The sequence below is a fragment of the Malus domestica genome, chromosome 11 (assembly GCF_042453785.1).
Source record: "Malus domestica chromosome 11, GDT2T_hap1".
Lineage (NCBI taxonomy): Eukaryota > Viridiplantae > Streptophyta > Magnoliopsida > Rosales > Rosaceae > Malus > Malus domestica.
In genome coordinates this window covers 37,015,571-37,087,647 of record NC_091671.1, presented here as the reverse complement: position 1 = coordinate 37,087,647, position 72,077 = coordinate 37,015,571, and the positions used below count along the sequence as shown (strand labels likewise).

The 72,077-nt window shown below is 36.4% G+C and overlaps 4 protein-coding genes, 2 long non-coding RNA genes and 2 pseudogenes across 6 annotated transcripts; 3 read left to right on the top strand and 5 right to left on the bottom strand.

Moving 5' to 3' along the window:
* The first annotated feature begins 4,759 nt into the window (after window positions 1-4,759).
* On the top strand, window positions 4,760-13,931 carry LOC103437910 (protein SRG1-like). Its single transcript, XM_029089130.2, has 4 exons — window positions 4,760-5,067; window positions 5,978-6,225; window positions 12,652-12,976; window positions 13,539-13,931. Exons 1-4 carry the CDS (start codon window positions 4,804-4,806, stop codon window positions 13,782-13,784), a joined length of 1,083 nt encoding a protein of 360 aa, XP_028944963.1. The 5' UTR covers window positions 4,760-4,803; the 3' UTR covers window positions 13,785-13,931.
* Window positions 13,932-14,263: 332 nt separating this feature from the next.
* On the top strand, window positions 14,264-15,757 carry LOC114819673 (uncharacterized). Its single transcript, XR_003766998.2, has 2 exons — window positions 14,264-14,559; window positions 15,375-15,757. It is a non-coding gene; the product is annotated as an uncharacterized lncRNA (long non-coding RNA).
* A 4,521-nt stretch (window positions 15,758-20,278) lies between these two features.
* LOC103425161 (protein SRG1-like) lies at window positions 20,279-25,153 on the bottom strand. The gene is made up of 4 exons (XM_029089128.2): window positions 24,743-25,153; window positions 23,625-23,872; window positions 21,423-21,747; window positions 20,279-20,715 (listed from the first exon to the last, which is right to left on the bottom strand). The coding sequence occupies exons 1-4, from the start codon at window positions 25,013-25,015 to the stop codon at window positions 20,470-20,472; spliced, it is 1,092 nt and encodes a 363-aa protein (XP_028944961.1). The 5' UTR covers window positions 25,016-25,153; the 3' UTR covers window positions 20,279-20,469.
* A 4,195-nt stretch (window positions 25,154-29,348) lies between these two features.
* Window positions 29,349-34,915, bottom strand: LOC114819669 (uncharacterized). The gene is made up of 3 exons (XM_029089131.2): window positions 34,690-34,915; window positions 32,738-33,622; window positions 29,349-32,624 (listed from the first exon to the last, which is right to left on the bottom strand). The coding sequence occupies exons 1-3, from the start codon at window positions 34,703-34,705 to the stop codon at window positions 32,596-32,598; spliced, it is 930 nt and encodes a 309-aa protein (XP_028944964.1). The 5' UTR covers window positions 34,706-34,915; the 3' UTR covers window positions 29,349-32,595.
* Window positions 34,916-35,021: 106 nt separating this feature from the next.
* LOC103419079 (probable sodium/metabolite cotransporter BASS1, chloroplastic) lies at window positions 35,022-37,016 on the bottom strand (annotated as a pseudogene).
* Window positions 37,017-42,936: 5,920 nt separating this feature from the next.
* Window positions 42,937-43,657, top strand: LOC114819672 (uncharacterized). The gene is made up of 2 exons (XR_003766997.2): window positions 42,937-43,235; window positions 43,350-43,657. It is a non-coding gene; the product is annotated as an uncharacterized lncRNA (long non-coding RNA).
* Window positions 43,658-44,452: 795 nt separating this feature from the next.
* On the bottom strand, window positions 44,453-46,155 carry LOC114819809 (nuA3 HAT complex component NTO1-like; annotated as a pseudogene).
* A 3,043-nt stretch (window positions 46,156-49,198) lies between these two features.
* On the bottom strand, window positions 49,199-50,314 carry LOC108170805 (uncharacterized mitochondrial protein AtMg00810-like). Its single transcript, XM_017326217.3, has one exon. The coding sequence runs from the start codon at window positions 50,312-50,314 to the stop codon at window positions 49,199-49,201; it is 1,116 nt and encodes a 371-aa protein (XP_017181706.3).
* Between the last annotated feature and the right edge of the window lie 21,763 nt (window positions 50,315-72,077).

Here is a 72,077-nt window from a genome sequence, read left to right as displayed (position 1 = left end):
AAGGGTTTGAAAACTTTGAGTTTTAACGATAAGGACAAAGTAAAGGATAAAATGAATAGTACTAGGATTGACTTTTTAGTGTAAAAATGTGGTTTTTCATTAAAGTGAACAGTATCAGAAGCTTTTCATTAAAATTCCCTTTATTTTATGATGAAACTTCAACTTTTTTCATTCAGGTCCAACAAAATTATTTGTGTAACTCGAGTGCAAAGAGCCCCCCATGTATGTCTCTTCGGCGTTTTGATACTGAAACATAACAAAAAGAAAAAAAGGCAATACTGTTTAGAATAAGAAGATCAATTTACACGAAATAGGTTTATTATTGCGTAACGTCTTAATTCAACATTACATTGCATTACATTATTGATCCAAGGCTTTTAAATGTCAATGCATGCTGCACAAACCTGTCAGTTCATGAGCAGTATTGCTTCTGATCTAGTCAAGCTAAATTTCTTGCTTCTGATCTAGTCAAGCTAAATTTCTTTAATGTAAACAAGAAATATAGACCGTCACCGTGATATTGCGTAGTCAACCTCTCTAGAATTTTTATCGGCACTACTTTAATGTGAAGATGACAATGAACTCAGAAAAGTCCCCTAAACTAACAACAAAAGTCGCCATGGGCGACCTAATCGGGCCTCCGACAGTAGATTTGAGCAAGACTTGTCCTTATATGTTGGAGGTGGATTGTCTGCCCTCTTATTTCCATACTCTCTCATCTTCTTCTGTTTATGTGGTCACGGTTAAGCTACGTTAATATTTTATATTTTTATTACTTTTTGTTTTATTATTTCTATAAAAAATTAATATAAAATGTTGACGTGACTTAACCGTGACCACATATCACAAGAGGGCATGAGAAGAGTATGGAAATGGAAAGGCAGACAATCCATCTCCTTATATAATAGACAATCCACCTCGTTATATATTAGACATCTTGCTTGTTTCATAATTATGAGTTTAGAAATCGACTTTTTTTATTGTTTTACTTTTTTATTATTTATTCATTTTACTTATTTTAAATATTATTGTTTTAATTTAAATATATTTTAAAAAAATAATGAACGTAACCATCTATGGTCCTACTACGTGGATTCTTTTTTGTGATTTTATTTTTATTTTTTGATATCCAAATAGAAGAAGAGTAATTTAAATATTATGGAAACTTTATCCTTTGCATTCTCCCTTTATATGCGTAGAAGATTAATAATGCTTCAATGATTCTATCCTCTACAAGATCTTTACAGTGAGTTGGGAAAAAAAGTTGCAAACTAATGTTATTCTATCCTCTACAAGATCTTAGTTATATTTAGTTATATTGTAAATAGAGGCCTTTAAGGAAATGAATCTTAATTTTTTTTTTAAAAAAAAATTAGAGTTAGTTATGGGGACTACATCACATTGAACTTTAACGATTTGAACCGTTATTTTTCAAGGTGTATCTCATAGATCATCCTTGTAAAATATTAACCAAATAAAAAATATTAGAGGCACTAATTAATTTCAAAGACCTTAGTTGCCAAATCAAAAATATTAGCATGCTGAAATTTTAGCCTTACATGAAGAAACTCGGGAATGCTTTTGGTTGAGAGCAGTAGTGGGCCATATTTGAAGCTCCTGTGATCTTCATCTCGCCGTTGATGTCCCGACGACGATCTTTGAAGACAACGTAGCTTGCATCAAACAGCTCAAGAAGGGTTACATCAAAGGAGACAACACCAAGCATATTGCGTCGAAATTCTTCTTTACACACTAACAACAAGAGCATTAGAAGATTGAAGTCATGCAAATTCGTTCACAAGACAATCTGGGGGACCTCTTCTCCATATCACTGCCGAATATGACGTTTCAGAAGCTTGTTCATGGAATTGGTATGCGTAAACTTTCTGAGTTGTAAATTTGCTATTTCTCTTTGGAATTATGTCAAACTCAAGGGGAGTATCCTGTAGATACTTGCTTAATGTACTCTTTTTCTCTACGATTAGGAGCATTTTTCCCATTGGATTTTTGCTAACTAGATTTTAACGAGGCACCCACCTTAGGCTGGTCATATCCCTGATGACGTCCCATAGACGTTTCTTTGACTTTTGCATTTCTCACGCATTTTTCCTTAGACTATGGATGTTGTCCCTCCTTGGGTTTTTACCATAGCCTTAAGGTTTTTTAGTAAGACTTACTACTTATGCAAGTTCCTACCTTATTGAGAATAAGCGTTGTTCCTTGGATTTAGTGTCGATGAGTCAATTTCCTCAAACTTCTACATTATGCTAAATGTACCTTGAGTATTTACACACTCAAGGAGTGTTGTAAATATTCCTAGTTTAAGTATGATTGTGTAAATCCTAGATTAGATTTTATTCTAGTTATCATTTCCTATTACAACTTGTATTACTTGGGGAAGAAGGAATATCTTCTCTCCTTCTACTGCTATAAATAAGGGCACAATGTTGGTGGGATAAGATTCTCCTACAATTCTATAAACACATCTCTCTTTTCTCTCTTCTCCTTGCCGCCAGCCACCCTAAATATTGTCAGATAAAATAGACCACAACAGTTCTATCCTCTACAAGATCTTAGTTATATTGTAAATACAGGCCTTTTAAGGAAATGAATCTTAAATTTTTTTTTCAAAAAATAAGAGTTAGTTGCAGGGACTACATCACATTGAACTTTAATGATTTGAACCATCATTTTTCAAGGTGTATCTCATAGATCATGCAAAATATTAGCCAAATAAAAAATATTAGAGGCATCTAATTAATTTCAAAGAAATTGATGAACACTTTGTTCTCTACGAAACATTGAAACTCCACTGTAATAATTAAATAGGCAAATGGTTTCAGATTGAATTGGATTTTTGTAAGGATGATCTATGAATCGAGACCTACAAAATAGACAATTCGAATCGTTAAAATTTGATGTAGAGTCGGATCTACAATTAATCCCCAATTTTTAGAAAAATTGGAAATCCCTATTGTAAATTAAGAATAAAGCAACCACGCACAGTTCATCCTTTTTTAGCCTTTTCTAGACATTGATACATGTCATCTCTAGTGATATGTTTTGTCTTATGAAGTCAAAAACAACGAAATAGTTTTTAGTTAGATTGCAGCTAAAAAGACTAGGAAATTATTTTAAGAGATCCCTAAAAAATTTCTTCTCCAATTATATTCTCTAAGTTAGGAAGGTGTTTTTTTTTTTTTCGAACAAACAATATTATCTATATTAAGAGAGAAATGATGGGTTTAGCCTCACAATTGGCTAGCAATAATGTGGTTCAAACTCGTATTTGACGAGAATCGAACCTAAGACCTCTTACTTACAAGGAAAGAGGAAATCACTAGACCGTAGTACTAAGTGACTTTAAGTTAGGAAGTTATAATTGGGGACTAATATGCCGAGAGTTTTTATTTGAAATATTATTAAATATTAGTGATTAATGCTAGGTTTTCCTTTCTCACTTCTTAGATTTAGTAAATCATAGTAGAATCTTAATCTCAAGAAGTGGATTGAAAGTGTGATTGGAAATGAATATTTTCAAATCTTCTCTAAACTTTAGCTTGGAGCTCATTTAGGTAGTGCTCTAACTCATCATTTATGTAATATACAAATTGATAAGAATAATACTCGACCATTAAAATAGTCATTATTTTAATTATATATGAAGGAACCACGTGTCCTTTCTGAAGATAGACAGACTATTCAAATGAGATCAAGATTCAAAGGTTGGTTGGTGACAGGTCCATATCGCTACCGAGCTCATACAGAAAGTGAGGCACAAAGAAGAGTCTGTGACAAACCAACCCTTTGATCATCAGTCGTCGTCGTAGCACCAACACATTCATATGATGAGCAAATACCCATTGGTTATGGATAACCGCGGTTACCCAGTTGTTTAAATTAAAATGTTACGGTTATGGGTAACTGTTTAGATAAATAGAAGGTTATGAGTATAACTGTTTACCTGCAAAATTTAAATGTACGGTTATGGGTATTAACCGTGGTTATAAACGGGTAACCGTTTACCTATTTGTTTTATATATGTAAAATTAACATAAACTACGTTCCCTATTGGACAAAGCTTAGATCAATGCTATTGACTATAGTGCATGATTTCTGTAGCTAATAAAATATAGTTTTTCTTAACCACTTTAAATTTCATGGCCCATTATATATATTATGTTAATACTTTACATTCCGAGTTAAATAACCCAAGAATACTGTCTTTTAACAGTTTTCGTAACCCAATAATACTTAGCAAATTTTATATTACCTTCATTGTTAACAGTTAAAAATATCATCCACAAATTATTATTTCAATTATTGGAATGGTACAAAGACTTAAAAAAATTAAAATGGGGAAATGTACGATGAATGTACCTATAACGGTGTTAGAAAAAGAAAATTATGACAAATTTTTCTTTTTTAATTTTCAAATTATTAAAAAAAACATGTTGACGGATGAAAAATGAGTAAATGGTAAAAAAAAAATGGATAAACGGGTTAAAAAAGGATAAACGGGTAAACGGTTACGGTTAAATGGGTACGCGGTTATGTGTATGGTTAACCGTTTATAAACGGTTATGAGTATGAGTATAACCATTTAGGCAATTACCTAACGGGTAAACGGTTATGCGGGTATGAGAATAAACGGTTATGGATAAATAACCACGGTTACCCGCCCACCATAACTATTGCCCATCCCACACCCACACACATAGTATTGTACACAGTTAATATATATACCATTACCAGAGCCTATCTAAAACACCAATCACTTGCAGCGTACGCAAAACGCTAAGTATGGAAGAAAAGGCATTTGCAGGGAAGAGCTTGTACGGTGGTTCTCTTCCTGTTCCTAGTGTTCAAGAATTAGTACAGAAGCCAATACTCACAATCCCACCCAGATACATACAGCCTCATCATCAAGAGATCATTTGTTCTGATCATCATGCTCATCAAATACCATCCATTGACATGCAGAAATTGCTTTCCCAAGAATCAACCATTTCTGAATCTGAACTAGCCAGGCTCCATTTTGCTTGCCAAGAGTGGGGTTTCTTTCAGGTAATTAAATTACAGCCTTTTCCACTTAAATCTTTCATCATATAGTTCTGATTGTTTTTTGCCCACGAGTTCGAGGAATTTGTCGATGATCATTTCGTCTAGTATCATCTAGTCTTCGTTGGCGATATGAAGAGCAGTACATAACTATGTAATCATGTAATTAAATATATATATATATATATATATATATATATATATATATATATATATATATATATTTCACCTCAAGTTAAGCTTAATTAGTAGTCCACTTCTATATCAAACTTTCCCTTGATTTGTCGTTGGTTGAAATTCATGTTAGCAACAAGTGAGTCAAACTTAAAAATAGCCAGCCTACCCTTTTGGAAATTCATTGCTTCGACCTTTTGGTTAATTAAGGACCTTTTTACCGATAAAACCATTTTATGTATCAATCGAATGGGCTGATCTGAAAAATATTGAGGTTTCATAACAAAATCAAGTGGTAATATGAAGTGTAGCTCAGCTACTATAAGAGCATATAAAGTCTCTTCTCTCCGATTTGGAATTCATACTGTCAACACCCTTACTCACGTGTTGTGGGTTTTTAAGTCTAACACATGAGCAACACAAATTAGATAACGTGAAGTACATGTGACCGTTGGATTTACATGTGAGACCAGCCCCCCTACTCGGGTGAAGTATGATGCAAACAGATACCATGATGTGGAAGCCTAGGCATTAAGCTATAAATTAGCTTGCTACAAAAAAAAAATTCGTTAATATGTTGCTACAAAATATATTTTAGTTTTTTTTTGTTCTTTTCCTTGGTTAACTTGGCTACTTTCTAGGCCTAACCTATGTTTTTTTCACCTTGCCTGCATACTAAATTTTAGAATTTGCTATTTCGTAGGTTTTTTGGCCATAGTATTCACTCTATATATTTTTACAGTTGGTAAACCATGGTGTGAGCTCTTCCTTGTTGGAGAAAATGAAGACAGAAACTCAAGAGTTCTTCAACCTGCCCATGGAAGAGAAGAAAAAATTTTCGCAACAGCCAGGAGATATTGAAGGTTTTGGACAATCCTTTGTAGTTTCTGAAGACCAAAAACTCGATTGGGCTGACACTTTCGTCTTGACCACCCTACCTGTCCAACTGAGGAGGCCCCACCTACTCCCAAAACTCCCTTCTCCTTTCAGGTCCTCTCGTGATTCCAAATAAATATGTTTGTTTATGATTTTGTGCGATATGAATGTGAATGCACGAATATATCGAAGAGTTGTTATGTAGTAAAAGAAAAAAAAAAAAAACTGATTTTATTACTGACAATCTCTAGTTGATGACAATCTCTAGTTGAGTATTGACATAAGTGAGTGTAACATATAGACTTACTTCTATTAAGACGTGTTATTAATGAAATCATTTTTATGTGTCTAATAATATTATTGATAGATATCAGTGCATTAGGGCATCTAGGTTATATTCATCCTAACATGATTTTCCTATACAAAACTCAGGTGTCGAATTAGTTTTTTATATTGGTCCTTTTTATGAGGTAAAATATTGTTTCAAATCTTTTGAATCTATACGCATAGGTACGCCACATAATTCATAAAAGGAGTAATTAGGTTTTCATCCTTATTTTTACTACTCTATTGATTAAAACCTTATTACTTTTCAATTTTTGATCAAGGTCCTTTGTATTAATAATATCATTAATTATTTCAATAATAAAATATTTTTTATTTCTAAATTTATTCATTTAATATTAAAAATGTTACAATTAGTATATTTATATTTATGGCTAAATTTTTTATCATATATTTTTATTTTTAGTTTGTACCCATTTTTAATTTGCAACCCTTTTTTAATTTGTACCAATTTTCCTTTCAGTTTTAATTTGTACCCATATATTAATTTCTTTTTGTGCCCATATTTTTTAAAGTTTTATTTGTATTGTACCCATATTTATTTATTTATTTGTACCCATTTTTATTTTTGCTAAATGTACCCATTTTGAAGAATGTACCCATGTTTTGATACAATAATTTTTTGGTTATTTTTATGAATGTACCCATGTTTACACACACACACACACACAATAGTATATTTATATTTTAATATTTTTAATCCCACAAATTATGGTTTTTTATTTAAAATCTCATTACTATAAACAACTATAAATTTTAATTTTTAATTTAAAAAATATAGTAACGTACATAGAAATAAATTATCAATTAATTTCAGGGACTTGGATCAAAAATTGAAAACCAATAAGGTTTTAGTCAAAGACTGTTCATAACTAGGGACCGCATCCAAAGTCTCCCTTTTAGGGTGTTTTAGGGATACGCCTAGGGCTGGTTCGGTATGGGATACTGAACCGAAACCCTTGTCTTGATTTCCAAACTGAAGTTTTTGGAAATTCCAATTTCAAGACTGATCCCAAACCAATTTTTCAAGAATCCCGAAATAGTTTTGGGCTCATGTGTCAAAACAATCGTAACAACATAGAAGCTTCGTTTACAGCTAAGCAGTGTAGCTAAAGTAGCAAATACACACATGAATTTAGAGAAAGTCTTGGCAAAACATTTTGCTATTACAACATTCATCGAAAAATAAAGAAAACTATCGTCCCCCAGAATCTCCAAGGCAAGAAACCAAACTCATTGGCCTAAATTCTCTCATGCCTATAAAGAAAGAGAGGGGATTGTTGTAACATCCCACATCGTCTAGGGGAGTGGATCCTATAAGCCTTTTATGTATATTCCCATCTTTACCTAGCACGAGGCCTTTTGGGAGTTCACTGGCTTCAGGTTTCATCGGAACTCCGAAGTTAAGTGAGTTCGCGTGAGAACAATCCCATGATGGGTGACCCACTGGGAAGTTCTCGTGTGAGTTCCCAGAAACAAAACCATGAGGGCGTGGTTGGGGCCCAAAGCGGACAATATCATGCTACGGCAGAGTCGAGCCTGGGATGTGGTGGGGGCCCGAGCCAGGATGTGACAATTTGGTATCAGAAGCCAATTCCTAGTCGGATGTGTGTCGACGAGAACGTCGGGCCCCTAAGAAGGGTGGATTGTAACATCCCACATCGCCCAGGGGAGTGGATCCTATAAGCCTTATATGTATATTCTCATCTCTACCTAGCATGAGGCCTTTTGAGAGCTCACTAGTTTCAGGTTCCATCAGAACTCCGAAGTTAAGCGAGTTCGCGCAAAAGCATTCCTAAGATTAGTGACCCACTGGGAAGTTATCGTGTGAGTTCCCAGAAACAAAACCATGAGGGCGTGGTAAGGGCCCAAAACAGACAATATCATCCTATGGTGGAGTTGAACCCGAAATGTGGTGGGGACCCGGGCCGGGATGTGACAATTGTAAGAAACATAGAATTCAAATATGGATGGTATCTTGCTAATAAAACAAATCTAATCCACCATGTTTTATGAAGGCTTCGTGGTTAAAAATTCCAAAAAATAATACCGTGAGCTGATTAAAAAAATGAATTTATATAAACTTGCCTTGCTATCAATGTTGTTGGAAACACAAAACCCTAGAATTCAAACGAAAGTGAAAGCCCCCAAATCCAAAACCCTAGAATTCAAATGCTTAAATTAAAAATGAATTGAAGCCACAAACAGACTTTACCACATCAAAATTACCATATGAAGACAAGAATATTACCTTAATGAAGAGAGAAGTAGAAGGAAGCAGTGTATTGATTATAGAATGTAGAGGAAGTTATCAAATGCAAAAAGAATGGAAGACTGGAGTCTAGATGTAGTGTGAAGGTAAGGGGGATAGAGTGAAAGAGTGGAGGTCAAGAGAGAGAGAGATTTGTGGGTCTGAACTGAAAGGAGTACATGAGTAGGGAGGGAAGGAAGTGAAGGTGAGGTGAGGTCAGAGAGTTTGGCGAAGAGGTCAGAGGGTGAAGGTGAAGGTGAGGCTGGGTTTCATTTTGAATGAACGGCTGAGATTAATTCTCAACCAATCCAATGACTTATAATATCTAAACCTATATATATTTTAACTTCGGTTCGGTTTGGGATTACCAAAAAAATTAGATTGTGAGACCGATTCCCATACTAAAAAGGTCTGGATTGGTACCAAAATTTTCCGGATTTTCGGTTTGGTTTTGGGATTTTTTGGGCACGGTTCGGAAGTTTCAGTATTTTTTTTTTCCACCCCTAGATGCACCCTTACAACTCCTATTTTATAGACAAAAACCACCTATGTTTAAATATTCAAATAAAATACAAATTTCATAAAGACAGCAATGTAGAAAAATAATTGACTATTATACAAAATAATTGCACCTCGTGCCACATTATCTAAATTATTTCAATAAATGTTACTGCTCACTCTAATTAGAAAATAATTATGCCACTTAGTACCATGGTCTAGTGGTATTCCTCTTCACTTGTAAGTGAGAGGTCTTAAGTTCAATTCTCGCCAAAAGCAAGTTTGAACCATATTATTGCTAGCCCATTGTAAGGCTAAGCTCACTCCTCCCCTTTAGTATAGATAATATCGTTTGTTAAAAAAACAAATAATAATTATGACATTTATTATTACCCTTAATAATTATAACACGTATTATTACCCTTAACACACACACACACACACACACACACACACGCACGCACGCACGCACACTAGCATTTGTGACATACCCCGACCGAGATCAAGGTATGCTGGTCGTCACGTGAGAGTGACGTAGCTATGTGCACAGTGCGAAATCAATAATGATAGGAAATATACGAATAATTAAAAACCAAATTACTAGAGTGCACTACTAAACAGGAAGTGATTGGAGTTAGTTACAAAAGTAAACACTCCTAATCAGAGCATAATAATTTTAGGTGTAGTCCAGTAGGAAAAGTACTAGTTATACAGTACCAGGAATGTCTTACTATTATTTAGATAGGTCAGAACTGCCGATGTCGTTAAGCCACCAACAACAAGCTTACTTAAAACCTAGAGGGGCGCAAAACAGAAAACGTGAGTGAGCAAAAATAAATGTTTTACAAAATCATTTCATTTATCAACATAACTAACCCCTCGCAGTAAAACATGTATAATTTTTCCCATAATCAAGATATAAGCATATACCTAAATATATATGAAATCATATCAATTCAATTCATGCTTCAAATAATCATATTCATATGTATGCCATGCCAAGATATAATAGAGTAAGCAATTCAGGTAAGGTTAATTTCATAGAAATATAACATATTAGCTGGAACCCCTGTGGTAGTCTGTACGGCTGAATTCATAGCTCAAAAATCACTCTAACCGGAGTCACTACTATGACCTATACGGCAACATATTGCACAAGAGTCGGAACCAAACAAAAAGGTCTATACAACAATAATCGGTGTAATATAATCATGCTCAATACTACTCTCACATAATAGCTGGGCGATAAATCGCTAGTTACCTACGAGTCGGAACCATAAATAAGGTCTGTATGACAGGACTGTGCACCTAAATTGGATCCAATATGAGCATATGGTGCGGGAGGTGACATAATAAACAAGCATGTGTCATATCTATGACTAAATCATAATCACCCTACGTGCAGTTTTATGAGCTCAACATTATTCAACCACATATCGCATCATCGATGATTCACATAACCAAACACAACTTACCTGAGCTTACCTGAGCGTCCACAACACCACATTTATATATATAAAGCATCACATACCAATTCATGTATGAATTATAAACTTATATGCATGGCATTATGGCATACTATCATTTAAACACATATTTCTAGGAAAATATCAAGTATATAATATATAATGAAAACCAAAAGCCCACTCACTGGTATGTCGACAGGTCGTAACCCCCGAGTCGCCCATGGATACGCTCGTCCTCGGGATAAGTCTCACCTATATGTGAATTAACTATAAAAACGTTATTTTAAAGCACATACACAAAACTAGCTAATAACTTCTCATACAAAGCTCAATTTTGGTATTTGAATATACCAACGTGACCTACATAACTTCACGACATCGTGATATTTTAAAAATAATTTTTCTGTGGCTCACGCGCCCCCACACATCGGGGAGGGCACGACCTCACACACATCATCTTCAACCTCCAGACGCCGAAACAGTGTCGCCGGCGCCGGATTCTAGGCAGACCTTGCCTTTTTCTTGCTCGTTTTTGCACCATTTTCCACAAAATTTTCACCAAAATGTCATAAATCACGAGAGGAAGAAGGTTATACCTCTTTGGAGCTTCAAATCCCTCGAAAACTCGTCGGGAAAATCCTACCAAAATCAGCCACCTTCGAACCTCGTGATCCCAACGTCAAAACCGAGCCAACTAATCATTCCGAGCTTCGTGAGAACCTCCTAGAGCTCGCTGTGAGCTTGGATTGTCCTAAAACATAACCATTCAAAAGTTCATGAATAGTGCTCAACTCGGAGCATGAGTTTTCATCGTGATATCAAACGAGTTCTTACCTGAAATGGGTACCTTTGCACTTGAAATGGAATAAGGAACAAAATGGTGTGCCCAAAACCTTCGATCTGTGAAGTTTGAGGCGTTCTTGCTCTTGTCCGTACATATAGCAAGGAGAGAAAGAGAGAGTGAAACGGAGAGAGAGTACGGGAGTGAGAGAGAAGGTGATGTGGATGTGTGTGTGTGGTCTCATATGTCCACCCACTAATCAAACCAATTATTTTCCTTACTTGCAATTGGGTCCAACATACTAGGGACTCATCAAATTGGTCCTTAAACCAAAACTTAGTCACACAACGCCACCAACGCTCAAGGGCAATTCCGTCTTTTCATATCGCCCAAAATTATTTCCAAAATAGGCTGTGACAATTTGCCTACACACTTTATTATTATTTTTTTAATTTTGAATATTGGAGATATTTTAACACCACCTGTAGGTGAGGTTTCAATAAATAAAACAGTAAAATTTGGACCTATGAAATTACATTATTGCCCATCATTTTTTTTTGTGTGATAGAAGACTAAATAGTCTTTTCACCCTCTTTTGGTTGACAAAGAGGGTTTTATTAATAGGTAGTTTAGATATAAATTATTTTCACATAACAGTGCTACAAATACGTACAAAAATATTATACCAATTAGTTTACCTATTTACAAATCGATGATGAGCGAATAACTTATTTTTATAGGTAAATTATTTACATGTATTATTAAATAAATTGAGCAATAGTAATATGCAATTGGCCTTTTACCACAATGGTGGAAAGGAATTGGACCCTTACATGATGGAATGAGTTCAAATTTCGTCGGTGACTAATCTTAAAAATCTATTTTTTGACAAAAAAAAAACAACAATAATATGTATTGTCAAATAATTAATTTATAATTTTATTTAAACTATAGGTAAATTATTTTTTAATAAAAAATAACAACCCTTTATTATGTAGGGAGCTCATTTTGTATGCATATAGGGCACAATTTATTAGTATAAGATATATGTACAATTAATAAGTAAATTAATTTTGAATCAAACAATATTGCTTTATTTTGTACGTAAATTATTTTGCATATATTGTAACATATTTTAGGCACAATTTATCATTATAAGATATATGTACAAATAATTCACCTATATTTATATAATGCAGAGAGAATTTAGAAACTTACTCATTGGAACTGAAAAAGCTAGCCATGACTATCCTATCACAAATGGAAAAAGCTTTGCAGATGGAAACCAATGAAGCGACCAACATATTCGAAGGTGCATTGCAAGCGGTGAGGGTGAACTATTACCCTCCGTGTCCTCAGCCGGGGAAAGTCCTCGGTCTGACCCCTCACTCTGATGGTGGAGCTCTCACCATCCTCCTACAAGTCAATGAAATGGATGGCCTCCAGGTAAAGAAAGATGGGATTTGGGTTCCTGTGAAGCCACTACCAGATGCCTTTATTGTGAATATTGGAGACGTTCTAGAGGTAATGATTTTCACCGATAACTTTAACCTTTTGAATATTATCTTGCACGATACGTAGATGAAAACGTTACCAACTGTCATTTTCATACCATTGACCATTAGGTGATCCATTTATTTTTTTAACTACATATAGTTCATATTCAAAATTAATTTACACCGTAACGTAGAAAAATATCTGGTAAAAAATAATTTTACTCCAACATTAATCAATACCAATTTTAAAAGTGTATATAAAGAGTGTAGTGTTAAGAACAAAAGTTAGTTGAGTTGGTAAGGATCGTTCTCTTTGCTAGACCAAGACTTAAGTTTGAGTCTCGCTGCTGACAATCCCTTTTGGTGAGCAATTTGTAAAAAATAAAAAATAAAAAAAGCTAAATCTCCCCTCTGTAAGTCCTAAAAAAACATCTTTTATGCCCTGGACCTAAAATGGGTAATCTCCTCGCTCTAAACTTTTTGTTACCTAAAAAAAAAAGTGTAGCATTATCCATGTCATGTTTACAGACTGTATTGCAGCTGTTACCTTTTATTTTTTGTGTTTAAATTTATGCATGTAAGCGTGACAGATTATAACAAATGGGACTTATCGTAGCATTGAACATCGTGCAACTGTGAACTCTGAAAAAGAAAGGCTCTCAATCGCCACATTTTACAACCCCGGAGTTGATGGTGAAATCTGCCCGGCCTCTAGCTTGATCACTGAGCAAACGCCTGCAGCATTTAAAAGGCTGAGTGTCAAAGAATATTTCAAAGCATTTTTTCAACGCAAGCTTCATGGAAAGTCTTTTCTTGACGAATTGAGGATTAAGTAATGATGTTAAGCAGTAGAGAGATCACTCTGAAGAGAACAAAAAGGTTTATGTAAATTTCTGAAGAGAATAAAAAGGTGTATGTTGTAAAATTAATATTGCCCAAATGATGTATCAAAAATTATCATCTAATAATAAGTTTGGACACAATTCGCTGGTTGTTATCACGAGACAAATCTAAAGTAATACCAGGGAGACTATAATTTTGTATCATATTAGTGTATCATCTTATGTGACAAGTGATGCATACAACCAATATCCAATGAGATAAATTAATTAAGAGGCATGACATGTACACATCACTTACCACATTAAATGGAACACTAATAGTTAGGGATGGGAAAAAATCCCAAAAATACCAAACCGAACTGAAAAATTCCCGAAACCGAACAGAAAAATTCCCAAACCAAAATTTTCAAAAATTTCGGTACCCAATACCAAACGTTGGATTATGTTGAGATTTAATCTCAATCGTTGCATATAAATCAAAGTTATCAACTCGTGTCTAACTCTATCTCTCTCCCTCGGTCTCTCGACATTCACTCACCTCACCTTAGACCTAAACCTCACCTCACCTCACCTCAGTATCTCCTCTTCGCCGATTTGTCTCTCCTCCCACATCCGTCGCCTGAATCCCAAATCTACCCACACCAGTCCTCATTCCTCTTAGTCCTCACTCCTCACTTGAATCGCACTTTCACCCACTGTCCATACCACCCGAATTCGGCTCCTGAATCGAGCTCTCGGTCTTAGTCCGCACTCCTCCTCACTGCAAAAGGTAAGAAATTCCTGCAATAAACTCAACCAAAGTTCTTACAAATTGTTTGATTCCAAATTCGATTAGAGATTTTGAATTTGGGTTTCTGAATTAGGAATTTCTGAAATTAGGGTTTCTGAATTAGGGTTTTTGAATCGACGGAGAGGTTACAAACGGAATGAGAGGTTAACCGTTAAAGGGGGGAGGGAGCCTGACTTAAATGTTTTCTAAAATACCTTCTGAAATCAGAGCTTTTTTACTTTTGTTTCTTTGTTCCTTGTAAATGTTTTCTAAAATGTCTTGTACCAGTTAGTTGTGAGCTTTGATGGTTTCTCTGTATAGAATTCAATTATCTTGATTGTCTACTTGAATTCATTTATATGGATTTTAGCGAGGTACTCAGGTACCCCATTCGTTCTTTTCGGAAATTTTGTCACTGCAGTTGATTTAGGGTTATTTATATATGCTGCACTAGTTCCATAGAGATCATCGTATTGTGTGTATGAATTTATATGTATATATTCTTATAGGCTATGTGAATGCATCTCCAATATGAATTGTGTATGATTTATCCGTCCTGGTGTGAAATCATGATTTCTTTTACTATTTAGAACAAGAAAAGATTAGATCCTCACTCACGGGAACACTTGCACACATGTAAACTAATGACTAACCGATTAGATCCTGCTACCACAATGTCTGCAAGCAGATATGAAAACCATACGTTTATCAGTAACAACAGCTTACAAAACATATTGATTGCAGGGAAGTGGATTAAAAAGTTATTCTAAAATGTTACCATGATATATCAATTTTCTTTTGTTTTCCATATACAGATTCTTGAAAACATATTCCAAATGTTTCTTGTGCTAAGCTGGCAAAAAGCGAATAAGTATCTGACGTAAATGTATCCTCTTACCATCATAAAATCAGTAAGTGAACGATACAACAAAGAAAAAGAGGAGCACTACCAATTTGGGAATCCAGCTTTTGAGGTTAAGGTATTCTTCAGTTCCCTGTCCTGCAGCAGTTTTATTGGTAACTTATCTTCAAAACATTGTTAACTATTACATATTGGCCAATGGCTTTGTTTTGATATGTAAAGCACTCTGTTTAGGGGACGGGCTTCTGGTTGCAAGTTATATGTTCAACAGATTGGCACTGGCAGATTGGCAGCCCAAAAGCATAATATGTTAAAAGGTTGAATTTTAGCCCAAAAGCATAATATGTCAAATTTTAGTCCAAAAGCCCAAAACCATTTCGGGATTCCCGATTTGTCTCGAAATCCCGAAACTATTTCGGGATTCCCGAAAACTGGGATTCTCGAAATTTTGGTTTGAGATCGGTATTGAAATTGGGATTCCTGAAAATTTTGGTTTGGGAATCGGGACAAGGGTTTCGGTATGGGATCCCATACCGAACCACCCATACTAATGGTTAAAAAATGCAGTCTCTCAAAAAAATTTCGACAAACTATAGTTATATTTTTTTTTACTTTTCTTGGATATGATGCTTAATTTATTAGGAAAACTAACGAAAGGTCAAAAAAAAAAACATTAGTTTTAATGAAAAATGATAAATAAAGGTGTAGTGAATAGTACCAGTAAAGGTAAAAATGTGGTTTTTCGTTAAAAATGTGTAATATCGGGAGTGTTTCGTTAAAACTTCCTAATTTATTTGACAAATTCATAGTTGAAAACTTTAACAGTGAGTGTATCCCAATTAATTTATTGCTTAAACATCCCAAATTTTAAAGGAAGCTTTAACGAAAAACACCTGGTACTGTTCACTTTAATGAAAAATCACATTTTTACTCTAAAAAGTCAATCCTGGTAATATTCATTTACAACACATTTTTGTCATTTTCGTTAAAACTCAAAGTTTTCAAATCATTTTCATTTGTTTTTCTAATTTTATAAGGCATGAAATTATTACATATTCCATCACTTTATAGCACTTATCACGTAACCTAAGACTAACACTATTATGTAACCAAGTTCCTAGAAATATCCTCGTTACACTCAAGTTTCTGCACTCCAGCTAGTTCAATAATTCCACGCCTCTATCCAATTGAAGGTTTTAAAGTCTATGACCAAATTGTTTACGCTACAAAGTAATATGCTTTACGGTACCGTCTAGTACGCAGACGGGACAAAACGGAATGGAGGTTCCATGCTACGTTTGGTGTACGTTCAAGCCAGAATGGAACGAAGGATTAAATGACAATCGTACCCATCCACTCCGACGAGTTCGACCTTACCTAAGCCATTGTCGACAAGTTCAACGTCATCCCTTACATCTTCCGCGTAATCCTTGTCGTCCCATTCCTTGAGCGATGACGTCAGCCACATCCTGCAAGTGGGTGGTCTTGAGGTTTTCGCGGCGGAGGGTAACGGTCTCGTTGTGGGACTAGCAGGGAGGAGGGAGGCGGTAGAAGGAAAGTGAGGTTGGGTTCAGATTGGTTTACTGGGATTAGGTTAGCTTGGGTTGCTGGGTTTGTGGTGGAGGAGGAAGAGGCTACAGGAGAGAGGGAGGCTATGGGAGCGAAAGGGTAGATAGTGAAATTAATGAAAAAAAGGGTATTATTGTCCAAAAAGTTATAATTTTGTGTTCCATGGGCTGGAACAAGTTGTTCCAGGGGGAGGGTGACATAAAAAATTGACTAAAATCCGTTTCATAGGATAGCACATCCTAGGAAAATTGGAGCACCAAACGTGGGACGAGTGCGTCCCGTCCCACTGCATTCCATCCATCCTACGTACCACATGGTACCTAATGGATTACACCAATACTATCACCTCACCACTTGTCACACAACAGATTTGGCCTAAACTACATCACCTCACCACAAGTAATATGCTTTAATGGATTACACTAGTACTATCAGCTCATCACATGTCATGCAACGAATTTGACCCAAACTAAATTCGAGCAGGTGACACTTAATTTTACTTCTAAGAGTAAAAAGTAATACTTCCCGTTCTCCCAAACTGAAATAAACAATTTATTACCATTTCCTACAAATAACCTGAAAATGAAATTACAAAGGTTCCAAAATCCAGAATAAAGGTAGAAAACATCTAATGTGCACAATGTTGTTAAAATAGCTACAAAACATCTAATGTTTTCTAAAATGAACAAAAATCTTGTACAACTCTTCAAATATACACCAAAACATGTGTCAACTTCTCACCCAAGCTGCTGAAACGGAAGGGAAAAAAGGTGAGTTGCAAAGCTCAGTAAGCAACATTATCTTAAATGAAATTATCACTACAAACTGCGTACAATAAATTATATGTGCCCTTTGAGGCCAAAAAGCACCAACAATTGTGCTCATAGACCAATAGCAACAGTGCAGCTACTATCTTTGTGTATGTGCCCTCAATGGGCATTACCATTAATGATAACACACAATATGATGTTTTGTGCCCAAAGGCTAAGCACAAATACAACCCTTTTTGTGTCTCACCTCTAATAAAGGCTATTGCATGTATGGTGTAAGATGGGCACAATTGCTATTTTAAAGGCTTAGATTGCTGTATAAATGTTAAAGCAAAGGCACCACAACTTTAAAATTGTGCCACTCTATTATATTTTAATAAATACAATAAAGCTCCAGCACAATTGTAAAAGTGTGGCACAATTGGAATTTTGTTTATTTTTTTGGTAAAATTGGATTTTTTATTTAAATATAGAAATCATCAGGCTTGCTCACATGACCTAATTTCCACCAAATTTGAGGAACTTACAAACCATCCATTACAAACTAAAGATAAATTAACATTAGATTCATTAACATTAGCACTAAAATAGTGAAGTTAATATATTACATAACCCATGTTCTTGGCTAAGACCTATTCATGCAACCTAACAATACAACCCATCCAAATGTTAAACAAGAAAATACATGTTATCCTATGTTGGACATACCGGGGAATTCTCTATATACAACAAAATATAACATATCCAAGCTTGTGTCTCAATTCAAACCAGCAATACATAAACAAAATACACATCTACAAGGGTTGCTTGATGACAACTAACTAGTATTCTCACTTTGGCAGTCCTCATGCATCATAGCACAAGAATCTGGAGGTCCACATTGCACATTCTTGTCATTTCCACCTTCGAAAAGCGTTGAAATATGAGCGTGTGAGCTTCCACACCCTTGTTGCTGAGTTGAAGTACTTTGTAGAGCACCCACTCCAAATGAACCAATGTTGATGCCCACATATGCTAACATGGCTTTCAATTGCCCATCCATTTGCACCTTTGCTAACCTCAAATTCTCCTCTTGTTCGGCCCTAAGCCTTTGTATGCTTTCTTCTTGCTCTTTTTTCATCTTTTCCTCTTTCTCATTTGCCTCATGCATCATACGAGTCATTTTTTCTTCCGCAGCAGCAGTGGCTTGTTTATGAGTTTTATAAGCTTCCTGAAGATACTTCACTTCCCTAGAAATACCTCGCTACTCAATAATAATTCCTGGTACATCTGCCCAACCACCTCCAAGGCCAAAGCCGCGCACGTGATTTCGCTTCTCTGGCCCCAACACTTTTGCAACAATCCTATTGCGAACCTCTGTTGTTACCTCTTTACCACGCTCACGAACCTCCACTTCCAGATTGTCAATTGCCAACTGTTTGAAAAAGTCTTAATCATTCGTAAATGCATAAAATTTCGTTAAAGGTTGCTGGAAATAAATTTGATAAAGTGAAAATGTACAAATTACCATCATTCTGCCAGATTCAGCATCAATTGGGAGTTGCTTAGGTCCTCTTGTGTGTGTCATTTTGAAAAAAGTCACACGATCAGGTTCATTTCCATCATGTTCTTCAGCCTAAGACACAAAAAAAGATCCTGAAAACAACCACAATCATTAAACAATTACATTTACAATGGCTGAAAATATAATGCACTATATCTAAGATATTAATTGAACTCTCTCTAATCTGTGATCTATTTCTCATATTTTTCTTCTGGGTTGTGATATGTTGATCTATTAGTGTTTGATTTATTTCAAAGACTGATTTTTCTTTATCTTACTTTAGACTTTAGCCCTGCTGTTATTCAATACCTCAGATAGACTGAGTTACTCGGAGATTATGACTCAGTTAAACTTGAATGATGATGATGTTGTCAGACTACTCCATTACTCGGATATTATTACTTCTTGGATAATGCATTATCAATTTGAGGCAAGTCCGAACATAATTAAGAAAGATCCTATTAGCATCCCTAAACTAACCTATGATACAAAATGATTTGGCAGGAAGATTGATTGAGAGAGTTTGATCTCTTTTGAGGTTTTGATTTTAGGATTAGAGATTAAGGATTTGAATTGAAATATTAGACGAACGAACTAGATTTGTTGTTTGAAAGTTACGAGCCTTCGTTTTCATTTGAGTTTTAGTAGCCAATAATTGAATTTGGCGGGGTATTTAAGTTTTTGGTTGGGGGAATTTTGGTACCAAAAGTATTTGGGTGAGAGGTCCGGCTTTGTTGTTGGGCTTGGGCTTTGGGTTACGATTTGAGAGAAGTTTTCTCTCAAAATCACTTGGAGTTTTTGTTTTGTTTTTTTTTTTTTTTTTTTTTTGGTGTACGATGATAAGGCGAAAATTGAAATCTTTCGATCTGAACTTTGTAGATATAAATAAAGTTGTGTACTTGCTCCCTTGTTCCCCAATTCAATCTTTTGGATTGGACTATTTGTAATATAGAGGCAATCATTTGCAAAATAATAGAACGAAAATGGTGGACTGGACATAGGATAGGAAAGAAAAATAAAAACAAGTAGTGTTACACTTATCACATTTTTTTACATCATATTTACATAATCTCTCTAATAGAGGTATAACCCACCAATACATGTTTAACTTATTCACAGACCAGCACCAAAAAGTGCAAATCCAACTGTTCCACTGCTTAACATCATTACTTAATCCTCAATTCGTCAAGAAAAGACTTTCCATGAAGCTTACGATCAAAAATTGCTTTCAAATATTCTTCAACACTCAGCCTTTTAAATGCTGCAGGTGTTTTCTCAGTAATCAAGCTAGAGGCTGGGCCGATTTCACCATCAACTCTGGGGTTGTAAAATGTGGCGATTGAGAGCCTTTCTTTTTCAGAGTTCACAATTGCACGATGTTCAATGCTACGATACGTCCCATTTGTTATAACCTGCCATGCATACAAGCATATATTTAAACACTAAAAATAAAAGGTAATAGCTGCAATAGGTATAATTATTAAGGATCAAACTTTTGTTTGAAATAATTGTTCAACACATCTCTCACAAAATATAGGACGCACTCACGCAGTCAAAAGTTATTGAAGATTAAGCTATGTGTGAAAGATTTACATGCTTAACAATATAGTCAGTAAACATGACATGTATAACACTACAATCTTTTATTTTTTTGGTAACAAAAAGTTTAGAGCAATGGAAGACTACCCATTGCAGGTCCAAGGCATACCACATGCCTCTTTGAGGACTTACAAAGGGGGGCTTTAGCCTTTTTTTTTATGTTTTTACAAATCACTCACCAAGAGGGATTGCCGGCAGCGAAACTCGAACGTAAGCCTTGGTTTAGCAAAGAGAACGATCTTTACCAACTCAACTAACTCTTGTTCGCAACACTACACTATTTATATACACTTACCAGAGTGAAAATTGGTACTGAGTAATGTTGGAGTAAAATTCTTTTTTACCAGATATTTTTCTACGTTACTGTGTAAATTAATTTTGAATATGAACTATATGTAGTTAAAAAAGAATTGATCACCTGATGGTCAATGGTATGAAAATTACAGTTGGATAACGTTTTCATCTACGTATCGAGCAAGATAATATTCAAAAGGTTAAAGTTATCAGTGAAAATCATTACCTCTAGAACGTCTCCAATATTCACAATAAAGGCATCTGGTAGTGGCTTCACAGGAACCCAAATCCCATCTTTCTTTACTTGGAGGCCATCCATTTCATTGACTTGTAGGAGGATGGTGAGAGCTCCACCATCAGAGTGAGGGGTCAGACCGAGGACTTTCCCCGGCTGAGGACACGGAGGGTAATAGTTCACCCTCACCGCTTGCAATGCACCTTCGAATATGTTGGTCACTTCATTGGTTTCCATCTGCAAAGCTTTTTCCATTTGTGATAGGATAGTCATGGCTAGCTTTTTCAGTTCCAATGAGTAAGTTTCTATAGTCTCTCTGCATTATAAAAATATAGATGAATTATTTGTACATATATCTTACAATGATAAATTGTGCCTAAAATATGTTACAATATATGCAAAATAATTTACGTACAAAATAAAGCAATATTGTTTGATTCAAAATTAATTTATTTATCAATTGTACATATATCGTATACTAATAAAATGTGCCCTATATGCATGCAAAATAAACTACCTACATAATAAAGGGTTGTTATTTTATTAAAAAATAATTTACCTATAGTTTAAATAAAAATATAAATTAATTATTTGACAATACATATTCTTGTTGTTGGTTTTTTTTTTTTTGTCAAAAAAATAGATTTTGTTAAATTAGTCATTGACGGGATTTGAACCCACAACCCACACCGTCTTGTAAGGATCCAATTATTTTCCATCATTGTTTTAAAGGGCCGATTGCATATTACTATTGCTCAATATATTTAATAATACATATAAATAATTTACCTATAAAAATAGTTATTTTACTCATCATCAATTTGTAAATAGGTAAACTAATAGGTAGAATATTTTTGTACGTATTTGTAGCACTATTTATGTGCAAATAATTTATATCTAAACTACCTATTAATAAAACCCTCTTTGTCAACCAAAGGAGGGTGAAAAGACTATTTAGTCTTCTATCACACCAAAAAAAATGATGGGCAATAATGTAATTTCATATGTTCAAATTTTACTATTTTTTATTGAAACCTCACCTACATGTGATGTTAAAATATCTCCAATATTCAAAATTAAAAAAATAATTAAAAAAACCAAAAACAAAAACCTCCCCCCCCCCCACGTTCTCTTTCTCTCCCTCTCTGCTTCCCATTTTTCTAAAAAAAATATGTTCTTACACACAAAAGATGTAGGCAAATGCTAGTGTGTATATATATATTAAGGGTAACAATACATATCATAATTTTTTTCTAATTTTTTTTAACAAACGATATTATCTACATTAAGGGGGAGGAGTGGATTTAGTCGTACAATGAACTAGCAATAATGTGGTTTAAACTCGCCTTTGGTGAGAATCGAACTTAAGACCTCTCACTTATAAGTGAAAAGGAATATCACTAGACCATAGTACTAAGTAACATAATTATTTTCTAGCGAGCAGTAACATTTATTGAAATAATTTGGATATTGTGGCTTTATGAAATTATTTTGTATAATAGTCAATTATTTTTCTACATTGCTGTCTTTATGAAATTTGTATTTTATTTGAATATTTAAACATAGGTGGCTTTTTGTCTATAAAATAGGAGTTGCAAGGGTGTGTGTATCTCAAAAACACCCTAAAATAAATTGTTTATAGTCTTTCCAATAGAAAATAGAAAATTGGATTAGTGTCGATGATTGTTTTATTAGATATTGCTGCCATAATTAGGGTTTCACCATGGTGATAATCATGATATACACGTAGGTACGTACTATTCTAGTTCATTGTTGTGGATACATTTTATGAATTATGTAGCGTACCTATGTGTATAGATTCAAAAGATTTGAAACAATATTTTACCTCATAAAAAGGACCAATATAAAAAACTAATTCGACACCTGAGTTTAGTATAGGAAAATCATGTTAGGATGAATATAACCTAGATGACCTAATGCACTGATATCTATCAATAATATTATTAGACACATACAAATGATTTCATTAGTAACACGTGTTAACAGAAGTAAGTCTGTATGTCACTTATGTATGTTACACTCACTTATATCAATACTCAACTAGAGATTGTCAGAAATAAAATCAGTTTTTTCTTTCTTTTACTAAATAACATTACTCTTCGATATAATCGTGCATTCATCATATTGCACAAAATCATAGACAAACATATTTATTTGGAATCACGAGAGGACCTGAAAGGAGAAGGGAGTTTTGGGAGTAGGTGAGGCTTCCTCAGTTGGACAGGAAGGGTGGTCAAGACGAAAGTGTCAGCCCAATCGAGTTTTTGGTCTTCAGAAACTACAAAAGATTGTCCAAAACCTTCAATGTCTCCTGGCTGTTGCGAAAATATTTTCTTCTCTTCCATGGGTAGGTTGAAGAACTCTTGAGTTTCTGTCTTCATTTTCTCCAACAAGGAAGAGCTCACACCATGGTTTACCAACTGAAAAATATATAGAACGAATACTATGGCCAAAAAACATTCGAAATAGCAATTTCTAAAATTTAGTATGCAGGCAAGGTGAAAAAAACATAGGTTAGGCCTAGAAAGTAGCCAAGTTAACCAAGGAAAAGAACAACAAAAAACTAAAATACATTTTGTAGCAACCTATTAACGATATTTTTTTGTAGCAATCTAATTTATAGCTTAATGCCTAGGCTTCCACATCATGGTATCTGTTTGCACCATACTTTACCCGAATAGGGGGCTGGTCTCACATGTAAAGTCCAACGGCCACATGTACTTCACGTTATTCAATTTGTGTTATTCATATGTTAGGCTTGAAAACTCACCACAATTGAGTAAGAGTGTTGACAGTATGAATCCCAAATTGGAGAGAAGAGACTTTACATGCTCTTAGAGTAGCTGAGCTACACTCCATATTACCACTTGATTTTGTTATGAAACCTCAATATTTTTCAGATCAGCCCATTCGATTGATACCTAAAATGGTTTTATCCGTAAAAACGGTCCTTAAATAACCAAATGGTCGAAGCCATGAATTTCCAGAAGGGTGGCCTGTCTATTTTTAAGTTTGACTCACTTGTTGCTAACATGAATTTAAACCAACGACAAATCAAGGAAAAGTTTGATATAGAAGTGGACTACTAATTAAGCTTAACTTGAGGTGCAATATATATATATATTTAATTACATGATTACATAGTTATGTACTGCTCTTCATATCGCCAACGAAGACTAGATGATACTAGACTAAATGATCATCGACAAATTCCAGGAACTCGTGGGCAAAAAACAATCAGCACTATTTGATGAAAGATTTAAGTGGAAAAGGCTAGGTGATTTAATTACCTGAAAGAAACCCCACTCTTGGCAAGCAAAATGTAGCCTGGCTAGTTCAGATTCAGAAATGGTTGATTCTTGGGAAAGCAATTTCTGCATGTCAATGGATGGGATTTGATGAGCATGATGATCAGAACTGATGATCTCTTGATGATAAGGCTGTATGTATCTGGGTGGGATTGTGAGTATTGGCTTCTGTACTAATTCTTGAACACTAGGAACAGGAAGAGAACCACCGTACAAGCTCTTCTCTGCAAATGCCTTTTCTTCCATACTTAGCATTTGCGTACGTTGTAAGTAATGGGTGTTTTAGATAGGCTCTGGTAATGGTATATATACTGTGTACAATACTATGTGTGTGGGTGTGTGTGTGTGGGTTTGGATGTGTTGGTGCCACGACGACGACTGATGATCAAAAGGTTGGTTTGTCACAGACTTTCCTTTGTGCCTCACTTTCTATATGAGCTCAGTAGCGATATGGACCCGTTACCAACCTAACCTTTGAATCTTGATCTGATTAGAATAGTCTCTCTCTCTCTCTCTCTCTCTCTCTCTCTCTCTCTCTCTCTCTCTCTCTCTCTCTCTCTCTTCAGAAAGGACACGTGGTTCCTTAATGGTCGGGTATTATTCTTATCTATTTGTATAAACAAGATATCAATTAAGTTCAAATTACATAAATGATGAGTTAAAGCATCTACAACGGACTCCCTAAATGAGCTCCTGGCTAAAGTTTAGACAGGATTTGAAAATATTCATTTCCAATCACACTTCCTATCCACTTCTTGAGATAGAGATTCTACTATGAGCTACTAATTCTAAGGAGTGAGAAAGAAGAACCTAGCATTAATCACTAATATTTAATAAAATTTTAAATAAAAATTCTCTGCATAGAGTCACTTAGTAGTATAGTCCAGTAGTATTCCTATTTACTTGTAAGTTAGAGATCTTAGGTTCAATTCTCGCCAAATGCGAGTTTGAATCACATGATTGCTAACTCATTGTGAGGCTATACCTACATTTCCCCCTTCATATAGATAATATTGTTTATTCAAAAAAAAAAATTCCTTAGAGAATATAATTGGAGAAGAAATTTTTTAAGGATCTTGAAAACTGACGGTTTGAATCGTTAAAGTTCGATGTGATGTAGTCCCCACAACTAATTCTTATTTTTTATTTAAAAAAAAAAGAGATTCATTTCCTTAAAGGCCTCTATTTACAATATACTAAGATCTTGTAGAGGATACAATAACATTAGTTTGCAACTTTTTTTTCCCAATTCACTGTAAAGATCTTGTAGAGGATAGAATCATTGAAGCATTATTAATCTTCTACGCATATAAAGGGAGAATGCATAGGATAAAGTTTTCATAATATTTAAATTACTCTTCTTCTATTTGGATATCAAAAAATAAAAATAAAATCACAAAAAAGAATCCACGTAGTAGGACCATAGATGGTTACGTTCATTATTATTTTTTAAATATATTTAAATTAAAACAATAATATTTCAAATAAGTAAAATTAATAAATAATAAAAAATTAAAACAATAAAAAGAGTCGATTTCTAAACTCATTATTATGATACAAGCAAGGTGTCTAATAATATATAAGGACAAGTCTTGCTCAAATTAACTGTCGGAGGCCCATGGCGACTTTTTTTGTTAGTTTATTGTTAGGGGACTTTTCTGAGTTCATTGTCATCTTCACATTAAAGTAGTGCGGATAAGAATTCTAGAGAGGTTGATTACGCAATATCACGGTGACGGTCTGTATTTTTTGTTTAAATTAAAGAAATTTTCTAGAGAGGTTGATTACGCAATATTGCGGTGTATATTTCTTGTTTAAATTAAAGAAATTTAGCTTGACTAGATTAGAAGCAATACTGCTCATGAACTGACAGGTTTGTCCAGCATGCATTGACATTGAAAAGGCTTGGATCAATAATGCAATGCAATGTAATGTTGAATTAAGACGTCACGCAATTATAAACCTATTTCGTGTAAGTTGATCTTCTTCTACTAATCAATATTGCCTCTTTTTCTTTCTGTTATGTTTCAGTATCAAAACGCCCAAGAAATATACACGGGGGCGGGCCGGGGGGGGGGGAGCGTTTTGCACTCAAGTTACACAAACAATTTGGCTGGACCTGAATGAAAAAAAGTTGAAGTTTCATCATAAAATAAATTGACAATAGAGGGTTTGGTAACTTCCGATGGGAAACATTTCTTCACACTTTTCTCATGTGTAATGAATTTTCAAATCTAACACGTGAGTCAAGCTGCTTTGATACCCTAATTAAAGTTCCAGCATAAATCAATGGCCATTATGACAAATTAACTAACTTCTTATCAGCCTTCGCAAGATTAGTGAACTTCTGATATGCGACATTTATTTACATCGTCATACCGAATGCAACGAGTCCTCCTTTTGTATGCCTTAGCTAGGCAAACGAATAACATCCCACATACTTCCCTACCAAAGAACTTTTCCATCACTAGGCTCCACATTTTTTTTGACCTCCGTAGAAACCCTAACAACTGCCACAAATTGTGATGGAAAAGTTAAAGCATATGGTCAATCGTTTATTGCAGCAAGGCCATATGATTCAGCCTTAGAGAAGGAAGAGAACCAACTTGAATAGGCATAAGCAGTTGCATGGAAAATATACAATATGCATAGAATACTTACAGCTCTTTCTTTTGACTGCTTAATGCCTACTACCATATGCAGGACCTGAAAGCTACAAATCAATTATACATATGCCAATGTGCGATACATGAAAACGAAAGAGATCCCTCGTTTTCTAGTTTTCGGGTCTTCCTTTTATCTAACCTACGTAGAAATTCATGTACAACATATATTACTGAATTTAACCGCTGAATGTGCGATCAAGAATCCACAAATATCTAGCAAGTGGAATATCTAAGCAACTTAAAATGCATTGATGTATAGTAGGACTCAAAGTGCAGACCACATATCTAAATATTTGGAAAAAATCCTTAGAGCCTTAGAGGACAGACATAAGCATCTGCAAGGCCTGCCGATCTGAATGAAAATTTCATAAATCAGATCGCATAAGTAAACAATAAACGATCTTATTCGAATGAAAATTTGTGGAAATTATTTGGTGGGGTGATTGATTGAGAAGTTTGGGACACTTTTTGAGGTTTTGATTTGGGATTAGGGATCAGGGATTTGAATTGAAATATAAGACGAACCAATTGGATTTGTAAATGTAAATTAGGCTAATTGATTAAAATAGTGTACCTGCTCTCTTGTTTCCTAGTTCAATCTTCCTTTTAGATTTGATTATTTGTAACTTTTCTTGTCCGAGATAGAGGGAATATATATGGAAAAATAAAGAACCGAAATAATGGACTGGACATAGGATAAGAAATAAAAACAAAACCTACTAGAAATCGATTTTAGTTTTCAGTTTTCATTTTGTTTACTCTTTCGTAACCTCCCGCCACCATTTCTCCATCTTTGCTTATCCCTCCTTTATCCTTCGTATTCCCCCTCTATAACGTAACAAAAAAAATAAAACTAAAAACGAAATGGTAGTCAGAGCAAGCCAGAATAGGTGAAGATATTTTTGCAATTTTGGCTTGCTATTATCTTTGAAATCGTACAATATTGGAGGACCTTTGATACATAAACAAATATGTGAAACATTAAGTTAAAATCGAGAGCGAAAATCAAAGGATTCACATTGAAAGGCAAAATAACATAGTTCAACTTATTCAGAGACCAGCACCGGAAAGTGCAAATCCAACTGTTCCGCAGCCAAAACGTACGAAAAGAAATTCGGACAAATACCAGCTCATACGATAACAGAAGGATTGAAGTTTGTACTGCTCGTCTAAAGATTTTACATGACATTTCATGTAAGAATCTTCAATTAAAGGATCTAAACCAATTAAATACAAGTAACTACAATTAATACCATAAGCCGTGTATAGAATTGTTCTATGGAAACAATCAGTAAAGCTTACTTGAAGAATTCATCATTCCGAGTTAGAGTCTTCTCCTCTCTGCAATCTTGTGTTCAGTTCTCAATAGGACGAACTTCTCAGTATGAACGATAGATTGTGAGAGGAGAGACCAAAACATATATCTACAACAGTTGACAGTTTCCTCCTATTAAGGAAACTGTCATCCACGATGTGGTGATTTGAAAACCACTCTTCAAGAGTTCTATTCCCACTAAAATGTAAATAATAATAATATTATTTATTTCCTAATACATGTATAATTCTATTTCTTATTTAATATAACACAAATAAAATGATGTGGCAAACTCACTCACGTGACACAACCTTACATTCTCCCACATGAGTGCAGCCAAAACATTTTCAAAATAGCATTATATACCATAAGTCAATAGTGATCACTGAATCATACTCATGTAAACAAAAATTTTCCAATAATTCTTCACTTCAACACAATCACAGAATTACAGAAAACTTGACACAAATATTGTACCAGCACTCTATAATCACTCAGTAATTATATCAAGTGTCATTATTGTAAATAGGGAATTAATAAGTGAAAGCTTTGGTACCAATAAGGCTTCCACATTTTGGTCTAATAATGTTCATGAACATCTCCAAAATTCATAAGAGTTTTGCAAAACATTACCATTAATACGTTATCAACATGTATATTTTTCACAAGTCATTGAAAATATAACGTAATGCAAACAATGAAATGATACCTTGCTCCCACATTCAAAATAGTTCAAGTGAAGCATGTAATCCCATCTTTGGCACTAGTCTTTGAAATGTTGTAACATTCACTGCCTTTGTAAGAGGATCTGCAACCATGTGAAAAGTGCTAAGTTGTTCTATATCAACTGACTTTTCCCTGACTTTGTCCTGAACTGTGAGATACTTGATATCCAATAACCTTGAAGCTTCTGTTCTTTTGTTATTTTTAGCAAAGAAAACCGCAGAACTGTTATCACAATATAGCTTCAATGGTTTTTCTATGTCAGAGACAACCTTCATGCCACGAATTAAATTCCTTAGCCACATACCATGCCTAGTTGCTTCAAAACATCCAATGTATTCAGATTCCATGGTTGATACAGCACGAGTCCTTTGTTTCTCACTCTTCCATGAAATAGCACCATTGGCCATAATAAAAATATATCCATTAGTTGACATGCGGTCATCAACATCCCCTGCCAAATCAGCATCACTAAAACAAACCAAATCAAGTGATTCTGCATAACTATAAACCAGCATATAAGACTTCGTTTTCTGTAAGTATCTGAGAACCTTCTTAGCTGCGTTCCAATGTGAAACACCAGGATTTGATTGAAACCTACCCAATACACTCAATGTGAAAGCCAAATCAGGTCGGGTGCACACTTGAATATACATAACACTTCCAACTAGTGATGCATAAGGCTTGTCCTTCATAGCTTCAACTTCAAAATCTGTTTTAGGACACTGACTTTTTGAAAATTTGTCTCCCTTTCCAATTGGGACATCACCACCAGAACATGTTTCCATATTGAATCTCCTAAGAACTTTATTGATATAGTTCTTTTGGGACAATCCTAAAACCCTTTTTGATCTGTCCCTTATTATTTCAATGCCTAACACAAAATGAGCCTCTCCCATGTCTTTCATGTCAAAACTATTAGACAACATACTTTTTGTTTCTTGTAGCAAATGAATATCTGAACTTGCAAGCAATATATCGTCTACATAAAGAAGGAGAAAGATGAACCTGGAGTTTATCATCTTCATGTAGACACAATTGTCAATTTTATTCATGACAAAACCAAACGAAGTTATCACTTCATCAAACTTTTGATTCCACTGCCTTGAGGCTTGTTTAAGACCATAGATAGATTTGTTCAACTTGCATACCATGTTCTCCTTCCCCCTTTCAATAAAACCTGGTGGTTGAACCATGTAAATGTCTTCATCTAAACTACCATTGAGAAAAGCAGTTTTCACATCCATTTGATGTAATTCAAGATTGAAATGAGCTGTAAGTGCCATGATAATACGCAAGGAATCCTTTGTAGAAACTGGGGAAAAAGTCTCGTGATAATCCAATCCTTCCTTTTGAGTGAATCCCTTAGCAACAAGTCTGGCCTTATGTCTCTAAATTCTTCCTTGTGAGTCATGCTTGGTTTTAAAAACCCATTTACATCCTATTGGTTTCATCTTAGGATAGGTGTTTCTAAAGACCAAACATTGTTTTTGGCCATCGAAAGCAATTCCTCTTCCATTGCTAACTTCCAGAATGCTACTTTGTCACTTTGCATAGCTTGTTGAAAGGATACAGGATCATTATCATCACCAATATCATAATCTGTTTCTTGCAAGTAAACTAAATAATCATCGGAGATTGCTGATTTTCTTGGTCTTTGAGGCTTCCTCAGAACTGGTGCAGGTGCTACATCACTTTCTTGTGGCTGCAATGGTTGTATATCAGGAATATGAACGGGATTTTCATTGGTTACAGGTGGTTGAGTGGCTGCAATGTCATCCTCAGTAGCTATATTTGACATGGGAATAGGCAGTGTAACGGTATTGCTCGAAGATGCCATTTCTGTTTCACCAACTTCCTCAAAAATGTATGAATTCCTGGACTGACAGTGAGTTGCATTAAAGTCTTCAATAAACTTTGCATTATTTGTCTCAGAAATCCGAGTATGTGAATGAGGACAATAGAATTTAAACCCCTTTGACCTCTCTGAATAACCCACAAAATAACAACTTGTAGTTCTCGGATCAAGCTTCCTTTCATTAGGGTTATAAAGACGTGCTTCTGCCTTACATCCCCAGGTGTGAAAATGAGCTAGACTGGGTTTTCTGCCTGTCCAGATCTCAAATGGAGTAGAAGGAATAGATTTGCTAGGCACACGATTAAGAATATAGTTGGCAGTCTTAATAGCTTCCCCCCATAAAAATTCTGGCAATTGAGAATGAGATAGCATGCTTCTAACCATATCTTTCAATGTTCTGTTTTTCCTTTCCGCTACTCCATTTTGATGTGGAGTCCCTGGAGTTGTATATTGAGCCATTATTCCATGTTGTTGAAGAAACAAGGCAAAAAGTCCTTTCTGCTGACCACTTTCTGTGTACCTGCCAAAAAATTCCCCTCCTCTATCTGATCTAACAACTTTAATAGTCTTTTCCAATTGATTTTCAACTTCCAGTTTAAAGATTTTAAAACAATTGAAAACTTGAGACTTTTCGGAAATTAAATAAAGATAAGTGAACCGTGAAAAATCATCAATAAAGAGAACAAAATAGAGATTACCACAGATGGTCTTTGTTGGAAATGGACCACAAACATCTGTATGTATTATTTCTAACAAGTTACTGCTTCTAGTTGAACCTAGCTTCCTAGTACTTGTGGTTTTGCCTTTAAAACAGTCAATGCATAACTCTAAATCAGTAAAATCCAATTCTGGCAGCATACTAGCTTTCATCAAACGTTTCATTCTATCCTTGGAGATATGCCCCAATCTTCTATGCCAAAGCATAGATGACTTATGATTAGAGAGCACTCTCTTAGGGGCAGAATTTTCAACATTGAAACATTCTTGAACATAAGTACATTGAAGCTGCCATAAATCTCCATTTGGAAAAGCATAACCAAGCAAATTATCAAATTGATTCTTATGAAAAAGTCTGATGCTTTCATTATCTCCAATAAAAGAAAAACCATCCATTACAAACTTAGAAACTGAAAACAAATTCCTTCTCATAGAAGGTACATAGAAGACATTGTTCAAAATTAAAATAAAACCAGAAGACAACTCTAATTTGATACTTCCAACAGACTCAACATCTACTTTTGTTCCATTTCCAACAAACACTCTGTAGACCTCTCTACTTGGTTCCCTCTGGCTTTTGAATCCCTGCAATGAATTAGTGATATGGACAGTGCAACCAGTGTCAAACCACCATGAATTTTGAGGTACAAAAACTAAATTTGATTCAACAGTAACAAAAACATTAACAATTTTAATACCTTTCTTAATCAACCAAGCCTTAAAGCCAGCACAATCTCTCCTAAGATGTTCAGTTGACTGACAGAAATGACACTTTTTGACAAAATCTTTATTCACTTTCAGACCAGAGTTATTAGAGGAAGGAATATTTTTAGCAAGTCCTCCAGAATTGAAAGCACCCTTTTTAGTTCCAGAAGAAGAACCTGGTTTGAATTTTGCTGATTTGATTTGAACATTCCCAGTATTTCCAGACTTGTTGAATGCAAAAGCCTTCTTTCCTTTTCCCCCATTCACAAAATTTACAGCTTCTTCCTTGCCTTTCTTGAGTCTATCTTCCTCTTGACAACAGATTGCAATCAGTTCATTCACAGTCCAGGATTCTTTTTGAGTGTTGTAGTTAATCTTGACCTGTTCATATTCAGCAGTCAAAGAATTAAGTGCCATGTGAACCAGGAATTGCTCAGAAATTGGAACATCCAGGGTGTTCAGCTTGTTGCCAACATTGACAAGCTTAAGAAGGTGTTCTCTGATACTTCCTCCATCAAACTTAGCAGAAGTGAGAGCAGTTAGATACGACCCTGTCTCCACCTTATCTGACCTCTTGTACTTCTCTTCAATGGCAGCCAAGTAGTCCTTAGCCAAATCGCAAGAAGGAACGCCTCCCCTAATGTGTTCCTCCATAGCATTTTGCATGATAAGTAAGGACATTTCATTGGCTCTTGCCCATTTTTCAAATGCATCTTTCTGATCCTTTGTACTCTCACTGGTCAAAGCATGTGGCTTAGGCTGCTTGAAAGCAATGGCAAACTCCAAAAGCCCCAGATTCAAGTCAATTTGCTGCTTCCATGTTCTGAAATTGTTCCCATTCAATTTTTCAATGTTGATGAGATTCAAAATGTTGAGACCTGTAAGTTGTTCAAAATTGCATAAGTGTTTGAATTTCATAATATTTATGACAAGAAAGTTGAACAAGCTTTCTTCATATTCAACTATAGAAACTGGTTACACCTTTGGGCAAGAAACCATTCTATATATCAAGATGAACATTCAAACATTTGCATAGCAAAGAATAAAGCACTAGAAATTATGTCATTCCACACCTTTAGGCAAGAAGAAAAATACACAACCCGAGTTTTCCATTGCGCACTATACAATAGTTTATAACTAATCCCAGTAAAACAACCTCTTTGGAAGCTAATTTCACTTGTTACAGTTCATAAACCATAATCTGGTTAAACGAAACTTGATTCTTTAAGAGCAAAAATTTCAAATAAACCACTTTAGTAGTAAATTGAATATTCTTAATGAAACCAACCCAGAATTCATATTTGTCGATCCAAGATATTGACAAAAAATTTATAGAAGGCCATCAGACAAATCAATGCAACCAAATTTGATTTCCAATGAATTCTAATATAATTCAGACAAAGTTCACAACTATAACCATAATCGAAAACGAACTCAAAATAAACGATTACAATAATAATTTTCACCAAAAGGTAAGCTTTATTTGATTTAATTAGACAAGATTACAGAATTTGTGATTAAATGATGATCGAAATGGCAGATAGCAAAATTAGGTTAAATACCTTTATTTGAGATGATAATTTTGAGGAAGGCAAGATCGTGAAACAATTGTGATATGAGAAGAAAGACTTTAGCGACTTTATTGATGACTTCAATCAAAATCAAAACTTAACGAAACCACCATGCGAGAACAGAGAGAAGAAGAGGCAAAATATGCAGCGGAGCAAATGTGAAAAGAAACTTTATACCAAAAAAGCAAAGCGGCACCATTTCAACCTTATTTTATTCTAGTTAAACAATCGAGTTCAAGATTTAATTGGTGGCTCTGATACCACATGTAAGAATCTTCAATTAAAGGATCTAAACCAATTAAATACAAGTAACTACAATTAATACCATAAGCCGTGTATAGAATTGTTCTATGGAAACAATCAGTAAAGCTTACTTGAAGAATTCATCATTCCGAGTTAGAGTCTTCTCCTCTCTGCAATCTTGTGTTCAGTTCTCAATAGGACGAACTTCTCAGTATGAACGATAGATTGTGAGAGGAGAGACCAAAACATATATCTACAACAGTTGACAGTTTCCTCCTATTAAGGAAAATGTCATCCACGATGTGGTGATTTGAAAACCACTCTTCAAGAGTTCTATTCCCACTAAAATGTAAATAATAATAATATTATTTATTTCCTAATACATGTATAATTCTATTTCTTATTTAATATAACACAAATAAAATGATGTGGCAAACTCACTCACGTGACACAACCTTACATTTCAATCTTGCTTCTGGGTTGTCACGGTCTGTCTCCAGAATCCTGCCAAGGCACTACCCAAGATTGAATGAGAAACGCTGGAAACAGCACATGGTACCACAGTTAGAGGGTTTCCGAAGTGCTGACCAGCTAGAACAATTCCAAGCACCGAATTCTGAAACATAGAAGAGCCGATAACAACACTAGCAGACAACTGATAACGCATACAAATTGACATGGATTCTTTCAATCATATATACACACACATCACACGTGTGCGCACCCACACAATACAAGCAATCATATGGCTTTGGTACAGAATGAAATTAACAATTGACTGTAATGTCTTTTCGATTGAATAAATGAATGCAATGTCTTTTCACTAGAAAGTAAATAGCAGTGGAAAAGCTGTGAAACTCTCTTTTAAAAAATCCAGAAGAAAAAAAACAATCCAATGATGCTTACCTGCATGCCAACCTCGATGGAGATAGTCCTTGATGATGTGACATCGAGCCCAAGCATCCTTGAAAAGATGTATCCAAAGAAAAATCCACTTGCATGAAGAAGAGCGGAAGCAATAGCACCACTTGTTTACCAGACGTAAGGATTGCAAATGAACTCTGGGCAATTGCATTCCCACAAAGAACACCTACAGTGCTACAGCAATGGGTGGCATCACGGGGGAGACGAATTTAACCAGGCCTTGGAAATACTGATTCAGAAATGCACCCGCCAAAACAGGGAGAAGCACAACCTGTGTTCAAAGCATATGGCACCTTTATATAATTTAAAACAGCAACACCTATAACAAGACGAAGGCAAAACGATTGAAAGCTTACCTGCAGTGTTGAGAATAAGAGCCCAGCTGCATCTACTGCAACACATTGGCCAGCAAGTTTAGCTGTGAGAAATGGGGTCATGTTCTACAATATGAAAGGGTAAAAGAAGTAAGGTTCCTTGATAAAAGCTTATAATTTAAGTCATTAGTAATAGTATGTGGTAACTAAATTTCTATGATTATAAATCCAAACAAGGGAATTGATCATTTCAATTTAAAAATTCTGATTTTTGTCTAAATTTCAAGTTTATTTCCCATGTCCAAATGGTGGGTTAAGGTCTGATCTTTCGGCAGATGACTTTAGGTTGAGAATCGAACAAAGGAAAATTTTATTCATAATTCATATTTAACGAATCATTTCCAAAGGGAGATAGTTTGATGCTCCCCGTAGCTTTTGACAGGCAAAAGAAATAGACATGACAGAATGTTAATCAGAATTTAATTTTTCCGCGAGTTTTAGCAGAAAATTTGATTCAAACTTATCTTTCTAACCAGTTTTCAATGTATGTGCAAAATTTGGACCATACCAGTACACCGCTTAAAGAACAAAAAAAATATCAAAAGAAATTTATGTCGGTTTACCTACCACGGCTGATAAAGTGCTTGCTGCTGTCATTAAAACCGAAAGTGCCACATTCCCACTGCAAAAACAACAAGGTCATCAGATCCTCTGGCCAGGAGAGGGGCAAAAAGTAAAGTAGACTTTTGTCACCCTAGTTTTTGAAAGTTTTAGTATCATCCCTTTCGGTCTTATTCATCTGAGCAGCAAGATGGTACGCAAAGTGCAAGTGAAATGTACGCGTGCCAATCCTGTAATATTTTTTCAATATAACATACCCATCCAACTCACCAACACTCTGTTGGGGCTGGCAACATAAAGGGGCGGAACAATTACGACAAGTTGATACTATTTCAGATGATTCATGTACCGTGCAATATAAGTTACAATGTTACTTGCTGTTCCTGCAAAGAATTAACCGGGGAAAAATTGAATTCAGAAGGAGCGGTGAAGATTGAGTAAATATAACAATGATATTTACGAAAAGACTGGCACAGATACATACCACCTGGGCAGCAACCAACCAATATCAAACCAGCTGCATAATACGATGGTAAGTTCTGATGTGCCTCGAGGGTAATCTTGTCTTTTTCATCCAAAAGTCCATATGTCGCCTCCATATTTTTCTTGATTATTTTTGGCTCCACAGAGAGCACCCTTGCCCCATCGTCTACCAATATCTCTGAGGTTGATATCAACCCTGATTAAAGGTTTAATTTAGTGTTGTTCAACAAGTTCAATTATCTCCCTTGGTCAAGGGCAGTAAATCTAACCCTTGGAGGAAGAGCTAAGCTTAGCTTCATCAATAGAGTCATTCCAGCACCGGAGAACACCTCTCCATATTATGCATCATCGATGTGCAAGGACCAGTTGATCATGTCTTTGTTACTTAACTCCATGAAGAGGAGAATCGCTGAAATCTTCAGCTATTTTGAATCTTCACAGTAGTTATGAGACAAGGTGAGAGAAATGTAGGACAACCAAATAACTCAGCCAGAGTTTTTCGGCTCAAAAGAGATGTTGTTACCCTTAAACAAGAAATTAAGTAAGTTCTTTGTTCAACATCTCGGTGACCTCACTACAACGTCGATGTGGAGCGAGTTGGACGCTTATAGGCCTTATACCACCGATACTACTATACTGTTGAAGAGGGCTGAGGAAAACAAAATCTTCCAATTGTTAGTCGGTCAAAGCTCGGTGTATGAAGATTTGAGGAGCCACATCTTGATGAACTCAGAGTTTCCATCTTTTTCCAGTGTATGTGCCACCATACAACGAGAAGAAGTTAAAAGGCGAGTCATGGCTGTTGACACCAAGTCCAGTGTGGGAGAAACTCGGGCATATGCTTCAAATCACAAGTCGCCTGAATCAAGGGTTTACAAGGGAAAAAGGTCGGACTTAAAATGTGATCACTGTCTTCGTATTGGTCACCTTGGAATTGGTCATACCAAAGATCGATGTTGGATACTTCATCCAATGTTAAAACCTAAGTTCAACAAGGATGACAAATGACATTTCAAAGTAGCTCAAATCCACCATTCAAAAGTAGTTATGGGTCCAATCTTGCAGCATCTTCCTTAATAAACCATGCAGGTCAAACTCCCAGTGGTGGTTTGTTAGATTTTACGTCAAATCCTACTACATTGATCAATGAGTTTGCTTCCTACCTTCAAAGCAAAAATTGGAGGGGTCAGAGTGAAGAAACAGTGGGAACTGGAGCCGAGAACCACACTACTCTCCTTGGGAAGTTCACTGGGTTTTTGGCAGAAGCAGAAGGAATACCACACGAAGACATTGCAGGTATCTTAAATACTTTTCAAAAGCTCAAAATGCAAGTCTTGTGCATGATTATTGGATATGGGTGTCATTGATCACATGACAAACCAACCTACAAACTTGCATGATTTTCAAAAAATGTCATCTTAATTATCAATTGTTAATCGTAGAGGAGTTTCAGTCATGGGCAAAAGGACACTACTACAATATTAGCTTTAGGTGTCGGATGATGGTGGCGGTTTAATAAGTTATTATGTCGGATAAAAGATATCTGACACATCATTCAGTTAGTGTCGGATAACAATGAAATCATATAGGTTCTATCCGACATAAATTCCTAGCGGATATTTAGTGTCGGATGCAACCGCCATAAAATTATTATAACCACCAGTATTTTTTAATTTTTTTTTTAACATATTCTGGCGGTTTTTAAGTTAATAGTGGCGGTTATAACCGACAAAAATTGACTATTTTATTATTTTAGTTTCTGACGATTATTATTTTAGTATTCTGGTGGTTATAACCGACAAAAATTGACTATTTTATTATTTTAAAATGTTATATTAATTAAAATTAAATAAATAAATACATGGTTTAAATATTATTTTTTTCACTCATGGACCTGTGGGATGCTAATCTGCAGGACCTATAGTCCTTTCCGTCATTTCCCTTCAAACGATAATCATACACAGTTTTCGCTTTTTTCTTTTTGTTCTTGATTGGCTTCTCCTCCCGGACCATTTCTCATTTACATCCCCAAACCTTCCAATTTCCTAAACCACTATATAAACTCGATATCAATGTTGCCGATCTTGATATATTTTTCATACATCGTATAAATTAAACAACATTGAGACATATCGAATTGGAGATCATACACAATTTGATATGTAAAGTATAAAATATTTTTCTTAAATTTTTCTAAAATAACTGCATTTTCACATGTTGTTTTCTTTTCAATCTCCTTTTCAATATGTAATCCAAACCTGAAAGTATACAAGTCTCCAAAATCTTTTTCTGTGTAAATCCTTCATATAATCTTACTTTATTACTCACTAAATCGGAGAACTTACAATTTGTACAACTCTCATGGTCTAGATTAAGATAATAGATAATTTAAAAATAAAAATAAAAGTATCAGCTTCTAGATTAAGATTACAGATAACTTAAAAATTAAAAATATAAAAAAATAAATAAATTTTCTTTTTGAGATAACGTTTTACATTTTCACATCTAGATGCGATGTAATCGGTATCAGACACATCTGGCGGTTATTATTTTAGTATTCTAGTAGTTATAACCGACATAAATTGACTATTTTATTATTTTAAAATGTTATATTGATTCAAATAAATAAATAAACACATGGTTAAAAAAAAATTCACTCATGGCCCTGTCGGATATAACCGACACGAACAAAGTAAAAAATCATCAAAATCAGAGCTAAAATAATAGTTAAATTATGATTTTTCGTTTATAACCATCGAAACTTTTGTTCTATATCTCTGAATGCTTGTTTTTTGTGATTTTTTACGTATGCGATTTCGGAGTGTGTACAAACAAGTTTGATGGTTAGATCATTGAAAAAAGTTTCATAAAATGTGTATCGCGTCAAAACGGTAGATTAAATAAGCATTTAAGAGTTAATGTTATACTTTCATTAACTATAAAATAAGATTTTGTGGTATCCACTAGTGTAAATATTTTAAATTGAAGATCAAATTTATTCATTGCATTCTTATAGGGTCGAAGAGTGTAGTTGTAAAAAATCATTAAAATCGGAGCTAAAATAACTATTAAATTGTGATTTTTCATTTATAACTGTGAAAACTTTTGTTTCGTTACGTAATCTCTGAATGTTTGTTTTTTTACGATTTTTTACGTATGCAATCTCAGAGTGTATACAAATAAGTTTGACTGTTGGATCGTTGAAATTTTTTTCGTAGAATGCATATCGCGTCAAAACAGTAGATTAAACAAACATTTAAGAGTTAATATTATACTTCCATTAAGTATAAAATAAGATTTTGTGGTATCCACTAGTGTAAATATTTTAAATTGAAGATCGAATTCGTTCAATGCATTCTTATAGAGTCGAGGAGTGTAGCTATAAAAAATCATAAAAATCGGAGCTAAAATAACTGTCAAATTGTGATTTTTCATTTATAACCGTTGAAAACTTTTGTTCTATTACGTAATCTTTGAATGTTTGTTTTTTACGATTTTTTACGTATGCAATCTCGGAGTGTGTACAAATAAGTTTTACGGTTGGATCATTGAAAAAAGTTTCGTATAATGCATATCGCATCAAAATTGTAGATTAAACAAACACTTAGAGTTAATATTATACTTCTATCAAGTATAAAATAAGATTTTGTGGTATCTACTAATGTAAATATTTTAAATTGAAGATCGAATTTGTTCAATGCATTCTTATAGGGTCGAGGAGTGTAATTATAAAAAGGGTAAAAGACTGTTTACTACCCTCATGTTTCATGGTTTTCAACATTTAGTACATCAAATTTTTTTCGTCTCAGAGTCATACCTAAAGTGTAAATTTTGGGACAGTCTCATACATCCGTTAGTCAAACTGTTAAATTTTCCGTTAATTGTGATGTGGCGCCCATGTGGACAATGATGTGGCGCCACGTGTCAGCCACGTTTTTTTTTTTTTTCTTTCTTCTTCTTCTTCTTCTTCTTCCACCCGACTGCAAACTTTTTTTTTTCTTCCTCCTTCTCCTTCTTCCTTCCTCCTTCTTCCTTCCCCTTCTTCTCCTTCTTCCTTCTTCTTCCTTCTCCTTCTCCTTCTCTTTTTTCTTCCTCCAAATTTGGGGATTTTTTTTTTCTCTTTCTTCTTTTTCTTTCTTCTTTCTTCTTCTTCTTCTTCCACCCGACTGCAAACTTTTTTTTTTCTTCCTCCTTCTCCTTCTTCCTTCCTCCTTCTTCTGTCCCCTTCTTCTCCTTCTTCCTTCTTCTCCTTCTTCCTTCTTCTTCCTTCTCCTTCTCCTTCTCCTTTTTCTTCCTCCGAATCTGGGGATATTTTTTTTTCTCTTTCTTCTTCTTCTTCTTCCACCTGACTGCAAACTTTTTTTTTTCTTCCTCCTTCTCCTTCTTCCTCCTCCTTCTTCCTTCCCCTTCTTCCTTCTTCTTCCTTCTCCTTCTCCTTTTTCTTCCTCCGAATCTGGGGAATTTTTTTTTCCTGCTTCCTTCTCCTTCCTCCTTATTCCTTCTTCTTCTTCTTCTTCTTCTTCCTCCGAATCTGCCCAGATTCGTTTTTTTTTTTCCTTCTTTCTTCTTCTTCCTCTTGCTTCCTTCTTCCTTCCCCTTCTTCTTTTTCTTCTTCTTTTTCTTCTTCTTTTTCTTCTTCTTCCTCCGAATCTGGGGAAGTTTTTTTTTTTTTTTCTTCTTCTTCCTCCTTCTTCCTTCTCCTTCCTCCTTCCTCCTTCTTCCTTCCTCTTCTTCTTCTTCTTCTTCTTCTTCTTCTTCCTCCGAATCTGTCCAGATTCGGCTTTTTTTTTTTTTCTTCTTTCTTCTTCTTCTTCCTCCGACTGCAACTTTTTTCTTTTCTTTTTTTCCTTCCTTCTTCTTCTTCCTTCTTCCTTCCTCCTTCCTTCTTCTTCTTCCTTCTTCCTTCCTCCTTCCTCCTTCCTCCTTCTTCTTCATCTTCCTCAAAAAAAAAAAAAAAAAAAAAAAACCGAATCTGGGCAGATTCGGAGGAAGAAGGAGGAAGAAAAAAAAATTCCCTAGATTCGGAGGAAGAGAAGGAAGAAGGAGAAGAATGGGAAGGAAGGAGAAGGAGGAAGGAAAAAAAATGTTGCAGTCGGGTGGAAGAAGAAGAAGAAGAAGAAGAAGAAGAAGAAGAAGAAGAAGAAGAAGAAAAGAAGAAAGAAAAAAAAAAAAAAACGTGGCTGACACGTGGCGCTCAGTCATTGTCCACATGGGCGCCACGTCACAATTAACGGCAAATTTAACAGTTTGACTAACGGATGTATGAGATTGTTCCAAAATTTACATTTTAGGTATGACTCTGAGACGAAAAAAACTTGATGTACTAAATGTTGAAAACCATGAAACATGAGGGTAGTAAATAGTCTTTTACCCTTATAAAAAATCATCAAAATCAGAGCTAAAATAACAGTTAAATTGTGATTTTTCGTTTATAATCGTTGAAATTTTTTGTTTCGTTACCTAATCTCTGAATATTTTTTTTTGCGATTTTTACGTATGCGATCTTGTAGTATCAACAAACAAGTTTTACGGTTAGATCATAGAAACTAGTTTCGTAGAATGCATATCTTCGTTAAATTTGCCTAAATTTTTAAGTGGGAATAGTAATTTGTGCTAAATTTTTATTTATGTTTTTCAAGTATTGATTAGACAATATTTAGTTTGTGTGATGACATTTTCATCGTACAATTATCTTTTTGTTTCTTTATTGCATATTTTACATGGGTTATTATCTATTAGACCAAATAATTATTTATTTAATTTTTAAAAATGTATTCTATTTAAATACATATTATTTATTTATTTATTAAACCAAACAATTTATTATTTTATTTTTTTAAATCATAACAAAATTTTGGGGGGGGGGGGGGGAATAAAAATTTTTGAAGGGAATTTTGGAAGGATTTTTGCAGCCATATTTTTTCTATCGGTTGTAACCGATAGTAATAAAAATTTTATGTCGGTTTATATTTTAAAAAATATTTAATGAAATTTTACAGAATAAAACTCCTTTTATCTCTTCCTTGCGACGGTGCATTCTCCCTCCCCTATTCCTTCCCCCTTTTCTCCAAACTCCAAACCCGAAATAATAATTCCTTCACATTTCTGCCTGTCGACTGCATCACCTGCAATCTCGAGTCTCCAACTTCGGAAGATCGAGTGAAAGTTTCAGAGCGATAGAAATTACAAGATGGCGGGAAGTGGAAGGGGGTCGAGGTTCTCACTCCTGCTGCTCCCTCTGTTGATTTCTTTCTCCGTGCTGCCCTGCATATCTTTCGCTTACAAGCAAGGCGACATCGTCCCCATGAGCAAGATGGGCCTTTATCACTCTATCCGTACTCTCTCTCTGAAATATTTATTCAATTTCGACTCAATTTTAATAGGTTTTGTTCAAATTTAATGGGTTTTGTTTAATTTTTAATGGGTTTTGTGCAATTTCGCGATTTCAGATGAAAACTGAATGGCATGATATGATCGGTCGACACTGCCCAATTTTTGCCGTGAATCGTGAGGTAAATATAGGGTTTATTTCTTGGTGATTTTACATGGGTAGTACATTTTTGTTGTGTATAAATTTGTAGGTGTTAGTTCCTCTAGTGAAGCCAGTGGGCTATACAAGAGCTGATGCTTATAAAATGTGAGTATAATTAAGCCGATGGGCTATACAGGAGATGATGCTTAAAAAATGTAAATATATGGTTAGTAAATTTTTGTTGTGTATAAATTTGTAGGTGTTAGTTTCCTCATTTCCTTCTCATTCTCTTCGCTCTGACGAGGAAATCTATTAGTTTGAATTCTAGTAACCGTGAGAGCTATGGTGTGCCCATACAAATTCTTCCTCTGTCAAACATGTTGTCATTAGAGAGGAAGAATTTGAAACTTAGGTTGAATATGGAAAATGCAGTGAATGCATGGGATATGGAAAATGCAGAAAGTGGTTTATACTTTATTTATTTATTATTAATATGTTTTCTGTCGGTTTTATTCGACAAGAATGTTTTTATTTAATTCTTATTAATAAATTCTATGTCGGTTATATCAGACACAAGTTCTATCGATTTTAGTATTTTTTGTCGGTTTTAGCCGACAAAAATGATCTTATTTATTCATTATTAATACATTCTCTGTTGGTTATATCCGACACAATTTTTGTTGGATTTAGAGTATTTTCTGTCGGAAAATTCATTTCCTGACACTGGCAATTATGTCGCTTATTATATCCGTCACTGCATCCATTTTCTGTCGGATTTTGCTTAAAATATACATTTCTTGTCAGTTATCATAACGATACTAATAAATGGTTTCGTAGTAGTGGGAAAATTAAGCTAATATCCAAACAAAGTTCAGTCCATTGTCCCTTATGTTCCATTCTTTCCTTTTAATCTCATGTCAGTAGGAAGGATCACCAAAACACTAAATTGCCTAGCAATTTTCTCACCCCATAATGTGATTTTAAAGGACATAATTACCGGGAAGATGATTGGTGAAGGCTTCTTTCAAACTGGCCCTTATTACTTGTCTATGAAGTTTTCACAACCAAAGGGTCTACAAGTCAGTACAAGTAGATGTTCAAGTGATGGAATTTTGTGGCAATAGCTCCCTTATTCATTCCATCCTTATACTCGATACAAAGATCCTCATTCAACCCACAACTCACATGAAATGCCAAAGGGCATTTAAGCTCAAAGCACTGGATAGCACACCCCTTTGAACTCTCACAAACATAACACCTCTCCTTCCACCGCCTTTTCGAAACCTTGGAGCAATTAATCCTTTCCCGACCTTCAGGATCCTTGAATAACACTTCCAGTGTAGATAGTGAATCCCACATTGATGAGATGAGGGATCTTGCATGTGCTTATAAGGTAGTTGAGTTACTTCTCATATTGTCAATTGGTTTTATGGTAGAACCTCAATTTTTTTCATAGTATCAGAACAGTTTGGCCCATGTGTGAAGCCCAACGGCCACACTTGCTCTATGTCACTTGAGTTGTGTTGTTCACGTGTTAGGCTTGAAAATTCGTCACACGTAAAATGACGTGTTGAGAGTGAATCCTATATTGATGAGAGAAGAGACATTGCATGAGTTTATAAGTAGTTAGGCTATTCCTCGTATTACTAATTGGTTTTATGATAGAACCTTAACTTTCTTTATCCATGACATAAAGCTCGTACATAATGTGAACCTACCTGCCGTCTCCAGTGGGCTCTATTACCCATCAATTGACAGGACACAAGCATCAAGAATATGACTCAATGGATTGAGAATGCACATTGAAAAATGCGCATTTGGCTATAAACCAATCGCCTTTCAGATACCTTTACGAGGGGATTTCCATAGTAGGAGACATGAACCATCATATCACACCCGTCATAGAACACAATTGGATCCGGAGGAGGATTGTCTGCCCTCCAAGTTTCGGTGCCCTTCCATGCCCTCCTGTTTTGTGTGGTCACGGTTAAGTCACGTTAATATTTTATATTATTTTTTTATAAAGATAATAAAACAAAAATAAATAATAATATAAAATATTAACGTGGTTTAACTGTGACCACACAATCAGGAGGGCATGGGAGGGCACGGTAACTTGGAGGGCAGACAATCCTCCTCCATTGGATCCGATGGATCTCCATCTGTGCTCTGACAAACAACACACAAAAAAACCCATCATCTTCTTCTTCATTGCATTCTTCATCCCCTGCAATTTCTTGGCTTTTCTCTTCTTGGTCTTGGGTAATCTCGATATTTTCATTGCAACAATTTTCAGATTTACCCTCCACTTCCTCTATTTTCTCCACCACCTCTTCTTCCGGCTCCCACCCAACTTGTAGTTGACATTAAGGTCTAATGTCGAAATGGGCTCTTTGGGGAACAAATCAGGCTGAAACGCCCAAACCCTTTTCTTGGCAAGCACGGAATAGGTGAGATGGCAGCGGCGGAGGCAACAAGGTCAGGGAGAACGAGTTGGTCCCTAAGCGCCTTTCATTTTTTCCTCGGAATGTGCAAAGGGGAGAAAATGGCATCCTTCTCCTGCTGCTACATGAGTCTGAATCTCTTGAGAGGAGGTGGGCCATGGAATCTCTGATCCATTTGTTGGTCTGGTTGTTGGGCAAATAAAAATGGGCAAAATGATTTGGTGGGAAGATTGATTGAGAGAGTTTGATCTCTTTTGAGGTTTTGATTTGGGATTAGAGATTAGGGATTTGAATTGAAATATTAGACGAACGAACTAGATTTGTTGTGGGAACTTTGAAAGTTACGAGCCTTCATTTTCATTTGAGTTTTAGTCAATGTTCTAAAAAAAGGCCTAGGTGGTGGTGAGCCGAGACGTTTTCTTGCAAATCGGTTGGAAAAATCGGATTGGCTCTAGGCGGGCTAGGCGGGGCTAGGCGGTTTATTTTTTTAATGAAATTAAAAAATAAAATAAAATATCCTATCTAAGTCTAAGTGGTTTAAAATTGTGAACTTGTACATTTATCATCCTACAATACTCTTCACTATGGTTATATGTCATATATGCTTAATATGTTTTTAAATTTTGGACTTGTTGGATACTCTTTTTGCATTTTATCATTTTTTTTATTATCTTATTCATGGATTTCATACAAGTATAATTTTTTGTAAGTGTCAATATGCATTTATTTACAAGATATACAAGAAATTTACCTAAATCCGCCTAGGCGCTCGCCTAGACCCCGCCTAGCCACCTAGCCGCTAGGAGCCAGCCCGCCACCTGACTACCGCCTAGCGTTTTTTAGAACCTTGGTTTTAGTAGCCAATATTTGAATTTGGCGGGGTATTTAAGTTTTTGGTTGGGGGAATTTTGGTACCAAAAGTATTTGGGTGAGAGGTCCGGCTTTGTTGTTGGGCTTGGGTTTTGGGTTACGATTTGAGATAAGTTTTCCCTCAAAATGACTTGGAGTTTTTTTTTTGTTCTTTTTTTTAGTGTACGACGATAAGCCGAAAATTGAAATCTTTCAATCTGAACTTTGTAGATGTAAATAAAGTTGTGTACTTGCTCCCTTGTTTCCTAATTCAATCTTTTGGATGGGACTATTTGCAACTTTTCTTGTCCGATATAGAGGCAATCATATGCAAAATAAAAGAACGAAAATGGTGGATACACTTATCACATTTTTGATACCACATTTACATAATCTTTCTAATAGAAGTATAACTCACCAATATATGTTCAACTTATTCACATACCAGCACCAAAAAGTGCAAATCCAACTGTTCCATAGCTACTACGTACGGAAAGAAATTCCGACATACGCTGCCAAGGCACTACCCAAGATTGAATGACAAACGCTGGAAACAGTACATGGTACTGCAGTTAGAGGGTTTCCGAAGTGCTGACCGGCTAGAACAATTCCAAGCATCGAATTCTGAAACATAAAATAGCCGATAACCAGTGCGCGTATGCATTGAGGGGTATGGGGGGTTAGCTGACCCCTCAAACTTCAATAAATGTCTATGGATATTTTGAGTGCTAACTTTCCGAACTTCAGTGAATGTCTATGGATACTTTGGATGCTGCCTTTTTGAAGATTAGAGTTGGCTTCATATATGCCCTCTAACTGACTTCAGGCTTACCAAGACTTGGTGAATGTCCATGGATACCTTGGGCGCTTCACCTTGCATACATTAACAGGTGTGTAATATATTTTTCCAAATGCTTTTAGGCCTACCAAGACTCAATGAAATAACGATATGCATGCTATTTCTGGTAAAAAGAATTTGCGCGCTGTGCGCACTATTCTTACTGACCCCCCTAATATTATTTTTTGGATCCACCGTTGCCGATAACAACACTCGCAGACAACTGATAACGCATGCAAATTGACATGGATTCTTTCAATTATACATACACGTCACACATGTGCGCACCCCACACAATACAAGTAATCATATGGCTTTAGCCATAGTATGGAATTAACAATTGACTCTTATGTCTTTTGGCTTTAATAAGTGAAAGCAATGTCTTTTCGCTTGAATAAATGAACTTAACAATTGACTGTAATTAATGTCTTTCCGTTGCGATGTGCCGATGCCATGCCACTGCGACGCAACAGCCGTTACGCCATACTCAGCTGGGGAAGTTGCAGCATGCACTCCATGAGCAGCAGAAGCTTCCCCGCTACACAGACGGTGTGCGTTGAATAATTAGAAGGGTTGAGGGTTGGGTTGATAAGAGAGAAGGTGAGATATAGGGGTCAGAGTGAAGAAGGAAACTGAAAGGAAAGAGTTGGGAGGAGGAGGGGGCTGGTTTGTAGCATGTGGGAGAATACAAATTAAAAAACAAAGAGAGTGGGGGAGTTTAGTTAGATGTTTGGGGTTTGGTGGTGGGATAATAGGATCGTTGGTCATATTTGGCAGGACAGAAAGAGAGAGAAAATTGAAATGGGTCAAACGGTGGAAGAAAGGGAATAGAGAGTGTAGAAAGGGATTGGTTTAAAATGGTAAAGATGATATTTCCTCATTCATATTATTGTTAATTATCAATAATTTATAGCTAAGATATATCATATATGGCTCACTTCCTAATTCGTAAATAGTTCTTATTTGCAAGTTGGGGCATGACAATGTTGAGTTTTGGTTTCAATATTTGTTGTATATTTCATTATGAAGATTACAAGAGAGTGAAGGCAACTCTTATAGAGAGCCAAAAGAAAGCTACAATAGATTGTAGGATAACTACGCAAACATAATCCCTAAAATCTGCCCTAACAAGTGGAAAAGCAAAAATCAAATTACAAGTAAAGAAGCTTTTACAAGCAACTAAGAAAGGTTGATGTAAGGTGAATGACAAGCTATGGAAAGTGATTGGTGAATGACAAGCTATGGAGAAAGGTTGATGTAAGATGAATGACAAGCTATGGAAAGTGATTGGTGAATGACAAGCTATGGAGAAAGGTTGATGTAAGGTGAATGACAAGCTATGGTGAGGATGACAACTCATACATACAACCCATCTATACAAACCGGTTTCAATACACTCCCTCAAGCTGGATCAAGGGGATTGATTGATCCAAGCTTGCACAACAAACGCTAAAACTGAGTAGAGTCTAGTGCTTTTGTGAATAAATCAGCAAGTTGATCGTGGCTGCGTGTGAACACGGTGTCTATCACCTTAGATTGAACTTGAGCACGAATATAATGGCAGTTAACTTCAATATGTTTGGTCCTTTAATGAAATACTGGATTGGAGGCAATGTGCATGGCAGCTTGGTTATCACAATACAAGGACATAGGTACCATGCTTGTGAATCCAAGCTCAGAAAGAAGACCTTTCAACTATATGAGTTCATAGGTTGTTGCTGCCATAGCCCTATACTCAGTTTCAGCACTAGATCGAGCAATAACAGTTTGTTTCTTGATCTTCCAAGTGACAAGGTTCGCTCCAACAAATGTGCAAAAACCTGTTGTGGATTTTCGATCAAGGGCATTTCCAGCCCAGTCAGCATCTGTGTAGGCCAAGATGTGATTTGATCCATTGTTCTTCATAATTATCCCCCTTCCTACTGAGCCCTTGAGATATCGAAGTATTCTCTTGCCGATTTCCCAGTGAACTAGAGTAGGAGAGTGCATGAACTGACTGGCTAGGCTAACGCAATATGAGATATCAGGCCTAGTAATGGTGAGATAAATAAGTTTCTCAACCATTCGCTGATAAACACTAGGGTCCGAGAGAGGTTCATCTTTTTCATGCCACTGAAGTTTGCTAGCTAGGGGTGTCCGAGCTGGTTTACATTCCATCATGTTAGCTTCATTTAGAAGATCGAGAACATACTTTCTTTGATTCAAGAACAATCCTTTTGAAGAGGTAGCCACCTCAATTCCAAAAAAGTATTTCAAGGGCCCTAAGTCTTTAATGACAAATTTTTGGTGAAGTGACTGCTTAAGCGTCTTGATCTCACTTATATTGTCACCTGTAATAATTAGGTCGTCAACATATATAAGCACAACCAATTTGCCAGCAATACTACTTTGAACAAACAAAGAAGAGTCATCATGACTCATTTTGAACCTTGCAGCTTCAAGGACTGAACTAAGATTCGAATACCAAACTCGAGGGGACTGTTTGAGACCATATATGGCTTTATGAAGTCTGCAGACCTTGTTAGGTTCATTTTCTCTTGGATGACCAGGAGGCAACTTCATGTACACTTCTTCTTCAAGATCCCCATGAAGAAATGCATTCTTCACATCCATTTGGAATAAGGACCATGCATTATTGACTGCCACAGACAACAATACCCCCACTGTGTTCATTTTGGCAACAGGAGCAAATGTCTCCTTATAGTCAATGCCATAGGTTTGAGTAAAACCTTGAGCTACTAACCGTGTTTTGTGTCTTTCAATGTTTCCATTGGAGTTGAATTTGGTCTTATATATCCACCTACTTCCCATGACCTTCTTTCCATTTGGAAGATCCACCACACCCTATGTCTGGTTGTCATTCAGAGCTTGAAGCTTTTTAGTCATAGCATCTTGCCACTCAGGCATGCATGTGGCTTCATGAAAATTCCTTGGTTCGAAAGTGTGGGACAATTTGTTAAGGAAAAAAGTGTGAGAAGATGAGAATATGTGACAAGAAATGGCTGCAGAGATAGGATTCCTTGCAATGTTAGTAACATACTCTTGTAACCCCACTGGTGGATGTCTATCTCTTGTAGGATTTCTTCTTGGTGCACTTATAGCTTGCTGATTTGGTTGAGCTTCTGATGGTCCAGAAGAGCTTGGCATTGCATCAATTACACTCTCAGTGAGTTGAGAATTATTAGTGCTGATATAAGTAGGAGTGACTTCATGAATTTCTGCTGGAATAGGTAGTGGAAATAAGTCCATAAGATCTTCCATATTAGCATTAGTCTCCAACCCTTTGTGGAAATAAGGTGAATATTCATCAAATCGCACATCTCTAGAGACTGCCAGCTTCCCCTTGTTAGGGTTGTACACTTTGTAACCCTTTTGAGAACTGGCGTATCCCATAAACACATATTTAGCAGCTCGAGGGTCGAGTTTGTCACGATAGAGAGCTTGAATGTGCACATAACAAGTACAACCAAAGGTCCTGAGGTGAGACAAGTTTATAAGCTTGCCCTTCATGACTTCAAAAGGAGATTTAGTATTCAACACCCGAGTTGGCAGCCTATTAATGATGTACGTGGCAGTAAGCAGGGCTTGAGACCAAAATTTCTTAGGAACATTCATTTGGATAATAAGTGATCGAATCTTCTCCAATAAGTCTCGATTCTTCTCTCTGCCACACCATTTTGTTGTGGTGTACAAACACAGCTAGTTTGATGCAAAATGCCATGATTGCTCAAGTAATTACTCATGTTATTGGAAGTGTACTCGGTACCATTATCTGATCTTAACATATATAACTTAGATGAAAATTGATTGGTGATTAGGTTGTGAAAGTCCTTAAAAGCATCAAACAAATCACTTTTAAGTTTTAAAAGATACAACCAGGTTACTCTAAAATAGTCATCAATAAATGTAACATAATATCTATACCCATCAAAGGATTCTACACGAGAAGGGCCCCAAATATCAGAGTGAACAAGCTCAAAAAGTTTACTAGTTCTAGAATTAGAGGAAACAAAAGGAAGTCTAGTGGCTTTTGACATTTGACAAGTTTCACACTCCAGTGTGTTTTTACAAAAAAAGGGAAATAACTTGGTCATCACATGTTCTGAGGGATGGGCAAGGCGTTGATGCCAAAGTTGGTGTTCCTGAACTTGACTTAAGTTGACACTGAGCTTTTTGACAAAATTGGACTCCTTTAAGAGATAGTAGAGTCCATTCAAGAAGAACCCTTCACCAATCTTCTTCTGAGTAACTCGGTCCTGAAACACAACATTGTGAGGGGAAAATATGGCAAGACAGTCTAAGGTTTTTGTGATTTTTCCTATTGACAAGAGCTGAAAAAGAAAAGAAGGTACATAGAGAGCAGTGGAATCAATATGCTCACTTAGCAATCTAATCTTTCATTTCCCTAGAATAGGTTCCCCTTTCCCATTTGCAACAGATACATGAATTGGATCAATAGTTCTTTGAAAATCGTGGAGACTAGAGGGTTTATTAGTTATATGATCAGTGGCACCAGAGTCAATAATCCAAAAATCATGTGTAACATTTGCATTAAGAGCAGTGGAAATGGCACTGATAATACCTGGAATATTTCCTTTCGATGTGTTCTCCGAGTCAGACAAGAATCCAGCAAATTTCCCTAGCATTGCAGTAGGGTTTTCAGGTGTCATTTCATCAGGTTCAATGCTTCCTTGCTTCTTTTGAAGAAAAAACAGCAAACTCGTTGATCAAAGACACATGATTTGTTGAGAAATTGGCCATCCCATCAGTTGAGGAACAAACTGAATGAAATGCTTTTGGAGTGACTCCACCCGTCCCATCTTTGATTATCCTGCCTTCCCTATCAAACTTAGGCTTTAACTCCGAATGAAGAATCCAACATTTTTCTCTTAAATGTCCATTCATGTTGCAATAAGAACATTTCCAGTCTGCTTTCTTGCCAAGCACCCTATCACCAGTTGCTTTGTGATTTGTCGTGAAAACCCTAGCTTCAGAGTTGGATTTGGGCTCAACATTCATCACTCTTCGTCAAGTTTCCTCTTTCTGGACTGCATGACACACACTGGTAAAAAAGGGCAGCTCTTGAGTCATTAACAAGTGACTACGCAAGTCTTCATACTCCGCTCCCAAGCTTGCTAAGAGTTGAAACACCTTGTCTTCATCAGCCTTCTTCAGTAACACAGAGGAATCAGTCGTGTGTGGACGATACATATCGAGTTCATTCCATATGGATTTCATACTTCCAAGGTGTTGAACAAATGAGTGATTACCTTGCTTTAAACTAGCCACACTCTTCTTCAGTTGAAAGATGCGAACTGAGTTATTTTGGCTGCCATACATATCTTTGACAGACTCCCATAGGAGAAGGGAAAACTCTGAGTAGCTGAAAAACTCAGACAGTTTTGGCTTCATGGAGTCAAGTAACTAGGACATGACTAGCTGATCAGTAGCATGCCATGCATCGTAAGTTGGGTGAAGTGGATTCTGGGGGCTCAGAGCTTCCATTGATAAACCCTAGCTTCGATCTTCCTTCTAGAGCAAGTGACACAGCTCTTGACCAAGAAAGGTAGTTGAACTCGTTCAGTAGCACCGAGAAGAGTCGTTGATTTGGATTGTTCTCAACCCCTTGGGTTAAGTTTGGGGAAAAGGATGAGGCATTGTCGGCACTAGACACATTTTCTTCTACCATCTTTATCGATAATGAGCAAATGAAGAAGTAAAAAAAATGAACAGAGTCAGGACCCTATGGTTCTTGCTCTGATACCATGTTGAGTTTTGGTTTCAATATTTGTTGTATATTTCATTATGAAGATTACAAGAGAGTGAAGGCAACTCTTATAGAGAGCCAAAAGAAAGCTACAATAGATTGTAGGATAACTACACAAACACAATCCCTAAAATCTGCCCTAACAAGTGGAAAAGCAAAAAACCAAATCACAAGTAAAGAAGCTTTTACTAGCAACTAAGAAAGGTTGATGTAAGGTGAATGACAAGCTATGGTGAGGATGACAACTCATACATACAACTCATCCATACAAACCGGTTTCAATAGACAAGTTTTCAGTTTTCTTAAAGCGAAGTAAGCAGCCATTTTTTGGCAAGCAAAACCACAGCGGAAGTAACCTTCCATCACTTGCTTAAAGAAAGTTGTCTCCTTGTTATTAACACAATTTTCTTCTCTCAACCCATTTTTGTAGTCATACGTCAAATAACATTTAAACTTGTGGTTGGTTCAGTTCGTCTGAATCATAGTGTTTATGCCTTCTTTGTGAAGGAGTCTGGACCTCTGATCAGTTGGATAAAGTCATGTAATCACCATGTGAATAAAGCCTCATTGGATTTACTGATAAGGAATTACAGAAGCTATTTGTATTGTTATTAATTCATTGGATTCTTGTGTCCATTGTATTGCAGCTCTTAAATCCATCTCCTTTGACTATGCATTCGAATAATTTCATTTAAGATAATGTTGCTTACTGAGCTTTGCAACTCACCATTTTTCCCTTCCGTTTCAACAGCTTGGGTGAGAAGTTGACATATGTTTTGGTGTATATTTGAAGAGCTGTACAATATTTTTGTTCATTTTAGAAAACATTAGAAGTTTTGTAGCTATTTTGACAAAATTGTGTACATTAGATGTTTTCTACCTTTATTCTGGATTTTGGAACCTTTGTAATTTCATTTTCAGGTTATTTGTCGGAAACGGTAATAATTTGTTTATTTCAATTTGGGAGAACGGGAAGTATTTGTTTTTGCTCTTAAAAGTAAAATAAAGTGTCACCTACTCAAATTTAGTTTGGGTCAAATTCATTACATGACAAGTGATAAGGTGATAGTATAAGCGTAATCTGTTGATGCACAAAATCAGTAAGGATTTTGGTACAACAGAAAGTGTCAAGTTTGTGACCTTCGCTAGATTGCTCCGGTCACTAGTGTGGATAAGTATGCAAATGGATAGAGACAAGGAAGCAAACACAACATGTACATGGTTCACCTAGATTGGCTACGTCCACGGAGTAGAGGAGTTCTCATTAATTGTGAAGGGTTTACACAAATACATAAGCTCAAGATCTCCTTTAGTGAGTACTATTGAATGATTTAGTACAAATAACATTTGGGAATATTGTGGGAGAATGATCTCCTTTTATAGAAGAGAGTTTCTAGCTTTATTTTGACATTGACACGTGTCGTGTTATGATTGGCTTCTGATGTTGACACGTGTCGCATTACGATTGGCTTCTGATGTCGACACGTGTCGTGCTGTGATTGACCTCCTGGTTAGAGGGAAACTCTTCTGGGTCCTTGACGGTATAACGTTGACTGGTACTCAGTAGTTTTGGGATTGGTCAAGTATGGTACAAACAGTGCTCCCCTAAGTTCTCGAGTGAGGGAAGCTCCTCGGTTGGGGACTTACAAGATCCAAGCTGCTGAGTAATCACGAAACTTCTAAGTACCGAAGTATGGTATCGTTTTCACTTGTCTTATCTGTCTCATAGGTAGATGTGACATCTTCTATGGAAGTACTTTTCCTCCATCCAGGGGTGGTAACGCTGGAGGTCGACATATATTGGAATTATCCCAACAGCGAGTGGTAACGCTGTTCCTTTACCCTTATCGGTCATAGCAATGTAGTGGGAGCTGCAAGATTCACGTGTTTTAACTTTGTCAGAGCACTTTGAAAAAGTGGTCTGTGGTATCTAGAAAGCTGATGTTGTGTGTGAAGATTGCAAACAAGCTTTATCCAAGGAAATCTGGCTCTCAAAGTTCGGAGAGCGGTGCCTTTTCGATTTTTGAACAAGCAATCATGGTGGGGATCTGACTCTTGAGATTCGGAGAACGGTGCATCTTCGATTTTTGAGAAAGCAATCATATTGGGAGTCTGGCTCTTGAGATTTGAAGAGCGGTGCCTCTTCGATTTTTTAGAAAGTAATCCTGTTGGGGATTTGGCTCTCGAGATTCGGAGAACGGTGCCTCTTCGATTTTTGAGAAAGCAATCCTGTTGGGACTCTGGATCTTGAGATTTGGAGAGCGGTGCCTCTTCGATTTTTGAGAAAGTAATCATGTTGGGAGTCTAGCTCTCAAGATTCGAAGGGCGGTGCCTTTTCGATTTTTGAGCAAGCAATCTTGTTGGGAGTGTTTTCTCGAATGTGAGTAAATGTTGGGCATTTTTTGCCAGTCTGCCTTGTCACGGAGCACAGAGGTTGACACACATAGGGACTTTCCAGTTATCAAGCAGTGGCGCTGTTCCTTTACCTTTGTAGGTAATAGTAGGGTAGTTGAACCTTCAAAATTTATGTGTCTAAACTTTGTCAGAGATCTTTGGCAAAGTTATCTGTGGTACCCGAAGAGCTGATGTTACGTGTGGAGATTATCGACATATTTTACTCAAGAAAATCTGTTTCTCGAAATCTAGAGAGTGGTGCCTCTTTGATTTTTGAACCAACGGCCCTGTTGCCCTTTCTTTTATAGGGGCACCAATTGTGTGCAAGAAATACATTCAGAGAGTTATTTCTTGTAGAAATTTTCCCCTTATTTTTGTACTTCAGAGATTTATTGCACCTCATTTCTCCTTCATCATTTCTAAAAATGTATGGCCCATCCGACCGTCGTTTTGACTTGAACTTTGGTGAAGAGGTAGCCATGCCTCCTCAAGACAATATAGGGCACCCATCTTTCTTATCCCTTACTGGTTCTTTTACCGTTGGGGACTCTGTGATGAAAAATGATATGACTGCTGCGGTGGTGGTCAGGAACGTTTTCACTCCCAAAGATAACAGACTACTTTCCAAACAGTCTGATGAGTTGGCTGTTAAGGATTCTCTGGCTTTCAGTGTTCAGAGTGCAGGTTCTGTGTCTAATATGGCTCAACGCCTATTTGCTCGAATCCGCCAAGTTGAATCATTGGCGGTTGAAGTGATAAGTCTCAAACAGGAGATCAGAGGGCTCAAGCATGAAAATAAACAGTTGCATAGGCTCGCACAAGACTATGCTACAAACATGAAGAGGAAGCTTGACCAGCTGCAGGAATCTGATGGTCGGATTTTACTTGATCATCAGAGGTTTGTGGGTTTGTTCCAAAGGAATTTATTGTCTTCGTCTTCTAGGGCTGTACTGCGTAATGAATCTCCAAATGATCAACCTCTGATGCCTCCTCATTCTGGGGTTCTGTCCAGTACTGAGGCTCCGAATGATCACCTTCCGGTGCTTTCTCTTTCTGGGGCCCTGCCGACTGTTGAGACTTCTCCTAAGCAACCTTTGTGAAGGCTCCCTCTTGTTTGTTCATTTTGACTCATATATATGTACATATTTGTAACTTATCGGAGATATCAATAAATAAGTTTTGCTTCATTTCAACGTATTCTGTTAAATACACCAAAGCCTTCTTCACTAAGTTCTTTGAATTTTTTCTTTTGTTGAAGCTTGTATGTTGAAACTTTGTGAGTGAAGCATGTAGATTGAAGTAGTGTTCCCTTAATTTCCCGAGTGAGGAAAACTTCTCGGTTGGAGACTTGAAAAATCCAAGTCACTGAGTGGTCGTGAGACTTCTGAGTATCAAGGTGCAGTAGCATATGGTAGGAGTCCCCCAAGTCTCCGGTCAAGGGAGTTGACGAATGAGGTGTCTTGCTAGTAGCCAAGTTTCTAAAGTAACAAAACTTCACCATTTTCGTTTCTAAGTGGTAGCCCAAAACTCCTCATTCATATATATTTGTTATGAAAGTTGTTAGGCCCAAAAAAGAGAAAGCTTAGGCAAATTTTTTTTTTCTTTTCGATTTTTTGAATTTTTGAATTTCCGAATTTTTGAATTTTCAAATTTTCGAATTTCCGAATATATATATATATATTTTAGGCTTTGTAGGTGAAGCTTTGGTGTTGAAGCTTTGTAGGTGAAGCTTTGGTGTTAAAGCTTTGTAGGTGAAGCTTTGAAGTTGAAGTTTTGTTGGGTACCATGAATTGATTTTGCTTCACACTATCTTGATCAAGAGTGTGTGAAGCTTTTGTAAGTGAAGCTTTTGTGGGTCAAGCTTTTAGGGGTGAAGCTTTTGTGGGTGAAGCTTTTGTAGGTGAATCTTTTGTGTTGAAGCTTTGTAGGTGAAGCTTTTGTTGGGTACCATGAATTGATTTTGCTTCACACTATCTTGATCAAGATAGTGTGAAGTTTTTGAGAATTTGTAGTTGTCCTCCATTGATGAAGCTTTGTTAAATTTCCTAATTTTTTTTTTTTGGGAAACTAGAAATTTGAAAATGTGGGAGAGACAACATATACAAATTTTGCTTCCACACTATTGAGTAAGAGATTGTGATGCAAGCCATACCTTGTAGTCGTCGAAGGTTTGGATGAACCATATAAATTGAATTTGCTTTGAACAGTCTTGATCAAGAGTGTGTGAAGCTTTCTACGAGTTGTAGTTGCCCTTCATTGATGAAACTTTTGTTGGCACCATAAATTGGTTTTGCTTCACACTGTCTTGATCAAGAGTGTGAAGCTTTTGAGAATTGTGGTTGCCCTCCATTGATGAAGCTCTTGTTGGCACCATAAATTGGTTTTGCTTCACACTGTCTTGATCAAGAGTGTGTGAAACTTTTTAGAATTGTGTTTGAACTCCTTTGATGAAGCTCTTGTTGGCACCATAAATTGGTTTTGCTTCACACTGTCTTGATCAAGAGTGTGTGAAGCTTTTGAGAATTGTGGTTGCCATTCATTGATGAAGCTCTTGTTGGCACCATAAATTGGTTTTGCTTCACACTGTCTTGATCAAGAGTGTGTGAAGCTTTTGAGAATTGTGGTTGAATTCCTTTGATGAAGCTCTTGTTGGCACCATAAATTGGTTTTGCTTCACACTATCTTGCTCAAGAGTGTGTGAAGCTTTTGAGAATTGTGGTTGCCCTTCATTGATGAAGCTCTTGTTGGCACCATAAATTGGTTTTGCTTCACACTGTCTTGATCAAGAGTGTGTGAAGCTTTCTACGAGTTGTAGTGTTTGCATTGTTATAGAGGGGAAATGTCTGAAGCAGATGCAAGAGGGCTGAATAGCTTGATCTTCGTATGCCATGCATTAAAGTTGTTGTTGGCTTGCAATAAGACTTTGTTGGTGACTATAACTCTTGTTGGGCATAAGAGTTCCCCTAGTTGAGTTGTTAGGCTTGATGGTTTTTGATTATTTGTGAATGTTAGGAGTTCACATGTACAAGTTGTACCACTCATCTTAAGGTAGGTGGAATGAATGGTGAGTTGCTTTCATCACTTGGTTGGTGGTACGAAGGTGAGTTCCTTTATTACCTTTCATCACATTTCATCACCTGGTTGGTGGCACGAGGATGAGTTCCTTTTTCACCTGGTTGGTGGCATGAATGGCAAGTTGCCAAATGATACTAGAGTACGGGTTGTACATTTCATCACCTAGTTGGTGGCATGAAGGAGAGTACGGGTTGTACATTTCATCACCTGGTTGATGACATGAAGATGAATTCCTTCTTCACCAGGTTGGTGGCATGAGTGGCAAGTTGCCAAATGATATTAGAGTACGAGTTGTACATTTCATCACCTGATTGGTGGCATGAAGGAGAGTACGGGTTGTACATTTCATCACCTGGTTGGTGGCATGAAGATGAGTTCCTTCTTCACCTGGTTGGTGGCATGAGTGGCAAGTTGCCAAATGATATTAGAGTACGGATTGTATATTTTATCACCTAGTTTGTGGCATGAAGGAGAGTACAAGTTGTACATTTCATCACCTGGTTGGTGGCATGAAGATGAGTTCATTCTTCACATTTCATCACTTGGTTAGTGAGAATAAGGGCAAGGTGTCGAGGCACATTGTAGCAAGTGTCGAATGACATAAAGTATGTTGAACCCTTTCGAAGCACAGTTGGCTTATGTATGAATGTGTTGGAATGTATGATTGAACGAATATACTATGAAGCTGTTCGTTTATTTGTATAGTTTTGTTGACATAGACTTTGTTTCATGTTGGAAGCTTTCATGTTGAAGCTTTGAACCCGAGTGTTCCATTGCTACGAATGTAAGACGATTAGGACCGAGTTATCTAAATCACCTCTTTATTGAATTTATGCCAAATAGTCTTCATTACATAGGATGCCGAACAGCTGAAGCTTAACACTTGTACAATGTGAGTTTACTTGTAATAGTACTTCAAGTGATCAGCGTTCCATAGATGGCTAAGGGTCTTGCCATCGGAGCTTTTAAACTTGTAGGAGCCAGGGCGACTGATGCCAACAACTTCAAACGGTCCATCATAGTTTGGACTAAGTGTTCCTTCACTCGGGACTCTGTCGCAGAGTAATCTTTTCTTTAATACCCAGTCCCCCACTTTGAAAGAACGAGGTTTGACCCTTGAGTCATAGAAGTTGGAAATGCGTTGCTTGTAGGTGACATTCCTCAAGTGAGCCTTGTTTCTGTGTTCCTTAACTAGATCTAAGTTGAGGGTAAGTTGTTTGTCATTTTCACTTTGCACTTAGTTCTGGACTTGGAATGTTGCTTGCTCAAGCTCAACTGGACAACTACCTCTGCATCAAAGGCAAGTGAGAATGGGGTTTCTCCTGTTGATGTCCGATACGAAGTGCAGTATAACCAAATAACTTGGGGTACAAATTCTGGCCAACAACCTTTAGCCTTGTCCAAGCTAGTTTTCAAAGTTCGCTTGATTATTTTGTTGATGGCTTCAACTTATCCATTAGACTGGGGATGAGTTGGGGAGGCAAAACATAAGTTGATGTTGAACTTAGAGCATAACATCCTGAACTTATTGTTGTCGAACTGTCGCCCATTGTCAGTGACTATCGCATTGGGAATGCCAAATCTACAAATGATGTTCTTCCATACAAAGTCTTCTATTTTTGCCTCAGTAATGGTTGCCAAGGGTTCTACTTCAGCCCACTTTGTGAAGTAGTCAACTGTAACGATTGCATAGCGGACCTTACCCTTCCCTGCAGGCATTGGACCGATCAAATCAAGTCCCCATTGGGTGAAGGGCCAATGGCTAATCATAGGAGTGTCAGGACTTTGGAGTATCTGTCGAAGATGATGATTGGTAAGCATGATGATGAAGTATGCTTGGAAGTAAAGGCGAAGTTTTCGAGCAGACATGACCAATGCTAAAGCCAATTTCTCAATGTTGGAATATCGTGTCTCTGCATCTTGTAAGGCCTTGCTAGTGTAGTAGACAGGCCGTTCGACATTACCATCCTTTTGAATGAGAACGGAACTTACTGCTGAAACCGATACCGACAGATAGATAATGAGAGTGTCACCAACCTCAGGTTTGGAAAGTAGAGGGGCTTTACTCATGTAGTCTTTGAGGTTCTTGAATGTCTTGGCACATTCATCAGTCCATGTAATGTACTTCTTACTTCCCTTAAGTGTTTTGAAGAAATGAGCACATCTATCTGTGGCCTTAAAGATGAACCTAGTTAAGGCTGCCACCTTGCCAGTAAGGCTCTGAATATTTTTTGAAGTTACCGATTCCTTCATATCAAGGATTGCTTTGATCTTCTCGGGATTAGCCTTAATGTCTCGTTGGCTTATCATGAAGCCTAAGAATTTGCCAGAGCCTACGCCGAAGGCACATTTGTTGGGGTTCAACCTCATTCGATACCTCTTCAGAATGGTGACAGTTTCATATAGGTTAGCAATGTGTTGGTCAGCATGTTTGCTTTTGACTAGCATATCATCAACGTAAACTTCCATGCTCTTCCCAATCTGTTTGGCGAACATTGAATTAACTAGTCTCTGATAAGTTGCTCTTGCATTCTTTAGGCTGAAGGGCATGACATTATAGCAATATAGTCCCTTGTCAGTAGTGAAGGCTGTGTGTTTTTGGTCCGGAGGGTTCATGCGGATTTGGTTATATCCTGAGTAAGCATCCATGAAGCTCAGGAGTTTACACCCTGCCGTAGAGTCTATAAGTCTGTCAATGAGAGGAAGAGGAAAGCTATCATTCGGGCATCCTTTGTTTAGGTCGGTGTAGTTAACACACATTCTCCACAAGACCTTTTGGAGTAAGAGACTTTCTTTGGTCGGATTTTTCTTAACAAGAACCACATTTGCTACCTATGTTGGGTAATTGACTTCGCGGACGAAGCCTATGCCTTTGAGTTTTTCAACTTCTGCCTTCATTGCTTCGTATCGTTCAACGTCATAAGATTATCGCTTCTATCGCACCGGCTTGGTCTTGGGGTCAATACTCAAGCGATGACATATGATATCCGGAGAGATGCCTGACATGTCCTCGTATGACCAGGCGAAGACCTCAGTGTTCTCTTGCAAAAAAGAGATCAATGCCAACCGAATGGGTGGTGACAGGTGGTGCTAATCTTCACCATGCGATCTGGATAATCTTTTGATATAGAAACCTTCTCCAGCTTTTCAGAGGGTTGTGCTTGCTGGGTGAAAAAGTCATCTCGAGGATCATCGGGTTGACTGTTGCCACCGTGAAGATCCAAGTTGGCTTCGTCCGGGCTTGTCTTTATGACTTGGTCATGTATAAAAAAGGTTTCCTTGGGCACAAGAAGGTGTTGTTACTTAACCGATGTGTTGTAACATGATCGTGCACTAAGTTGATCTTCTATGATGTAACCCTTACCATAAGGGGTTGGAAATTTCATCAACAACATATGTGTGGATACCATGGCCTTGAGATCATTAATGCCTGTGCGTCCAAAGATGACATTGTATGCCGTTGGGCAATCAACTACCAGAAAGTTAGTGGTAATGGTAGCTGTGTAAGGGCCTGTACCAATGGTGAAAGGTAAGTATATGCTCCCTATAAGTTGCACGATATCACCGGATAAGCTTATCAGAGGAGAAATCGAGCGATTGAGCAAGTGTTCAGCTACATTAAATGCCCTGAAAGCTTCAGCAAACATGATATTGACTGAAGCCCTCGTGTCTACCAGGATTCGTCTTACTTCAAAGTTGGCTATGTGAGCCTCCACGATCAATGGGTCGTTGTGAGGGTAGATGATACATCTTTCTTCCTCAGGGTAAAAACATATTGGATCCCAGTTAGGCTTTTGATACTTGCCTCCCCTGATGTCTTTCACGTGAAACACTTGGTGGCCAGGCCTTAAAGTTCGTTCACTGTTTTTCATGGCTCTATTGGAAGATTTAGATATGGGTATGTCGCCATTTATGGAATATATCACATTCACTTGGTGTTGGTTACGGTTATCCCTTGAAGGGTGAAGGAGGAATCGATCAATTTTTCCTTCATGCGCCAAAGCTTCAATATGATCCCGAAGGGTGATACACTTCTCGCCATCATGGCCGTTATGCTCGTGGTAGCAGCAAAATGTGCCCGTGTTCTTCGTGGGCTTGTAACCCGACTGCCTCGGCATTGGCTTCGGTATCAGTTGTGCTATGCTGGGGTAAATGGCCATGCATGTGGCGTTCAAAGGTGTGTATGTCTCATACCTTGGGGTAGGGCCTGTCCTGACAAGTGCTTGGCCCACTGTGTTGATTGCCTGGGGGCGGGCATTATCGTGGCGATACCCTTGGTTATCGCGATAGTGTCCCTTACTCCTTTTACTAAAATGAGACTGGTGAGCATAGAAATCTTTCCTTTTGCCCTGAGATTGATATGTCTGTTGACTTGGCGAAGTATTAAGTAAGGCAGGGGGAGGCACCGTTGCCATTTGGAAGGTTGAGGTCTTCTCATTTGGTTGGATCTGGTTTCCACTCCCAACTTGCTGATAAGGGGTGGTTGTGGGGGGTTTCCTTTGATATGTCCTTGCCTCGGCGGAGGCATGGTTGTAAGCCTGTGCCATCACCTCAGAGTAAGTGTTCCAAGTGTTGGCATTGATCATGTACTTGAAGAAACAATCACGTAGGCCTGCCATGAAGGCCTTGAGGGTGGTCTTGTCATCTACCTCAGCGCAGCGAGAATATTCATGGCTAAAGCGACCAGTATACTCTCATAGTGACTCGTCCAGCTTCTGGCGAATAGTGTACAAGTCATCCGCAGAATGCAAACGATTGGTCTGAAAGATGTGTTGAGAGACAAACAGTTTCCTCAGTTCCTCAAATGAGTCTACTGTCTCAAGTGAAAGACGACAATACCAGTTTAGAGCTCCGCCAGAGAGGGTGGAAGGGAAAAGAAGACATCATTCTTTGTCGGTGTGCATCTGGTATGCCATGGTGGACTAAAAAAGGTTAACGTGTTCAATCGAGTCCTCATTTCCAGTATAGAGTTGCAAGCCAAGCTTCTGCTTTGTCTTTGCTTGGAGGGGGTGTCGAGGATCCTCCTTGTAAGAGGGCCAAGCCTAGGTTGGTTCCAATCAGGTATCTCAGCTTGTCATTCGGCCTTCAACTTGTTTACTTCCTTAAGGAGTTGTAGGACAAGAGGGTCTTGAGTGGAGTCATGTACCACTGGAGCTTTCTTTCATAAATCTTCATCTCCTCTTGGAAGTTGGAAGGTTTGATCAAGAGCATGTGATTTTTCCCTGGACTTGCCGTACTGACTTTCAAGGTATGTCTGTCGGAACATCTCTGAGTCCCCTATACCTTCGTGTTCCTCTAGGACTTGTTTCCCCTTCCCCAAATTGGTAGCTGGCCTGGGACATAGGAGGGGACCGAATCTTTCAGAGACCCTTAGGTCATTGATCTTCGAGCTTACATGGATGAGATTGTCTCGACGTTGCTTTAGGAAGTCTCGACAGTTGCGAAAGACGGCTTTTGATCCTTCCACTCCTTCTGTAAGGAGGTTCATTCTTCCACTCTTCCTGCTTCGGGTTGAGAGAAGTTTCATGTTGGTCGCCATTTCGATGAGTAGCTCGCTCCTCAACAGGGATACCCATGTCAAGGGCAACCGTGTTGGGGGGCACCCACTTGATGGTTGACTTCCACAGGGGTGATGAGCTCGTGTGTTTTAGTATATCTAGCCTCATGGATCATCTCGAAGACCTTCTCATACTGCTTTTGAAGGATCTCATTCTTCATCGCTATCTTGTTATTCTGAGCCTCCAGCTCATCGACTTTAACCTGAAGAGCAAACTTCTTTTGCTAATTCTTTTGTTGCTTCGCACTAAGTGCAAGAGGGGTATCATTCTGTGTCCTGCGGGTTCATTCGCTCCCCATGTTGGAAATGGATGCCTGGTCAAAAGAGAGTGTAGGAATGGTGGAAACCAGCTTAACAAAGCTGAAGAGAATGGGAATAAGTGTCGTTCCCACAGACGACACCAAATGTTGATGCACAAAATCAGTGAGGACTTTGGTACAACAGAAAGTGTCAAGTTTGTGACCTTCGCTAGATTGCTCCGGTCACTAGTGTGGATAAGTATGCAAATGGATAGAGACATGGAAGCAAACACAAGATGTACGTGGTTCACCCAGATTGGCTACGTCCACGGAGTAGAGGAGTTCTCATTAATTGTGAAGGGTTTACACAAGTACATAGGTTCAAGCTCTCTTTTAGTAAGTACTAGTGAATGATTTAGTACAAATGACATTCGGGAATATTGTGGGAGAATGATCTCTTTTTATAGAAGAGAGTTTCTAGCTTTGTTTTGACATTGACACGTGTCGTGTTGTGATTGACCTCTGATGTTGACACGTGTCGCTCTATGATTGGCTTCTGATGTCGACACGTGTCGCGCTGTGATTGGTCTCATGGTTGGAGGGAAACTCTTCTGGGTCCTTGACGGTATAACGTTGACCGATGCTCAGTAGTTTCGGGATTGGTCAAGTATGGTACAAACATAATCCATTAAAGCATATTACTTGTGTGAGGCGATTTAGTTTGGGCCAAATCCGTTGCGGGACATGTGGTGAGGTGATAGTATTGGTGTAATCCATTAGGTACCGTTTGGTACGTGGGATTGGACAGACTTGGTCACGCAAAATTGTTTTGCACAACATAAGTGCACCTTCGTCGCCCAAAGCTGTTTTGTGTGATGATAGTCTTTGTCGCGCAACGTGACCTTTTTCAAACCTTAATGAATGGTTCCAAAACTAAATTATTTCTTCCATAAAATTTTTTGGTATCCACTAGTGTAAATATTTTAAATTGAAGATCGAATTTGTTCATTGTATTCATATAGGATTAAGGAGTGTAGCTATAAAAAAATCATCAAAATCGAAGTTAAAATAACAGTTAAATCATGATTTTTTGTTTATAACTGTCGAAAAGTTTTGTCCCGTTACTTGATCTCTGTATGTTTGTTTTTTACGATTTTTGGCGTATGCGATATCGAAGTATATACAAACAAGTTTAAGGGTTGGATCATTAAAACTAGTTTCATAAAATGCGTATCCTATCAAGTTCAAGGATATATATATTTATTAAGTAGTTTAAATTTATTTATTTTGTTATAACACTTAAGAAATTGAATGGTATATATATTTATTAAGTAGCTTTAAATTTATTATTGTAATTCGGATCAGGTTTTTGTTAGAAAAATATATTATTGTGTTTTATGTAAAAAAAAATGAATTTGAAGGGAGTAAAGTCACATTTTCAGTCAATTTTAAAATAATTTTTTAAAGAAAAAATATAACTTGCGCGACATCACAATTGGTTGTTGCGTAAACATACTTTGTGCGACGCACCAACCAATGCGTTACGCAAAGACTGTTTGCGCGACGAACCAACCAATGCGTCACACAAATGTTGTTTGTGCGACGAACAATTGCGTCGCGCAAAGTGTTTTTGTGGTCCATTTGTGTGAATATTTTAAATAGACGATCGAATTAGTTCATTGTATTTATATAGGATCAAGGAGTGTAGATGTAAAAAAATCATCAAAATCGGAGTTCAAATAACCATTAAATCTTGATTTTTTGTTTATAACCGTCAAAAAGTTTTGTCTCATTACTTGATCTTTGAATATTTTTTTTTTGCGATTTTTGGCATATGCGATCTCGAAGTATATACAAACAAGTTTGACGGTTAGATCGTTGAAATTAGTTTCGTAGAATGCGTATCCCATCAAAACAATAGATTCACTAACACTTAGAGTTTATTTATACTTTCATTAAGTATAACGTAAGATTTTGTGGTATCCAATAGTGTAAATATTTTAAATTGAAGATTGAATTCATTCATTGTATTCATATAGGGTTAGCTGTAAAAAATCATCAAAATCGGAGTTAAAATAACCGTTAAATCATGATTTTTCGTTTATAACCGTTAAAAAGTTTTGTCCCACTACTTGATCTCTAAATGTTTGTTTTTTACGATTTTTGGCGTATGCAATCTCGAAACATATACAAACAAGTTTGACAGTTGGATCGTTGAAATTAATTTCGTAGAATGCGTATCCCATCAAAACAATAAATTCACTAACACTTAAGAATTTATTTATACTTTCATCACGTATAACATAAGATTTTGTGGTATCCATTAGTGTAAATATTTTAAATTGAAGATTGAATTCATTCATTGTATTTATATAGGATCAAGGATTGTAGTTGTAAAAAAATCATCCAAATCGGAGTTAAAATAACCGTTAAATCTTGATTTTTCATTTATAATAGTAGAAAAGTTTTGTCCCGTTACTTGATATTTGAATATTTATTTTTTTGCGATTTTTGGCGTATGCGATCTTGAAGTATATGCAAACAAGTTTGTCGGTTGGATCGTTGAAATTAGATTCGTAGAATGCATATCCCATCAAAACGATAGATTCACTAACACTTAGAGTTTATTTATACTTTCATTAAGTATAACATAAGATTTTGTGGTATCCACTACTGTAAATATTTTAAATTGAAGATCGAGTTCATTCATTGTATTCATATAAGGTCAAGAAGTGTAGCTGTAAAAAATCATCAAAATTAGAGTTAAAACTGCCATTAAATCGTGATTTTTTGTTTATAACCGTAAAAAAGTTTTGTCCTGTTACTTGCTCTATGAATGTTTGTTTTTTACGATTTTCTGCGTGATCTCGAAGTATATACAACAAGTTTGATGGTTGGATCGTTGAAACTAATTTTGTAGAATGCGTATCTCATCAAGTTGAATGGTATATGTATTTATTAAGTAACTTTAAATTTATTTATTTTGTACGTCTTAAGAAATTGAATGGTATATATATTTACTAAGTAGCTTTAAATTTATTATTGTAGTTATGATCGGGTTTTTGTTAGAAAAATAGTTTATTGTGGGTTTTATATAAAAAAAAAATTGAATTTGAAAGGAGTAAGTCATATTTTCAGTAAATTTTATAATTTTTTTTTTTAAATATAACTAAAGCGACGCCAAAGTGTGGTTGTTGCGCAAAGAACATTTTTGCGACGTCGTAATGGATGCATGTGTCGCACAAGGGGGTAAAATTTTGGCGCTGCAATTGTAAAAATTAGGCGCTCTTTTGAATTTGACAAAATGGGGTAAAATTAGGCGCTGCAATTTTCAATCGTCCCGACGGCTCTCTTTCACTTGGTCTCTCGCTTCCCTCTCTCTCACTCTAGTCGTCTTTGTCTTCCTTCATCTGCCACTTCCTCGAGTGATATTCGAAGACGCCGGACATCCACCTCATGCAATACAGTGCATGAGGAATTCCTCGCCGTTACCCACCCATCGTTAGGCGAAGACAAAGGTAACTGGGTAATTAGGGAACCCTAATTATCATATATACACTTAAATTAGGGTTTTATTTGTTGTTACTTTGTTGTTAATTTAAGTGTAATTAGGGTAATTAGGGTTTTATTTGGTGATTGTTGCAGGAATTTGTGATTGCTTTAATCCAAAATTAGGGTTTTATTTGAAAGCTCTGGTTGCAAATATGTGATTTTTTTAAGTGGCTACGGTACTAATGCAAAGGTAACTTGGCTCAGGAAAATGGTATGAAGGAAAGCTCTCAAATTAGATATTGCTATTATTATGTACTAGAAACTACAGTACCATTTTGTTCCTCCTCTGCACACTTTTTACAGCTGCTTATTAATCACTTATTAATAACTTAACATGCTTAGCAAACCAATCATCTGCACACTTTTTACAGCTGCTTCATCTTCAACATTGTACCTTATGGTCCAACTTTTGGAAGTATCTTCAGATAACTTGTTTTAGTTTTCAGACTACATGCTCATTAATGTAAGATAGAACTTGTGGAAAGTGGCTTGATCTTGTGCATATTTAGCATAAGCAGAACCCTTGCAGATGAATTGGGGTGGCAGTTTTCAGATGCCACCGATCTGTAAAGGGTCTCTATTGTTCCAATAGAGTCCTCTACATAGGATGTGTTCTCTAATTTAGTGGCTGCTGGGTGGCAATTGAAGTTTGCCACCAATGTGAGTGTTCACAATTGACAATAGACACCAATGAAAATGATGTCTTTTAGCCAAATTTCTAGTAGTGGACCTCCCAGCCAATACCCAGTAGCCTGATGTATCAAACCTAGAAGACTACTTCTTGTAGTTTTTTCTTTTTTGTTCGGACATCTTGTAAGTACATTTTCATATATTTTATACTTAAATACTTTTTCTTGGTTTATTACTTATTGTTTAGAATTTAATTACAATATTTATTAAAAATTAAATAAAAAATATTTTTGCCAAAAAAAAAAAAAACAAAGGGTTTGCTCGACGAAGAAGTAACATGCGTCGCGCAACTTTGCGCGATGCATGTTACTTCTTCGTCGCACAAACCCTGCTTTCACTACCTTGGCGCGACAAAGGACCTGCGTTTTCGTCGCGCAAACTATTTTTTGTACTAGTGGATCGAACTCGTTGAAGTGGATGGGTACAATTGTCATTTAATCCTTCGTTCCATTCTGGCCTGAGCGTACACCAAACGTAGCATGAAACCTCCATTCCGTTCCGTCTCATTCCGTCCTGTTCTGTCTCGTTCTGTCCCGTTTACGTACCAAACGGTACCAAATATCATATTACTTTGTAGTGTAAACGATTTGGTCATAGACTTAAAACCTTCAATTGGATAGAGACGTGGAGTTACTGAACTAGCTTGAGTGCATAAACTTGAGTGTAACGAGGATATTTCTGGGAACTTGGTTACATAATAGTGTTAGTCTTAGGTCACGTGATAAGTGCTATAAAGTGATGGAATATGTAAGAATTTCATGTCCTTTTAAAATTTGGGATGTTTAAACAATAAATTAATTGTGATGCACTCACTGTTAAAGTTTTCAACTATGAGTTTGTCAAATAAATTAATTATCATATCCAAGAAAAGAAAAAGAAAATATAACTATAGTTTGTCGAAATTTTTTTTGAGAGACCGCATTTTTTAACCATTAGTGTATCATTTAATGTGGTAAGTAATGTATACATATCTTACCTATTAATTAACTAGTAAATATGTCCGCGAGTTGCTATGGGATCGAAAATCATATTTAAGGTTATGCAAATTCAAGAACCAAGGATTACAAATGCAAAAAAACAAAAAAACAAAAAAAAAATGAAAATTTAACTTGAAAAAGAGACCTCACAATGATCTGGCTCAATTCATCATTCAAGATTTTGTCAAACTGTGATTCACTCAATCTATACCTAAACAAAAGAAAACCAAACCAAGTTCAGCAATAATTATGCACGATCTTTGTGAAACTGTATAATGAATGATACCACATTGTTAAACAAACATGGACTGGAGCTGATTTTAAAATTCATTTAAAAGGGAAGTGGTGAATACCACTCGCTTGAGATGTTAACTTTTCAAGATACGACACTAACAAAAATTGCATACAAGGATGAAACACATTTTAACGCTTACACTTAATCATAGATAACTATAAGAAAATTTTATTTTACTTCACCAATGTTGCAGGAAAATGCCTAAATAGGCAATGAACAATAGCAAAGGGAGCGTGCACTTGTGGATCCGTAATATATGTTAGAATAATTGATGTAGAGTATCAAGGATATTGATATACAGTACTACACCTCTAGACAATTTTTTGGCTTTCTTTTTAAAGTACAAATAAAAATTCGCAATACTTCCCTGATCACGATGGAGGGCATAATCAAAACGAATTTTATAAATCTTTATATGTGACATTACTCTCTTGAATAATACTACACCTGAAAATTGTTTTATGATTCGGTTTACTGCTCTTTGAAGTACAATATGCGTAGCAACAATACCCTAAAAAGAGTGTATATGTTAAAGAATTGATTGAAATAATTATAACAGAGGTAAGTTAAAGATTAGATAATGGAAAATTGGATGCAAAAAATATATTAGCGGTGAAGTAAATGTAAGTGGTGCAAGGCTATGCTGATTATGCCCTGATCATCTTAAATCGACACAGGAGGATTTGAAGGTGATGGACACAAGAGGATTTGAAGGTGATGGAGGAGTATCTAAAAGGGTTCATCAGTACGAGTATAGGATTACTGGGTATTTCATCTTTGCTTACACTGCAGCTTTAGGAGGCTCTATATTTGACTATGATCTTAGTGTTTCAGGTCATTTTTCTTCCTGGTTTATGATTCAAACTTTGAAATAAATTAGATTTATTTTCCCAGGCACCTCTTCCTCGTGTAAGCATATGGGGCATAGACTGAGATTCTGAATTCAATGACTACCGTGTGATATGAAAATCTAGGAATAAAAAGTTTGGAAGGCAAGATGCAATAGGTAAACTAAAATTGACAGCCGCAAAAGGATGGAAACGGAAACCACTTGCTATCATCCAACTAAACTTGACATTTCTATATGCACCCACAAAATTTCATCATTCAAATGATATTGCTTTAAACCAAAGTATGGAAAAAAGAGTGAAAACTTGATTAGCAATTACCACTTCCAGCGGTGCCACGATGCTAGGTTTTCCTCCTCGAATCTCCAACACATAAGGCTCCTTTGTAATTTTTGCCTGAACACTAAAATAAAAAAATTGGTACATAGATGAAGAGTAAACACTACCTTCCATAAATCAATAGAGAACTATGATAATGTGAAAATCCGCATGTATAACCTATGTGTCCATCGTTATAGGTTTGAGTAGAAATACCATATTTTCAAAATCATTGATGATTCAATTTTAACCTAAAACCTGAGACCATTTCTGGTTCTTGGGAGATCAAATTTCAATAAAAAGAAAATAAGATAGACCAAAAAGCTCACCCAATAAAAAATCCTTCAATTAAGAGAATAGGATAAACCATACTTTCATATAATATCTTAATTGAATAAATTAGAGGAGAATCAAGCGATTGAATAAATTAGACAAATAAAATAGACGACGGAAGTGTAAAAATCATTACCTTTTGATCTCGTCATATATGTGATTTGTAGTATCATTATATCAAGTGAACCAGATTTGTTAGACTAATGCTTAGCTTTAGTACTAATGTTTTTACATAACTAATTTGAGAGATTAGAGGTGTAAGCTATGAAGTTTTTCGTTTTCATCTACATTTGAAGAGAGATTTTTTATGTTTTCTAAGGAAAAAAAATACAGAAAATGATAATAGAAGGCTCTGTTTGGTGTGTTGAACAATTAAATTGATGCTTTCATGGGATTTATTTCCAATCTTGATTTTGCATTTCTTCAAAGTAATTATTCACTTCTCATATTGCTGTCCCTTGATTCTCGGTCTATTTATTCAATTAAAAGCCTAGAAGAAATTGGATCATTACAACAAAACAAAAGAAGA

Excerpts from the sequence above, each read along its gene's own strand:
- LOC114819669 (XM_029089131.2), bottom strand. Across the intron at positions 32,625-32,737 it reads GGCTTGGTTGATTAAGAAAG|GGATTCAAAAGCCAGAGGGA; the intron begins GTATTAAAATTG and ends AATTCATTGCAG.
- LOC108170805 (XM_017326217.3), bottom strand. The coding sequence starts at position 50,314 with ATGGGAAGTAGGTGGATATATAAGACCAAATTCAACTCCAATGGAAAC.
- LOC103425161 (XM_029089128.2), bottom strand. The coding sequence starts at position 25,015 with ATGCTAAGTATGGAAGAAAAGGCATTTGCAGAGAAGAGCTTGTACGGT. Across the intron at positions 23,873-24,742 it reads AAGAGTGGGGTTTCTTTCAG|TTGGTAAACCATGGTGTGAG; the intron begins GTAATTAAATCA and ends TATATTTTTCAG. Across the intron at positions 21,748-23,624 it reads AAACTCCCTTCTCCTTTCAG|AGAGACTATAGAAACTTACT; the intron begins GTCCTCTCGTGA and ends TTTATAATGCAG.
- LOC103437910 (XM_029089130.2), top strand. The coding sequence starts at position 4,804 with ATGGAAGAAAAGGCATTTGCAGGGAAGAGCTTGTACGGTGGTTCTCTT. Across the intron at positions 5,068-5,977 it reads AAGAGTGGGGTTTCTTTCAG|TTGGTAAACCATGGTGTGAG; the intron begins GTAATTAAATTA and ends ATATTTTTACAG. Across the intron at positions 12,977-13,538 it reads ATATTGGAGACGTTCTAGAG|ATTATAACAAATGGGACTTA; the intron begins GTAATGATTTTC and ends TAAGCGTGACAG.